Source organism: Arachis hypogaea, chromosome 5, assembly GCF_003086295.3.
Source record: "Arachis hypogaea cultivar Tifrunner chromosome 5, arahy.Tifrunner.gnm2.J5K5, whole genome shotgun sequence".
NCBI lineage: Eukaryota > Viridiplantae > Streptophyta > Magnoliopsida > Fabales > Fabaceae > Arachis > Arachis hypogaea.
This window is the reverse complement of record NC_092040.1, coordinates 109,267,068-109,339,156: the sequence shown is the minus strand read 5'-3', so window position 1 is coordinate 109,339,156 and position 72,089 is coordinate 109,267,068. Positions and strand designations below refer to the sequence as shown.

At 32.6% G+C, this 72,089-nt stretch overlaps 3 protein-coding genes across 4 annotated transcripts; 2 read left to right on the top strand and 1 right to left on the bottom strand.

Annotated features, from left to right (window-relative positions):
- The first annotated feature begins 27,944 nt into the window (after positions 1 to 27,944).
- Positions 27,945 to 33,051, top strand: LOC112802656 (alpha-xylosidase 1). The gene is made up of 3 exons (XM_025845971.3): positions 27,945 to 28,378; positions 28,569 to 29,242; positions 30,885 to 33,051. Exons 1-3 carry the CDS (start codon positions 28,158 to 28,160, stop codon positions 32,747 to 32,749), a joined length of 2,760 nt encoding a protein of 919 aa, XP_025701756.1. The 5' UTR covers positions 27,945 to 28,157; the 3' UTR covers positions 32,750 to 33,051.
- A 13,546-nt stretch (positions 33,052 to 46,597) lies between these two features.
- LOC112802655 (tetraketide alpha-pyrone reductase 2) lies at positions 46,598 to 56,990 on the top strand. 2 transcript variants are annotated; one of them, XM_025845969.3, is made up of 7 exons: positions 46,598 to 46,847; positions 53,042 to 53,290; positions 53,390 to 53,562; positions 53,638 to 53,823; positions 54,267 to 54,429; positions 54,900 to 55,089; positions 56,580 to 56,990. In XM_025845969.3, the coding sequence occupies exons 1-7, from the start codon at positions 46,778 to 46,780 to the stop codon at positions 56,719 to 56,721; spliced, it is 1,173 nt and encodes a 390-aa protein (XP_025701754.1). In that variant the 5' UTR covers positions 46,598 to 46,777; the 3' UTR covers positions 56,722 to 56,990. The 2 variants fall into 2 exon arrangements, with proteins under 2 accessions (XP_025701754.1, XP_025701755.1); XM_025845970.2 differs by having other exon boundaries at positions 46,608 to 46,855.
- Positions 56,991 to 58,258: 1,268 nt separating this feature from the next.
- On the bottom strand, positions 58,259 to 61,052 carry LOC112802654 (caffeoylshikimate esterase). The gene is made up of 5 exons (XM_025845968.2): positions 60,893 to 61,052; positions 60,654 to 60,784; positions 59,672 to 59,809; positions 59,038 to 59,136; positions 58,259 to 58,704 (listed from the first exon to the last, which is right to left on the bottom strand). Exons 1-5 carry the CDS (start codon positions 60,993 to 60,995, stop codon positions 58,486 to 58,488), a joined length of 690 nt encoding a protein of 229 aa, XP_025701753.1. The 5' UTR covers positions 60,996 to 61,052; the 3' UTR covers positions 58,259 to 58,485.
- Positions 61,053 to 72,089: the final 11,037 nt, after the last annotated feature.

The window sequence follows — 72,089 nt, the reverse complement described above, 5'->3', positions numbered from 1 at the left end:
TCTTTCAGAAAATTTTGGTCTGTGACAAAGACAACATAGTTGTATTTTTAGAAGATGAAGTCATTCTCTTCTAGTAAGTGTCATATCAAAAAATCATATGATATATATTAGATTGTCATTGTTAGTTGTATGCTTTAGAGAACAGAATCTTTCACTTTTTATTTTTAATTTTTTGGTGCCGAGGAATATATTATATGAGTAATGTTATATATATAAATATTTTTGTAATCAAGTTTAATTGAATTGGTCTGAGTTTATTGAAAAAAAAATGGGAACATACTTTAGATATACATATTATGTTTTTTTTGTAGCATATAAATTTTTGTTGGAGAGCACAAAAACTTATTAATATAACACACAAATTTTTTATGCGAATATATTTTGTTAGTTGGGTGACTCAATATTCTAAGTATATCGTCTTCCAAAAAATTTTTATGTTGCACATCAAAATATATGTGTTATGCACCAAAATTTTTGTTCTGTACACCAAAATTTATGTATTGTGCGTATTTCATTGGTATAGTATATAGTATATAAATTTTTACATAGAGCATATAATCATTTATATATAATACATAAATTTTTGCACACAACACATAAATTTTTACACACCACACACAAACTTTGCTTTGAATATATTTATTTTTTGGGTGAGTCAATGTTCTGAAAATATAGTCCTCAAAAAATTTGTGTACTGCATATCAAAATTTCTGTGCTATGTACTAAGATTTTTGAACTATATATTGTGTATATTTCATTGGTATAACATACAAATTTTTGCGTATAACACATAAATATTTACATATAACACAAAAAATTTTAATCATAGTACAAAAAATTTTACACATAGCACACAGACCATGCTGCATATGTATTTTGTTTGTTGGGTGAGTTAATATTCTGAATATATAGTTCTCAAAACATTTGTGTACTACACATCAAATTTTCTGTGCTATGTACTAAGATTTTTGTACTATACACCAAAAATTATGTGCTATGCATATTTCATTGGTTGGGTGTCAAATTTTGGACATGTGATCCTTCAAAAATTTGTGATGTATACTAAAATTTATGTACTATGCACCAAAATTTATGTGTTATGCGTCAAAATTTTTGTGCTCTAACCTTTAAAATTTTTGTGTTGTGTACTAAAATTTGTGTGTCGTGCACCAAAATTTGTGTTATGCATCAAAATTTTCGTGCTCCAATTTTCTTAACATTTATAGGAGAAGAAGAAAATGAACACTATGAAAATGATAATAATGATAATAAAAGATGATGAGAAGAAGAAAAAGAGAAGAAGAAATTGAATAAGTAAATAACAACATCAAGAAGAATAAGAAGAAGAAATAGAAGATAGAGGTGGCAATGAAGAAGGTGGTGGCAGCGGCTACAATGACAATGACATTGAAAAAAGAAGCGTGCAAAAGAAGAAGATGACAGTGATGATAATAAAAGAGGAGGAGGAAGAAAAGGAGGAAGAAGAAGTACCCGTGTGTATACGAAAAAGAAGAAGCGTGCAGATTTGGTTGAAAACTAGTTCAAAAAATATTTGGATGTCTAATATTTCTCTTATCCAAATAAGATAGATTAGATACAAATACCTAAGTACGCTAGTAAATTAGTTTTCTCCTTTAATAATGTGAAGGCACTATCTTTATCCACACTGAGATTAATTAATTCTTACTACTAACTCTTTGACCAATGAACTTAATTGAAAAATTTCTTGTAACTCCTTGCACTAAAAATTTCTTTTTCAAGAATTATATTATACTACAACGTTTTTTATTTTAAGACACGATTTTTTAAGTCACATTTAAAAATTGTGATAATAGATAGTTTATGATCACGGTCTTTTAAATTGTGACCTTAAAAGATATTTTTTTATCACATAATTTTTTAAAATGTGACAATTATGTTAAAGGTCACAGTTTTAAATTTTGACATTTTTTTATGGAGTTTTAGGTTACCATTTTTTATGTCACATTTAAAAATCTAACCTAAAAATGCCCATAGTTACTGTTTTTAGAAATCGTGATTAAAAAAAAGATTTTTAATCATGATTTTGACATATGTTATGTGTATAAACTATAAAAATAAAGGAACAAAATTATGTATTTTTTTTTATCATTGACTATGTTGTGGGATACGGTGGCCCAATCCACCTAGCCTAAACCTCCTCACGATCCAATAACACAAAACAGATATCAAGCAAACAGATTCAGTTAGGATCTTATCCATATTTTAAAATTCAAATTTAAAAAAAAAATAATTAGTTACTCTCAATCCTCATTTAATATTATGAATTATCATATTATTTTATTCTTAGTGCTAGAAAAAAATATAATAATATTCTATTCAAATCATATAATTATCTATTTGGTCAAATTAAAATAATAATTAAATATTTTTTAGTAAAGATTAGAACACTCGTTAGTGTATGATCCCATATGTTCAATATTAATCGAGTAGTAAATTAGTCATACTAAATTTACGGATCAAGATTACCCTCTAACAGGACTCCTCATTGATTCGATAGTATGACTATGAAGTAATATTTTTTACTAAGAACTCAAAAAAATAAATAATTTCTTCCATCTCCATATACTGTAAAAGAATTATAGAAAATTATTCATTTTAAAAGTAAACGTCTCCTCCACATTCTTCATTTAGAACCTAATATTTATATATAATTTTGATTTAATTTGACAAGATCTTAAATGAATATATATACCTTTTATTAAATCTTAATGATATTCTTAGTTATGTCAACGAGTGAATTTTACAAAAATTTCATGTCAAATATTTTTGTAATAATTTTTTTTTATATTTTTTCACTTTTTTCTTACAGTTTTTTTTCGCTCATGCACTGTATATTTGGTTCTTTATTTTCAATTGTTAAATTTGGTTATTTTCTTATAATAAAAAATTGGTTATTTTCTATCATTGGACAAAAAAACACAAAACCATTACTTCTTTAGTTTCTACCAAATCTTTTGATAGGCTAGTGTTGCATTTCTCAAAGCCCATCACAGAAGGCTCCTTTTTTATATTCAGTTTTTTTATTATACCCTACGATCAATTATTTCACCAATTTCCTTTCCCATGTTAACAAAGTCTACTTTAATAATTTTTATGCACAATGTACTAATTCTATTAAGGTAGTGTTTGGTGGAGAGATAAAGATAAAAAGACTGAAACTAAAAGATAGAGATTAAGAGATAGAAATTGAGAAACAGAGACTAAGAGATAAAAATTGAAATAAATCTTAGTATTTTGTTTAGTATAAAGTGAGAGACAGAAATTGAAATAAGAATAAAACTCTAATTTAATTTGCACAAAGAGTAAAATTAAAATTAATTAATTAAAATGTAGATATTTTAGGTATAAAATGTTATTAAAATTTCGGTCTTCATTTTTAAAAATTTTAGTCCCCTGTGTCCTTATTTTTTAGAGATACTGAAATATTAAATTTTTGGGGATAGAAACAGAAATTTTAGTATTAATTTCTGAACCAACAAACATAATACTGAGTCTCAATTTCTCAATCTTTGTCTCAATACCTCAAAACAAACCTACGAGTCAACTTAGTGTCAGCCTTAACCATCATTCTTTATGCTACCGCCCAACTTACCTATATATATATATATATATATATATATATATATATATATATATATATATATATATATATATATATATATATATTCAATTCTTTTCTACGTTTCAGTGTAAATAAATGCGAGTTATATGAAGTATAGGATTTTTCGAAACACATGCTATAGAAAAATACATGAAATTAGAGGAAGAGTGGAAGAGGGAGGAGGCGATAAAAGTTGAAGAAGATGCATACAAAAATTTTAGAAATGAAGAATGCTAAATCCAAAGCAACCAAAACATTTACACCAGTACAAGATACAACAAATGCAGTTAGTGCTCTAGCAAACAAGGACATCAAGTATAGAAGGTAGATGGTTGAGGAAATTAAAGTAGCAACAAAGTGTTTTGTAAAATTCATGAAAATTGAAGGGGGTTATGGTCTGGTTTTTAAGTGCGTTCTAGACAATACACTTATTGCAATATAGACATTACGTCCCAATGCATCGCAAGGCATGGTACAGTTTCAAAGAGAGGTAAGGACAAAGGAATTGAAACAATTAAACATATATATTTCCGTATTTGAAATTGTTAAAGATCAAATAATAAAGGAAAACTTTATGTACAACCAGAATAAAACTAGGACTTTTAGGTTTCAAACGTAAGTAGATGAACCCATGGCAATTCCAAAAGGGAAAATCTATGATGTAGATAGATATAAGCATCCCCAGCTATGGATATTATGGTAGTATTTAATTGGCATATGGCCTAATTGATTACTATATTTTTCAGAAGTAGCAGAAAGTGGTTTAGGATAGTCAATAAATAATAGTAAATTTATCTCTCTTAATGGGAATTAGTGCGATATTAATAATGTATTATTTTTTTTCTGTTGGACTAGTCACAAAATGAGTTACTTTTTGGAGTTGGGCCTTACATAGTAAAACTGTAAAAAAAACACTGAAAAAACTAAATTCAGAGAACCCATTTTTTTTTCTAGTTTATTGTTATAGTCTTGGACACACTTCAACGTTACCGTATCGACATTCTGACTGACTCAATCTCTTGAGTTAACATCAAATAAGCCTAACCTTCAATATTTAGTAAAAAAAACTAAGAACACAAGAAAACATGAAAGAAAGAAAGTTTGGTAGAAAGAATACTTTATTACTTAAGTATTTGTTACAAATGACTCACATACCCAAACTCTAACGCTCTCCTCTGTTTATAGTCATCCACCTCTTCAATTGATGGTTATGATTAAATCTAATCAATGGTTCAGATTGATCATCCACAACCTTCACTACAAATATCTACCCTACCAAAAATTTCTAAATACTTCTAGAATAATATTCCATACTACTCTTCGTACTTCTATATACATCCACATTCTTCTAGAATACTCTATGACCTTTCAGAGTCTTCTAGAACATTCTAGGATATTTTGGGACCTTTTAGGGCATTCTAGAATGTTTTGGAACCATCTAGAACATTCTCAAAGACTTTAGAAAATTATACAAACACCATTAAATCTAACCTTCTAAAATTTACCGTGACATTCTCCCCCACCTATTGCACAGACGTCCTCATTGCGTTCTGTTCGTGATAGCACTCTAGATATTTTTAGAATTGTCACAGATCTTCATGAGCTTTTCAGCTAGCCTCTGTTATTAGGAGTCCTTTCCATTCAATCAAGTATTAGATACTTGGTGGTACTCCCCTTCATCACACAACCTGATTAGCTAAGATCTCCTCGATCTCTTTATCAAATGATTTAATTACCATGGGTGGAGCTCGATTCGAATCACCTCTAATCATTTCATCTTGATCTTCATGATATGGTTTAAGCATACTCACATGAAAGACTATACTCACATGAAAGACTAGATGGATCGTCATAGAAGGAGGGAGTTATACTTTGTAATCAACCTCCGAACACGGCCAATGATCTCAAATGGCCCTTCATATTTGCGGATAAAGCCTTATGAACCTTGCAAAAGGCTTTGAATTGTTGTGGAAGAATTTTAATCATTACCTTATCTCCCACTTGATAGCTTGCATGCATCATTGATGTGTGGGTTACCGTCGGTTTAGAATTTTTACATAAAAATAATCTCGTCGAAGTATAGATCCAAATCGACAAACAAATCTCAATCAAAATTTAATTTTGGTTGTCACAAGTTTAACCCCAATAAAAATAACCGAGAGTATTACTCTCGGTCGTTCTCCTTACGAATTACAGTCGAGTGCTCAATTATTTGTTATGAGATCAAAGGGGGTTGATGGTGAAAAGACTAGGAAATTAGGAATTAAATTGCAAGAAGATAACCAACAATTAAAGATAACAAACGCTAAAGAGGCATTCATGGTCAGGATTGAGAATCAAGATTTTCTATACTAGTCATTAATTATAACACAATAGTTATCAAGATCTAATCCTATTTCGTTATCCCCAACATCGGGAGAAAGTTAAATAAGTCTAGTTAATTCCAATCCGTAAGTAGCATCAATGGAAACAAGATTAACTAATAACTCTAGATCACCAATCTAAATTGGGTATCAATGACTCAAGATTGTCCAATTTTTCTTTTCAAGCCAAAAATGCTAAAAAACTACTCTTGAACTAAGCCAAGCATTTTATCAAACACTTAGTGTGAATAAAAAGAAAAGCATAGTAAATTACAATAATAATAAAATCTAAAACTACTCATTGCAAGAAAATAACAATAACAACTTAATTAAACAATAAGAAACATAAAAAGACATCAACTTGCATTAAATAAAAACTAAAAACAACAAGAGTTCATAAAACTAAAGAGTGACATAAAAAGGGAAATTAACAAGAAGACTTAAGAGAACAAAGATGTAATAATAAGAAATTACAAGAAAAACTAATTGAAAACAAGAATTAAAACCTAAATCTAGGAGATAATTAAACTAAGAATCCTAATTTCTAGAGAGAAGAGGGAGCTTCTCTCTTTAGAACTAGCCTAAAGCATGTTTTCTACACTACACTAATTGCTCCCCCGTTGTTCCATCTTGAATTCTGCCGCAAATTCTTCAGAAATAAGTTGGATTTGGGCTTGAATGAGTTCAGAAATCGCCCCTAGCATGTTCCTTTAATGAGGTCACATGTGACAAGTGTCATGCATACGCGTGAGGCATGTGTACGCGTGGCCACGAATTCCACAAATCCTTATTTCTTTATGAATTCTCCATCTTGCATGCTTTTTCTTCACTTCTTTGATCCAATCTTTGCCTCCTAAACCTAAATCATTAAACAAACATATCAAGGCATTGTTTGGAATCAAAGTGAATTAAATTTAGCAAATTAAGGTCCTAAAAAGCATGTTTTCACTCTTAAGCACAAATTCAGAGAAATTCACAAAACCATGCTATTTCATTGAATAAATGTGAGATAAGTTGATAAAATCCACTAAATTCAACACAAGATAAACCACAAAATTGGGTTTATCAATCATCTTCTTATCTGCCCATTTTTTTCATCCTTTTTGTAGCTTTGTCAAAGTAAGAACGAGTGACATCTACTTGTTCTTTCCAAGACTTAATCATATGATAAGCTCCAGGGCTCTTTTCTGAGTAAGAGGAAGAAAGAGAGTGTGGTATAAGTGGTTGTTGTCTAGTCACATCTTTCCCGTGGACTCATCACTCCTTTGCAGATTGTATGAGAATTAGACAATGTCTAGGTGTTTTGTCTAGTCCTTCTTATTAGCGCTTACGAAATGCCTCAAGTAACACTCGAGTAAGGCGTTCACTCTCTCTGTCTGTCTGCCCATCAGTTTGAGGATGGAAGCTTGTTGAGAAGTGAAGCTCCAATCTAGGAAGTTTGAACATCTTTGTCCAAAGTCGTCCTATAGAGCATGGATCTCAATCATTGATGATGCTCTTAGATAATCCTCAGTACTTCACCACATTCTTGAGGAATAGTCGTGCTGCTTCCTCTACAATGCAATCAGTAGGGGCAAGTATAAAGGTAGAATACTTTGAGAATTGATCCACTACTAGGAGGATAGATCCAATCCCTTGGACAATATGGCAGAGGTGAAATATAGAGAGAAACTTTTCCACAGTTGCTTTAGGGGAAACAAAGTTTCCAACAACCTACTTGGTGCCTTATTTTCAATATTATCTTGTTGGAAGACAAGACAAGTCTTCATATAGCTCTCCACTTCATCCCTTATTTGAGGCCTATAATAGGAAGATTCAATAAGTGCCAAAGTCCTTTGTTGGCCTTGATGACCAGTCCATTTGGTGTCGTAGTGTTCCTTCACTAGCTTTCTCCATAGATTTTCCCACTTAAGGATGTATAATCTTCTCCCTTTGTTGTAGAGAAGGTTGTTTTATAGCCAAAAGTTTTTGGTCTTACCTTCTCTAGCTAACTTCACCGGCTTCTTGGCTCATGATGCAACCCTTCCTTGATGGTATGCATAATCTCTCCTTCCACTATGGAAATAGCTACTAACTCAGCCTTATGGGTCAGTACACCTGCTACCACATTAGTCTTGCCTGACTTGTATTCAAATTCAAAATTAAACTCAACTAAGAATTTTTCCACCTAGTTTGTTTGGGGATTAACTTCTTCTGAGTTTGGAAGTAGCTTGTAGCCGCATTGTTTGTCTTGACGATGAAGTTTGAACCAAGCAAGTAGTGACGTCAAGTTCTCATACGATGCACCACTGCAGTCATCTCCTTCTCTTGGATAGTGTATCGCCTCTCCGTATCATTCAAATTGCGATTTTCAAAGGCAATAGGATGTCCTTCTTGCATTAGAACCCTTCTAATAGAATAGTCAGAAGCATCATTGTGGACTTTCAACATCTTTAAGTAGTCAGACAATGCTAGTACTGGTCCTTCTGTGATAGCAGCCTTCAACTTATCAAATGCCTTTTGACACTCCTTTGACCATTACCAAGATTGATTATTCTTGAGAAGATTAGTTAATATTGCAGCCTTGGTGGAGTATCCCTTGATAAACTTCCGATAGTAGTTAGCCAACCCAAGAAATGATCTCAATTCAGATATTTTGTTTGGCAGCTCTCATTCTTTGATAGCCTTCACCTTTCCTTGATCCATGTGGAAAGTTCCATCTGATGTGTCCTAAGAAGTGGAGATCACCATAGGGTCTTCCAAGTTCGGACACTGCAATTTAAGATCGGACGCGTCAAAAGAAATTTGCTCAGGTCGGAGTGAAGCGTGTGTCCCTTAGGAAGATCCTTCCATGGTCAACATGGTTCGGTAACTTCGGTTCCTAGCGGAATTAGTCATTCCTCCTCCTGCAAAGCCTCCCAAAATATAATTAATGATTCTCTTTGATGTGGGAAACTCTGCTGTTCCGTGCCAAGTTCCTTTGTCTTTTAGAGTTGGATTATAGTTCAGTTGGTCTATGGTTGTGCTTGTCATTTCTTTCTGGCTTCTGCTACTAACATACTTATCCAGCAAACCCTATCTTGCCAATCTTTCCAATAAGTCTTTAGCTACTACTCATTCATCAATGGTATGGCCGTATTTCTGATGGAATGCGCAATGTTTATTTTTGTCCACATATTTCTAATCTTGATAGGTTCCAGCTTTGCTCGGCGGATTTATGAGCTTACTATGGAGAATTTCTTTGATTATGTCTTCTCTTTTTATGTAGAATTTGGTGTAGGAGTCAAATTTTGGTGTCAGCTTGAAAGGTCTTCTCTGTTTGTGCGACTATGTTGGCTTGCCGTGTCTGTCTTCCTCTCTCCGTGGTGTTTGCGATGTTTGTTTTCTTATTTTTCGGGCCTCCCTCAGCTCTTCAATTTCTATTTGTCCTGATGCTTTATCTCTAAATTCGGGGTTTAGTGATGGCAATAGTTTCATGAAATCTCCTCAGATGCAAGCCGTTTTTCAATGCATGCAGGTGTATGTCAGGACTGAGGTCGGGGATCTTCATTGATACTTTGACAAACCTCGTCATGTAATCCTTTAAACTTTCATGTTGTCCCTGTTTGATGGTGCTCAGGAAATCAGAATCATGAACATAAATCTTTGAAGCCGCGAAATGGTGGACAAGTTGCTCGGCAAACTCGTTGAAGCTGGAAATTGAACCTGTAGGGAGACTAGAAAACCATAATAAAGCCGCTCCGTCCAAAAAGGCCGGAAATGAACGACATAAAATTGGATCAGATGCACCATTCAAAAACATCATAGATTCGAAAGGATGGTTGGTAGTGTGAAATTTTTTAGCATTTGGAAGTTCATTATTTCTTCAGAGAAAGGGTTTATTCTCTTCTTGTTGATTTTCGAACGTTCATTATTTGTTGTGTTTGTTTCTGATTGGTCCTCATGATCATGGTTTTCCTTGTCAGCATTCTTCCTGCCACCATCATATTTGCTCCCGTTAGCTCTGTCAGGTATAAGGTCGGCCATTTTCTTGACTTCGGCTTGAAGGGCAATATTCATGGCCACTAACTCGTCTTGGGTGGGGGGAGGAGGTGGAGGTACGGCCAATGACGGATCCAAAAAATTTCGATAGTGGGGCAGAGTATATATAATATGATAATAAATTTTATAAAAAATATTATGTGTACATAAAAAGTTAGCTACCAAATATTTATTATATATTTATGTATAAATACATGTATTATTTAATTTATTTTTAATATATATTTTGTATTTAAATATATATTCTTACGAATAGTTATTTTTTATGAAGATATAACATAACTATTATTATTATTTTAATTATATTTTGTTGTTGTAAAGTCTGCTTAATCTTCAAAATGTTTAATTATCAAATCAAAATACTAAAACACTAATTTAAATAATAACATATAATTTAGAATTCTATTTTTTTAAGTTTTATATTTTAGAAAGATGGAATAATATTTTTTTCAATAATACAATTGAAATATCTTTTTTTCTACATATATTAATCATTTAAAATTCACATTCCATATAATTTGGTCTTGATGATATTTATAGTTTAGAAAGTTCTTTCAATTAATGCAGTTATCACATGAAAAACTAAAATTAATTTCAAAAGAAGAAACACCAAAGGATAAATAATATTTTTTCAAGTCGATTTTTAAGAAAGAATACTAATTTAATTTAAATTTGAGAATCGATTATCATAACACATCTAATATAAAATTCTCAAATTGAATATTAAATTTCAAAAGTTGAGTAAAATATTATTACGAGATCAAAATCAATAATTTAATTGGAACAAATAAATATTATTATCATATACTACTAAAAAGAATTCTAAATTGTAATGGGGCGCTTGCCCCACACTCTTACACCTAGAACCGTCCCTGGATACGGCATCGTCGGCCATGGTTCTACAAGAAAGTGAGAAAAAATCGGCATGGGATTATTCAAAAAATTTTGGTTCTACGGTGGGTACCAAATATTCTGTCAAAAATATTCATCCGTGCTATAATCCAGTTTATGTTGTCTGTAGGTCTTTCAAGCCTCTCGACCAGCAAGGATGAGTGTTCTTCAGAACGCGGATTCGAACATGAGACCTACAAAAAGAATTTCGACACTAAATCAGTGTTATATCTTCGAAGTGAAAAGTAAACTTAATCTTTTTGTGTGATGCTTTGATTCTTGTTTTTTTGTCTGCCGCTTTTGACTGGACTTAATGTCGTTATTTATGGTCTTCCTGTGAAACCAACTAACTAACTCTTTTGAGATTTTTTATTAAGTCTGAAATCTTAGATGGCAGTTTGTATAGTAGACCATTTATTTAAGTTTTGGTAACATTAGCTAACTGACCGAGGTATTAGTCCACTGACCGAAGATTGAGGATCATGGAACAGGTACCAAACAAGCTCTAATAGCAGCTAAATTTTTATTAAAATAAAATTAGTAATTTTTTATTGATAAAAACCGTTGTTTGCATACTGTAATTGAAACACGCATGTGAATGTGGTCAGACAGAAGTCTCCAAGATCTACCTGGGGTTTAGACAAGGATTGGATCCTGCCGAGAATCACGGCTCCATTTTCTATTCACTACGCGACCCCAAAACGGCGTCTGCTTTGCGTAAATGGCAACACAGCGTCACACTGGAACTTATCCGCTACATCGCTTGATATGATTTCCAATTTTCCATAGGATACTCTGAATTCTTGATAGCCACAGCAAGAACAAATCGCTGATCTAATCGCAACGTGGACCCACAGAGAGAGAAAATAAACAAAATAACCATACTCGTGAGGGACCAGGTGATCACCGACAGTGAGAACTTGCCTTGATCCCCACATAATCACATGGATCCGGTGACCCCTTCCCTCTCCAGGCCGAACTGGAAACAACAACAATTACAATATTGTGAAAAACGGTGAGATCAAAATCATTTTAATAATAAATTGTTTTGTTTTTTGGTGAACCATATATAAATAAATTGTTTGGTTGCTTTCGTGAAAGTTAACATGAAATTAGATAATAAATTCATAAAAGAAAATAACCTGTATATACATACTACTCTTTCCATTTTACAACATATGTGTGAAAAGAGAAATCAACCATGTTACTGATTAGACAAAAAATTAAGCATTAGTATGCTACTCGTATAGAAATACGAGAATCACCGATATTTACTTTTAATAATTAAATTTCATAAACAATATAATCAAACTTAATAATTAAACTAGCAAAAAGCCCGCACATAAGTACGGGCAAGAGACAATTTTTTTTTATAAACGCTACAAAAAAAAGTCTATAATCATGCTTTTTTTGTCACGCTTTTAGTTAGTGGCCACGCTTTTATAAGGGTAGCGATTGAATTGAGATTTTGCCACTTTTTTTGCTATGCTTTAAAAGCGTGACAAAAGGGGTCAATGACCACACTTTTATAAAGGTGGCAACAAATTCGATATTTGACCACGTTTTTTGGCCACACTTAAAAAACATAGCCATAGAGAGAAATCGGCACGCTTTTAAAACGTGGCGACAAAGTTTTATTATTGTAACGTTTTTAAAGAGTGGCCGTTTTCTACAATTCTTTTGGCACACTTCAAAAGCGTGGCCAAAAGGTTCCCTACAAAAAATTTTCAAACTTGCGCGTACCCCTCAGCTCTTTCAGATAACCCTTCACTGTGCCTAAGCCCTAACTCGTTCAAAGACCCCTAAGTTCTTTCAGAGAACTCCTTCAAACATTAACTCGTTCAATGAACTCACCCTAAGCCATCTATTCAATATTCATTGTGCCTCACCCACGAAGAACCCCAGCACTCCGATCACCAGCGACGACAGTACTCCGAAAAAGCCCAGTACTCCACGAAGTACCACGGCATTCCGCGAAAAATGTCGCCGCGCTCGCCATGCTTCCGCCTGCAATCCCTCTTCTGGCACCTCTAACCCTCCTTCTGCAGTGACTCTCTCTGGCGGCGACTCCCTTCGGTCATTTGCCGTCGCAAATCCTCCGTGGATGCTCCCTCTGCTGCTGCTCCCTTCCGTCGCTGCTATCCCCTAACCCCTTCGCTGCTGCTATCTCTGGCGCCGCTCCCTTCCTTGTCCAGGGGCCCTTCCATTGAGCTTCATTGCTGGTTTTAAGATCAGGTAAACCCTATTTAGTATACTCTGTAATCAAACTAGATAACAAAAGAGTTTTATACTCATGTTTTTATCAGAGATTGCATTGAAGAATGTGATGGAGGAATTGAACAAGAGAATTTCTGATTTAGAAGAGAGAACTGCAAAGGAAGAATCAGATAAGTTGGTAAGAATGCCTAGTTGAATATCCCAACTAAAGGGTCTATTTTTCCCCTCTTGCTTAATGCCCTAAGTTTTCTTGGATTTGAAACCAGGAAGTAGATAATCGTTAGAGAAAAAAAGGAAGCAAGGAATGCGGCTGAGAAAGTTTGTAAAGAGAAATCAGCTGAGCTTGAGCGGATTCAAGACAAGAAATTAGCTACCGAGCGAATGGGGTAATACTGTGCTATATTCTAGAAAAGATAGTCATTGATAAACTAGTCTATCAGGAAAAAATATTTCTCTCTTGGGTTATTCCTCAATTGATTTAATACTGCTAGTCAGTTATTTGATTTCTGGTAATTCCCTCATTGTTATTTATTATTTATTTTTTTAAACTGTTGAGTTTTGCAGGCAAATTTATATCATGACATGTACAAAGGATTAGATGAGTACAATATGAATCTGCAGTGGTACAATAGTCTTCTTAAGTCAGATCTTGAAGCAGCTAATGAGGCACAGAGAAAAAGGCTAGGATGAAAATAAAATAATTTGAAATTTTTCTGTTTCCTATCAGAACAAACTTTTTCAGAATAGGAAAAAATGACAATTAAAAAAATATTTTTGTAAGATGAAGGTGTGGCATTGTTTTTCAACACCAAAATTGCCTTAATTTTTCCTAATGAGTGATGGTAAATCTGCCTCTAGAATGATTTCCTTGCTTTCCTTGGTTTTATTCATCCTTTTCTTGTATGTTGTTCATGCATGCCAGATTATTATTCCCAAAACATATTTCAAGTATTTGTCTTACATCTTAATGTTCATCTACTTGATTATTTTCTCCTGCTTCCTTCCTCTCATAGTTATAGAAACTGTCCTGATTAACTTGTTGCTATGTAGGGAGGTTTTTTGTCAAAGGCTACCATACAAACATGGAGGCGTCCATTTTCATCAGATAGTGGTGAGATCAAGGTTGTCAAACTCGCGAGTCTAGGTAAACTCGTGGAGCTGACCTAAACTCGACTCGTAGACTCGACTCGTAGACTCGTACGAGTTTACCTGTTATACATTTTTTATAAAAAAATATATATATCATGTATAATATATATATTTACTCAGATATAGACATTCAAACTTAACAATTTCAATATCAAAACACATAATAAATTAACATAATACTACAATTACAAATTTACAAGTTACAACAAGTGCTCTAGATCACACATTTAAATCCTTCACAAGTATGTATCTAGTTCAACATAAAACACACAATCACACAATTAAAACTTCATAAGAGTTAAGACACAACCAAAAACAAAAGAAAACAACAAAATAAAGTCTAAAACTCAAATACTCCAATTTCTTCCTCTTCTATGGCATCAACATCATCATCTTCACCATCTTCACCATCTTCACCAGAAACATTCTCAGACATTTTGTATTTTTATCCCTAAAAATCAACAACCCAAATAACAAATTCAGTTTCAGATTATCCACTAACTAAATTCAGATTTCAAATTCAGATTCAGTTAATAAATAACATTCAGATTTCAGCCTTCAATTGCCAAGTGATCCACTATCAAAGTTGAATTATTCATAACTAATACTAACTAAACTAACACTAACATTTCAGAGTTTCAGTCAGATATTCAGATTCATTAAGAAAAAAATCACTAACTAAGTAATTAACAGTTTAACATTAACGTCTAACAACTGACAAGTCCATTAATCCAGAACCAATCAACCTAGTATTATCTATTGATATCACATATCAGTAGTTTAGAAAAAAAAAATTAAACCAGACAACCAATAAAGTAGTAAACCACACATTTTAGTTCTTTTGATACATTACTAACTTATTAAAGCATGAAGCAACATCAGTTTAATTTTTTTTCCATCATATCAAATCTCATTAACCAATTCTGTGTATGATTTAAACTAAACTAATATCAGAAGTTTGGAACCAAAATTGCAGAATTCATACCACAACTAAATTCAACAACCCAGATAAGAAATTCAGATTATTAAAGCATGAAGCAGCATCAGTTTAATTTTTTTCCATCATATCAAATCTCATTAACTAATTCTGTGTATGATTTAAACTAAACTAAAAAAATTTTAAAAAGTTAATATTAGAAGTTCAGAACCAAAATTGCAAAATTCAGACCAAATTTGTTAATATTTGAATTTGTTTAAAAAAATTACCTGTGAGAACAGGGATAGAATTGAAGTAGATCGGCAGTGCAGAACAGGGGCGACGAACAGGGGAGGTCGGGAGGCAAACGCAGTAAAGCATAAGTAAAATTGGAAGTAGATCGCAGAACAGGGGCGACGGCCGACGAACGCAGAACAGGGGCGGTGATGAACAGCGTGCTGTGAATCGTTGAGTTCTCCGACGTGGGTGGTGGGCTGGTGTCGGCGATGTAGGCTGTGGCATGAAGAACCTTCACCAGTTCAGGACATCAGGACATGAACGATGGGGGTGGTGGGCTGGTGGGCGGTGTCGGCGATATACCACGACTCCACGAGGAAAACTGGTAGTGGTTAGGCGAGGCGACGGGCGAGGGATGAGGGATCCGTCCGCCCTCTGCGTGGCGGCGCAGACAACGGTGCCGGTGGATGGTGGCGGCCTCAGCAAACGTCGGAGAAGAAGAAGAGAGTGAGGGCTTGGTGGTGGTGGAGAGTGAGGGCGCCGTTTTCGAATTAGGGTTACTGGGTTAGTGGTTTGGTTAGCTGTAGTTGTTTTTGTTTTTTTTTTTTGGGGCCCAAAACAACGCCGTTTTGGCGAAAATGGGTACCCAATTCAAACTCGCTAACTCGCTAGTAAACTCGCGAGTTTGAGCGATTCTGTCCGAGTCTAGCCGAGTCTACCCGAGTCTACCCAGAAACGAGTTTGTGTCCGAGTCAACTCGATTCCACTACCTAAACTCGTAAACTCGTACGAGTTTACGAGTTAACTCGCGAGTTTGATAACCATGGGTGAGATTATGTGAATATCAGTTTCTCTCATTTAAGTTGCATCTATAGTTTGTGCTTCTTTTATTTGTGGTGGGTAACTGCACCTGTATAGAGGAGTATTCTTTTGAGGAGGGGGGATATGATGGAACTGATTTAGTGAATACTATATTGCAGTGGTTAGGAACAATTCTAGAGTCCCCCAACTCTTCAAAACTCATTAGTCACTTATTCTCTTACCCTAAAGTACATTACTTAATATAACATCTGAGTAGTTTTGTTTCTGTGCACTGTGTCAATTGGGCATATCTCAAGGAATTTGGGAGAATCTAATGTCTAGGACCAACATGGTCCTTTTTGTGAAAGAAAGAGTTTTTAATGCATGTCTTAATGCTTTGTTTTTTTAAGTATCCATTTTTGTTTTTTGCTTTTGTTTTTATTTTTCCCCTCCTTGAATGCTCTTATTTTACCACATCTAATGTTGTTTATATTTGTAATGAAGGAGATAATGCTGATGTTGTGGTCCCTCCTTTGGCTAAATCTATTGCTGATGGAATCCTGGCAAAATTCTTGAAGAGTATGCTAACTTGCCTCTTGTATTATATTATAGGTGACATGATCGAATTATTTTTAATAGTTCTTGTTAATTTACCGCCATGTGTTATGTTTTGGTGGGAACAGGGCCTGGTGACAGGGTTACTGTTGATGAACCAATAGCTCAAATATGTCACTAGATCCCATGCTCGTGGTGTTCCTAGCAATGCTGGCAAGTCTCCTACGTGAGTGTTTACGGATTTTAGGGGTAGTTTTCCTAACGGTGGCTTCGGCTATACGCATGAGAAAACTGATACACGCTTGAACATACAAGCCTGATAAATGTGTGAAAAAGACACATTTAGGAACATAGAAGAATAGGATGAGGAGAGATCCAAGGATGCAATCATGGGTGACAATGACGATGGTAATGACGATGATGACTTTCCATGCGGTGATGCAAGCGGCAACTGCTAAGGCGGTAGCGCATTTTCTTCGGACTCATGTAACACCATTAGATAAACTCTGTCCATCGCCTTTCATGAAAATGCTTAAGAATGGAAAGAAATTTGTTATCTGCAGACTAAATTGGCTAGGAAAAAGGAAAAAAAATTGAACTTCATGTAATTTTTTGTGTAACGTACTCTTAGGTAGCAACTATGATGTGCATGTTTTTATGTGAATTTTTTGTGTTCTGAACTCTTTGGTATCAACTATTATATATATTTCTTGATGTATTTTTTCATAATTAACTGTTTGAATTCCCCTCTCAAATGCAACTTTTATAATACTTTAATACTATAATACATCAAACACAAACTTAATATCTGAATTAATCATATAAACTCTACAAACATATTGACTTTCAGAAAACCATAACATAACTAACAATGGAGTTGGACCTAATCCATCCGAACTTGACCCGGCACAATGAGGACATTGACTTCGGCTATGTCCCTTACCCCCTACAAAGGTTTTATCGTCGTGGACCATGCATCCGACGAGCATCTATTTCGTTCAAATATTGGGTTGATTTTAGTCGACCTTTACCGTCCCGCCTGAGTGCAGGATTAGGGATCAACCGTGGTTTGGTGTCAGCTGACCGTGTGCTTGGGTCCCCAACTGATACAAACTTGGTCTGGTAAACTCTACGAATTTTGCCTATCTTATAAACATCATGAACATAAACTCACCAATCTAGATGCAGATTGGCACAAGATGCAAAAACATGACGACATGAAAGTTTAGTTACCTAGAAGTTACCATAACTGCAAACTCTGTGTCTAAGGACAACAATGTATTCAGCACCACTAAGCATCTCACGATCATCAAAAATCTCGTTGTGTCTATATTGTTAAATTTTCAATGATTTGTATAATATTTGGTCGAAGGAATGACAATAGCAAGCAAAACAATGTCAGTTATTTTTTTCTTTATCTTTAGTACAAAATAATCTTATTAAAAAGTGCTCTCAAAATCATCGAAATTTATCGTTTTGAAATAATCAACTTTTTTAAAACACACTTTAACTAATAACTTAACTAAATCCATTAAAGATGTACTTTCAACAAATATATTTTAAATGATTCAACATATAAAATTAAAATGTATAACCAAAATTTGAAAATTGAGAGTGACATTGTCATAACAAAAATGATATGGTGATATACCTGAGTCTGCCAACTCAGAAAATTCTGGTAGGTTCATAGCTTTGAGATCCAAAGCACGCATAAAAAATGGCATACCGAAGGGATGTTGGCTTGCTAGTTGCTACCGTATTTATTGCAGCTTGAACTTCCATGTTGGTGATGCCGTTCCCTTCATCATTTCCTCCCAATATGTCATTGTTGGATAAGAACTCTTCTTTGTTGTCATTATTGTTTTCATCCTAGTATGTGTTGCCCTCTTCATTTAAGAAGGATTCATCCGCTTTGTGACTAATAGCCAACTCTTCGAATTCAACATACAACTCGATCATCGACACATGAGCTTGATTCCGTCGATAAATCATTAACATCTTTAGCATGATGATTTCATCGGTTACATTCATTACTTGAAATTGTATTACGCCACCGAAAACTAACATGGGTTGGCTTTATAAAATACTACTGACTCTCTTTAAAAAATCACCGTATAGATATTAACATAATCTACTTTATAGCTCTACAAATGACATTGTACAAAGAATAATAAAAAATGTTGGACTCGCACAAATAAATTTCATACCCTTATTTATATATAGTATAATCTCACTATCAAAATATACTAATAAACACACATTAACTTCTATTACTTCCACAAAAATATTTCTCAATTCTAATACTCTTACATTCTGAAAACTTTAAAAGAAATTACAACTTTAGAAACGTAAAAGTAGAAGAAAGTGAATAAATATGCTTTGGTTGTGTGAGATTAATTTCTTTATATAGGGACAAAAAATTATTTTTTTAACTACAAAAATCACAAATCAGTAAGATTTTATTTAAAATAATATTAAATTATTGCGTATGAACAAGAAACTGATTTGGTCAATTCAATCTGATAAACTGAGTTTCTCACAGTATATAAATGTCTAAAAATATCATGTCATTCCTTTCGAATTATCTATTTTATTTAAAAACAAAAAACAAAAACTCTTCTTGTTCATGGTGATGTAATTTTTTAAACTAAAAAAAAAAAAACTCCCTTCTTACTACCAGCGAGATTCCATTTAAAATACTTTTAAAATTGTAAAAAAAATTCTCGCTTTAAGCGAGATACTTTTGAGTAATTTAAAAAAAATAAAAAAGGTATAAATATAAGGGATAAAATTAAAACTTATCTAAACATTAAATATTAAAATAATATATTATGCCTTTTCAATGAAATAATTAAAATTTGTTAAAATATAAAAAACTTTATTCTTACATTCTTATTTATATTTTGACTATAAGGATAAATTTAGTATATTATTTATAAAATTTGATTATAATTTATTCTTATAGTTATTGGATTGATTTAAATGGTTACGATTAAATATATCTAATAAATAGTATATAAACAATGTATTTATGGTCATTGAATTTATATAAAAATGTATTTATAATCATTATATTTGCACTTGATTTGGTAAAGCTAATTTTTAAAAGATAAATTTTTAAAAGTTGTAACATCTATGTTTAGTAAACTAAATTTATTTTTTTTTAAAAGTGTGTTTGGTACAAGGGACGAATCTAGGAAAATTAATATGGGCAAAAAATATACATAATATAAAACAAGTTCTATATAAAAGATTATATAATCTAAAATGCATTACAAAAAATATGTATACCTTTTACTGATGATGTTTTGTACGATTAAGTGGTAGATGATGATTTTTCATATCATAAAATTCATTGATAATAGAATTTGTGTAAAATTTTTTGCCTTTTCTTAATGTAAATCAGAATACAATTAGTAAGATATTGATCTTTCATTTATTTTTGAGTCTATTCTTCATAATATTCATAGTTGCAAAAGATCTCTTAGTTGTAGCAGTTGAAATAAGAAGAGTTAATACCAAGCGAATCAAACGGTCAATCAAAAGATATTTTAAAGAATTTTCTGTCTTCATTAACCCTTGAAATTGTGCACAAATTTATCAAATTAGCATGAGTAGGAAAACCGAGTTCATAATATTGAGCTTGCATTCTGATGTGAAATTTTTTCTGGCCGTTAAAGTCATTTGGATAAAACCGTTCTACTAATTCATATACTTTGTCGACATTGAAGAACTTATAATTATCTTTAGGATCTAAAATTGAACTTAAAGTAAATAGCTCCACCATATTATCATTGAATCTTCTATTAAACTCTTGTAATTGCGTTTCAATTGTAGCAAGAAATAAATTAACACGATAATGATGGTCCCTAAAATCTGGTCAATAATTTTACGAATTCGACCTCTTATAAAAATATGCAATATGTTCATATTAGGAACTTCAACTTCATGATTCTCACAAAATAATATAACCTCTTTTATAAAAATCTCCTAACTCGACTCTCTCATTCTTTGGATTAACATTTTAGTAGTAGAAACCAGAGATACAGCATTCAATATGTCTTATTTTTTCGTTGCAAAATTTGGCAAAGATCATAACTAACTTCTAAAATATTTCTCATCAAATGTAAAATAAAGATAAATTCAAAAGATGTAATAACATCATAAACAACACTAGCATCACCGCGAGTAGAGAAATTACCTTCTTCAGTGCATTTTTCAAGAACTTTGCAAGTAGCATCTAACATGCATAGCAAGCTGCATACAGAATTCAAATGAGACTCCCATCTAGTATTTTCAGTTTTTTGTAACGTACCAATTTGATTAAGTCCACTGCCTGTCACAATCTTATCATTGGCAATTGAATTTGCAATATTATTTGCTTGAACAACCCTTAACTGATCATGATATTTGGGTGAAATAGTCACAACATTCACAATTAGTGAAAGTTTAGAAAAGAATTGATGAACTTAACAAATTTCTTTTACTGCTGAAATAAGTGTTAATTATAATCGATGAGCAAAACAATGGATGCAATAAGTAAAAGGACAATCTTTCAAAAACAAAGTTTGTAATCCATTCCACTCACTACGCATATCACTAGCTCCATCATATCATAAGATTACGAACTTCAAGATTATGACGAAAAAAAACCGATGAAAATTGTCTTTTTCAATGGCAAGGAACAAGTATCAAAAATATGAACAAGATCAAAAAATCTTTCTTGAACACAACAATTCTTGTCTACAAATCTCAAAATCACAACCATTTTTTATCGCTTTAACTCATCTCTTACTCCATTAATAATTATACAAAATTTAGAATTACCAATTTTTTTCGAATTGCTGCACGCAGTTTTCTGGCAAAGATATATAATACATCTTTTTAAACACTAGAAGATATATATTGAGCATTTTCAGGAGCATTTTCAAGGACAATATTATTAACATAATGATTATAAGAAGCTAAAACTTAAATAGCTCACTAAAATTTCCCATATTCAAAGATTCAAGATTTTCATCGTAGCTTCTAAATGCACATGCTTAAAATGTAAGCCACCGAATAGTATCAATAGTTGTCTTCAACCTTAATTATTTGCAATAGTTTCATCACTATGCTTATTAAAAACTTTGTTTATATAATTAGACCAGGCCATTAAATCATTACAGTATTTCACACACAAATTATGAGAAGAATTAGGGACAGAATCCTCATGACATACAAAATGCACAATTCACTCCACTATTTACTTTCTTCCGGCCAATTACTAAATCTTAACTCTGAAAATGCACTTTTTTTTTATCAATTACGAGCATTATAATATTTACTAAACAAATAACAAGGCAAACAATAAGCAACATTTTTTCTGGAGAATATTCTAACTAATTTGAAAATTTTTTAAACCAATAAGATTGAACATGTCAACGATGATTGTCATTACCAGAAGGTGGATAACTAATATTTATTGGTTGATATGGTCTAATTATTATGTATGCTCTACGAATCTTATCACGTTCATTGACATGATATTGCCAACTTGGCCGTCTCTTTCCTGAATCCCTTTCTAATAAAGAGATATCAACATCTTTTTTTATTCTTAGGACTTTAGTTTAGCTTTATGATGACGTGTATTTTGAGTAAGATTAGAGCACTCATTTACTTAAACTTCTTATGAAATAAGATTAGAAGGCTAACTAATTTGAACATCAATATTATTATAGCAGCTTTTCTCTTAAAAATTACATTTATTTTGTTTTGTTTTTTCATTATAAAATGCTCTAATTTCTTTTTACTTGAATTATAATATGAATAAGATAACAAAAGTTTATTATAAATATATATTTTTAAAAATAAAAATAATAATTAAATTATAACATTTAATTTTTAAATCAAATTAATAATTTAAAAATATTAAGAAAAAATATACTAACCTTTTGCTTCTGTAAACTTTTCCTTTTCTTGTCTTCTTGATTTTTTTTTCTTACTTGTTAAATGCTAGATATAATATATCTCTATTACTAAAAACAAATTTAATAAAATTAATGTTAATAAAAGTATAAAATTACGCAATATATCTCCCTGACTCCCTAATTTTGTTTCATGTATTAGTGTGCTATTGTGTTAGTGTATTATCATGCCATCTATTTTTAATTTCTGTTCTTCAGTTCTAATTTTACAACTATCACATAAATGATAAGTGGTAAAAATAAAATTGATAAAAAAAAATTTGTTACTTATTTTTGTCTTTCCTTCTTTTAAAACAGTATATTTTTTGTCTTTTTGTATGGTTGTTTACATTACTTTACCGTTCACACTTCAGTACTTCATATTACCGTGACAAAGGAGAAGAAAGGTTTGAAAGTTAAGAGCGAAGAAGTTTTCAACGTTTTGACTTCAATTTAATTTTCTTTTAACTTTAGGGTCATATACTTTTATGGTGTTTAATGTTCAGCGCCCATTATTCAATAACAGGTCTTGTTAACTTTTTTTTTTTTTTTACAAAAAATATTCTTTTTATTTATATTTTTTGGGTTAGGCTTAATTTATATTAAACTAAATATTATTTACTAATAATTTTTTTTTTTCAAAAAATTGGGGTTAAGGCCTATGCTTCTGCTCCTGAGTTCGTTTTGGTTTAGTAAAATAATTTTTAAAATTTAAAAATAATATAATAAATATTAATATAAGAATTAAATTTAAATATTAATTAATAAACGAGGTTATATTAAATTTTTTTAATTTTAATAGGTATAAACTAATTTTTAAAAGTCTCCTTTAGATATTTTTAAAAGTACTTTTAACTTTTAGAAGCCAAAAGCATAAGCATATGAACTTTTTAATATACCAAAAATAATACGAGATGCTTGTATTTTTAAGAGTATAAACATCTTTTTAAAAAATTTTACCGAATTAAATCGTAAAGTAATTGTTTTTAGTTTATAAAGAATGATGAACAAAAATACATGAATTGAAATCGAATAAAAAAATAAAGAACAAGAAAAGTAAACAAAAAGACAAGAGTTCAAATGGAATAAAAAATACATTGAAATTGAAATAGAAAATAAGAGAAATTGATTAAAATTGAATAAAAAAAGAATCACTCTACTTTCTACCTAATTTTTTGACGCAACAAAAAAGGGACCATCAACCTAACTTGTCCACGCCATATTTTGAGAATTGAATCGAATAGACTCCTCAACTTTCTATCCAATTCTCCGATACAACAAAAGATGGACTCATTCAACCTCACTTGTCCACATCATGGTTTAATCACAAAACCAAAAAAGGAGTTTTTCCACCTCTAATTACGGAATAATGACTACAATAATTTATGAAGTATTTATTAGGGATGGCAACATGCACCCTACCTGTGGATACCCAATCGGGACGGATAGGGTTGCCAACCCGATCCACAGTGGATAGGGTAGGATTTTCGTGTGGGTCGGATAGGGTGCAGACCTATCCGACCAACCTGCACCCTATATATATATGTATATGTTATATACTTATATAAAAATATGTTTCAAGTGGATGTTGAATCAAAGACCTATCACTAGTTGCAAAATATTCTTTGCCACTAAGAAAAGATCATTAATTGATAATTTAATACATTTTTATTTTATATAGAAGTTAATTCTATTTTAAATTAACATCAATTTATATAATAATGTTGTATCTTTTTGGTAACCCGCGGGGTGGGTCGAGTATCCGCAGATTAAGAACGGATAGAGTTAGAGTTGTGATATTCTCAACCTGCGGGTATGATGGGATTGAGTTTATATAAAAATCTCAACCCATGGGTAAAACTAGAGTTAGATTCAAACCCTAGTCTACCCTACTCAATGCCACTCCTAATATTTATAGCCTCTTATAAGGTTAAAATAATAAAAATTCTAAGCCCAATAACACAAAACTCAATCTAAAAACTAAATAAATAAAAATTAAAATATATAAAATTAAATTAAACATTCTAAAAATATAAATTAATAACTTTTAAATAATATTTAAAATCTTAAACTCTTTATATTAAAAACATTTGAAGCACGAATCATACAATTTTAAAAAAAATCAATGTTAGTTATTATTAATCTATTTAAAAATGATATCACCGTAAAATTTCAATATTAGTTATTAGTTATTAGTTTTAGTTCATCTTTCTTATACTAATAATAAGGTGGTTGTATAAATATAAAAGTTTATCGTGCCACAATATATTTTTTTAACAAAAAATTAATTAATTTTTTAAAATTTTTTTGAAATCTAATGAATTTATAAAATTATCTTTTAGTTAATTAAATAATTTATAAAATAAAGTGTGTTTTTAATATTTATTATTTAACGATACATATTATTTTTAGGGTTAAGTATGATTTAGTTCCTAAAGTATAAGTTAAATTTTTTTTGTTTCTAATCTTTTTTTTATATAAAATCGTCCCTAAGATTTAAAACCAAGTTTTAAAATCGTCTTTTTTACTTAAATCTTAAAATTTTATACTAAATTATCTATAAAAAATTATAAAATAAAAAATAAAAATAAAAGGAGGAAAGTGTTTTTTCTCTTGCGAAGAGAAAGGAAAGAAAAAGAAGCGGGAAAGGGAAGAAGAAGAAGAAGCTGCCTACGATCCACCTCTACCTTTGCTTCCGCTGCAAAAAATTTAAAATCAAGTTAAATCTTAGGGACTATTTTGTATGCAAAAAAAGTTAGAGAAAAAAAATTTCAACCTATACCTTAGAAACCAAAATCGTAATTAACCCTTTGTTCTTGCACGAATAACCTAGACATGACCTCAGCTAGGGAAGTTGACGCTGAGCTTTAGCCTTCAACGCCAAGCTATAAGCTGGGATGATCCGAACTCTTCGTCAAGAGAGATATCACGTCAAGGAGAGTATAAACAAAGGGGGAGTGTATCTGCAAAAGACACTCCGATATTTAAGTTAGTACTGAAAATTCAGTGTATCATTCGAGGATAAAATATCATACCTTTATAGGTGAGGTGAAGATGGTCGGTTACATTATGTTGATCATCTGAATTGAAGAGCAATTTTTAGGTTTTAATAAGTGATCATGTCTGGTCGAATATTTTTATTTCATGATGTAATCTGTTGAGTCTGATTATAACGTATAACACCGAGTTATATCGTAAAGTGCCGAGTTATGGTACATAATATCGAATTATATCACTGATTTTGTAACGACCGTATCAACTTTTATTTTTAATTTTGAATTTTATTTTAAAAATATATCAATCAAATATATTTTCGTCTTTAGTTTAGAAACAGAATCTATTTTGACGAACTAATCACATTTTTTAAAATATGAGAATTTAAAAATAAAAATAACTTTTAAAAAATGCAAACAAAAAATTAAAATAAAAATATTTTCACAATCCAAAAGACCCTTACCGTTCTAATATTTTTTAAAGGATTGAGAGATCGAAAAAATAAAGAAATGTAACACTTTTAAATTTTAGTGTGATTCTATTTTTAAAAAAAAAATTGTTTGTATATAATTTTTAAATTTTATTATTTTTTATAATTATGTGAATTTTAGTTATTTAATTTATTTATTTATTAATAGATAATTAAATATAGATATAGTACTCTTTGAAATGTTGAATTGCAGTATCATTATTTTTTGCAATTACAAAATTATCAACATACACCAAAATTACCAATTACATGCTATTATAGCAAAGGCTAAACATAGAATAGCCCTTTGAAGATGGATGAAAACTATATCGATGGAGGGCAAATAAAAATTTTGCAAACTAACAATGTGAAATTTGCTGTAGTCCGTAGAAAAATGTCTGACATTTATAGACCAGTCTTTGTTGAGGCACCTGAACCAGAGAGAAGCTTCATGTAAACGTCCTCATTAAGCTCTCTATGAAGAAATGCATTGTGGACATATATCTGGTGGAGTTTTCAATTTGGTCACTGCGAGTGTTGTGCGAATTGTTACCATCTTCACCACTGAAAAAAAATATTTCATTGTAATCTAAGTCTTTTACTTGATTATTTTTCAAAATGATCAATGTTGCTTTGGACCTCTCTGTTGTCCCGGCAGAGTTGTATTTAATTTTATAAACCCATTTACATCCATGAGCTTTTTTTTTTCCGATGAAGGATTGTGAGCTTCCAAGTGTTATTGATTTGAAGTGCACGAATTTTTCGGGACATAGCTTCGCGCCAACGCTCATCTCTAACTATTTGAGAGAAAAATAAGGGCTCATGTTCTATCCGAAAAACTCAGAAACAACAGATATATTGTTTATCTCTGAAGCTGAATATCGTTCAATGGCTTAGACAACAAAAGAGTTGAAATGGATTAGAGATATACTCTCCTCTCTATACGTGCCTCATCATGTCCTCATTCGTCACTATTACAACAGTCGAGCAGCTCTTTCTATTACTAAAAAATCAGTTTTTCATGAAGAAGTACATTGAAGTAGATCGTTATTTTGTTCGAAATGAGATCATGTACTAACTTTTTCTTCTATTTTATGTTCTCACTCATACTCAGTTGGTCAACCTTTTTACTAAAGTTTTTTGTGTCAAAAAAAGTTTGAGACAATATTAGTCAAGTTGGAGATTAAAGATTTGCATATTCCACTTTGAGAAAGATATTTTAAAGTGAATATTAATGAATAATTAAATATAAATACAGTGCTTTTTGAATACTTTCTTGTATATTACTAAAATAGAAAGTTATATATATAATTTATTAGGATTAAAAATTATGTCTTTTAAGATAGAAAAGATTTGATACAGTTTTATACCTATATATATATATATATATATATATATATATATATATATATATATATATATATATATTCATGGCTAATAAAAAAACAGGTCGAAACAATTTATTTCTTACATTATTAGATATATTTTAATAAAATTAAAAACAATACCATAAATACAATGATTATAAATATATTTTTATATGAATTTAATGTCTATAAAATATAAATGCATATAAATCCTTTATTAGTATATCATTTATTTAAGTATATTTAATTCAATAATTATAGTTTTTTTTTATATTTTTATATAAAAATCTCATCTAATACATTCAATATATTTATTTATTTATTTATTTATTTTTATGGTGAATTGATATATAATTAGTTAACGAATAATTTCTAATATTCATGCAAACTTTAACATAAAACAAAAAACCCACGCCAGAAAAATAACAAAACGAGAAGCAAAAACCCAAAGGGAGAGGTAAATTCCTTTTTGTGTGTAAGACACCTCTATTAATTACTCTCAGCTATTATCTCTCCAGCTGGTTATTTATACACCGGACCCCGTGGTACTAGTTTCCAGCTCATTACTCTAAACAGTGAGTCAGTGAGCCATGGTTTCTCCCAATCCTTCACTTTTCTTCACTCTTCTTCTACTCTCTGTAGCAGTGGCCTCTTCTTCTTCTTCTCAGCCTAATGCCACAAATATCGGCCAAGGCTACCGTCTCATTTCCGTTGAAGAGGCCCCTGACGGTGGCCTTATAGGCCTCCTTCAAGTTAACAAGAAAACCAAAATCTACGGACCTGATATTCCCCTCCTCCGTTTCTACGCCAAGTAAGTTCTTAACAGCTGTTTTTTGTTTATTTTTATTTATTTATTTATTTTCAAAAACAGTGTAGGAAAGTTTGGCACTGATGAGTCCACTAAAAGTAAACCACAATGCACTCACATTTCCCTCTTTTACTTGCATGTTTCCGTTAACTTTCAAACCGTTTTCGTTCTTTTCTTTGCATTTTTCTGGCAGACACGAGACGGATAACCGTTTGAGGGTTCAAATAACCGACGCTACCAAACCAAGATGGGAGGTTCCGTACAACCTTTTACCAAGAGAGCAACCACCGCCATTAACACAAAGCATCGGAAGGAAGTCCATCAAGAACCCCATAACCGTCTCAGAGTACTCTGGCTCCGAGCTTCTCTTAAGCTACACCTCAAACCCGTTCACCTTCGCCGTGAAACGGAAGTCGAACGGCGAAACCCTCTTCGACACAAACTCCCTTTTCAGTTCCCTCGTGTTCAAGGACCAGTACCTTGAGATTTCAACAAAACTTCCGAAAGACGCTTCTCTTTATGGATTGGGAGAAAACACGCAACCGCACGGGATTAAGCTGTACCCGAGTGATCCTTACACGCTGTACACGACTGATATTTCTGCCATTAACCTCAATGCTGATCTGTACGGGTCGCATCCGGTGTACATGGATCTGAGAAATAACGGCGATTCTGCTTCGGCGCACGCCGTTTTGCTTCTTAACAGCAATGGAATGGATGTTTTCTATAAAGGGACGTCGTTGACTTACAAGGTCATTGGTGGTGTCTTCGATTTCTACTTCTTTTCGGGACCTTCTCCATTGAATGTTGTTGATCAGTATACTTCCTTCATTGGCAGACCTGCTCCAATGCCTTACTGGGCTTTCGGTATGCTTTTCTTTTCTTTTTCTTTTTTTTTTTTAAATAAAAACTCTTTATGCTGTTATCTAGTTTCTGCGTGAATCTCAAAGGTTACGGTTCAAGATGTGGAATGAAGTCAATTAACTATTAATGTAGGATCATACTTACATGAACTCACTAATTAGTTAACGTATTGGATACCAATTCTTCTGCGTACCGGAATGACATATGTATATTTTTCACATAAAATATTTTTCGTATGACGTAGCGTGTACTAGTTCCATTGCGTACTATGTAACTATGTGCAGGATTGCCTACATTGTACTGTGTGTGGTGGTCCTTCTTCAGACCCTGTCTAGCGCACAAGCATATTGTGCATTGGGTTGCTCTTCGTGTTCTTAATGTTCTGTTCCATATGGTGTGCCTCGAGTTAGTGATACTGATAAAGTAAATTTTGATGTCATTTCCTTTTTAGCGGCTATATAATTGAAGAATTTGGAATCTGAAAATGGTCTTACACCAATCAGATGTGAATAAAGATAAGGTGTTATTTTGCTTAGATAATGCCGTCGAAGATCTAATTTTAAATGTGATTATGTGTATATGATTAACAGTGAGTTGCTTAACTGATCTAAGATTTAGGGTTTATAGCATAAATTTCGGATGCATGATGCTTTTGAGAATGCTGAGTAATTTCCCAATTCCCCTGTTTTCTTGATATTGTGACGTGTGTGATGCTGTCTCAGAGATTTTTTTTTTCTTAATTATTATTTTTGTTGTTAGGTCTGCATTATTTTATTATTATGAATCTGACTGTATTAGATCGATCTTGACAAAGATCTTTTTGGATCTAATAATAGTTGTTGAATTATTTAATGCCTTTTAGGCCCACACAGAAAGATAAGGGTAACACATAAAAAATTGGAAACGCAACTTTACCATATAAAAAAGTTGATAATGTTTGCTATACTTTTGAGGCTAGGAGATTGACCTTTATAACATGCATGAATGAAAGCAATCCCTGGGTCCTTTTCAAGGACCATGATTGCTTACACGTTTATCACCATGCCCATTTTTCTCAAGGAAATATCATGCTCACATTATGTATTAAATGCGACCATAAGGAAGATCTTTCTTTCATTTCAATGATATGCTTCCTTCATAGTTGAAATTAGCTGTTCATTGACTTATGGTCCCTTCAATCATGTGCATGGAATGAAGGTTAGTTTGGACTTTGGATTATGTGATATCTAGGTTACTCCGGACTCTTTCATAAGAAATTAAGAACTATTCATGAAGGGTTATGCTTAATCTTTTTATGTTTTCTTTCTACTCTCTACATTTTAAATTAGTAGAAGATTTTACTTTTTGGTACATTATAAAAATTAATGTCTATGTATATTAACTTAATGTGTTTAGATAGTTGGTTTTTTTATAAAGCAACAATTATTTGAAATGAAGGAAGTAAAATTTAGATTCTAGTTAGAATTTGCCTGAGTTGATTTATCTTTTCACTTTGCTTCAATTACATGTTGCTACTTTTCCATGAATTGATAAGGATAAGTTCCATTGGATTCTTAAGCTTCCAGAACTAGTTGAAAATATAAGCAGTACGTCGAAATTCTATCTCAATTTTTGAACTGATATTCTCAGTCATTTGGTTTTACAGGGTTCCATCAATGCAGATGGGGATATCACAATCTGTCCGTGGTTGAGGATGTTGTTGAAAATTATAAAAAGGCTCAAATCCCACTTGATGTGATATGGAATGATGATGATCACATGGATGGGCACAAGGACTTCACTCTCAATCCAGTAAACTACCCTCGTCCAAAACTCTTAAACTTTTTGGACAAAATACACAAGATTGGCATGAAATACATTGTCATTATTGATCCCGGAATTGCAGTTAACTCCTCTTATGGTGTATATCAAAGGGGTTTAGCAAATGATGTTTTCATCAAGTATGAAGGTGAACCTTTCTTGGCTCAGGTTTGGCCCGGCGCTGTAAATTTTCCTGATTTTCTCAATCCAAAGACAGTTTCTTGGTGGGGTGATGAGGTTCGACGCTTCCATGAACTCGTTCCTGTAGATGGGCTATGGATTGACATGAATGAAGCTTCTAATTTCTGCTCTGGAAAGTGCAAGATTCCTAAGGGAAAGATATGCCCAAGTGGTACAGGGCCTGGATGGATATGCTGCTTGGATTGCAAGAACATCACCAAAACGCGATGGGACGATCCTCCATATAAGATAAACGCCTCAGGAACACAGGTTCCAATCGGCTACAAAACAATAGCAACAAGTGCAGTCCACTATAATGGTGTTCTGGAGTATGATGCGCACAGTCTTTATGGTTTCTCTCAGTCCATTGCAACTCACAAGGCCCTCCAAGGCCTTCAAGGCAAAAGGCCATTCATTTTGTCTCGATCAACTTATGTCGGTTCAGGAAAATACGCTGCGCATTGGACCGGTGACAATCAAGGAACTTGGGAGAATTTGAGGTACTCAATATCCACAATGCTCAATTTCGGTATATTTGGGGTGCCAATGGTGGGTTCAGATATATGTGGATTCTATCCACAACCAACTGAAGAGCTTTGCAATAGGTGGATTGAAGTTGGTGCTTTCTATCCTTTTTCAAGGGATCATGCCAACTATTACTCCCCTAGACAGGAGCTTTACCAATGGGAGTCGGTAGCGCAATCTGCAAGAAATGCTTTGGGTATAAGGTATAAGTTATTGCCATATCTCTACACCTTGAGCTATGAGGCTCATGTCAGTGGAGCCCCAATTGCCAGGCCTCTTTTCTTCTCATTTCCGACTTACACCGAGTGTTACGGCCTTAGCACCCAGTTCTTGCTAGGAAGCAGTCTCATGATCTCTCCAGTGCTAGAACAGGGGAAAACACAAGTCAAAGCACTCTTCCCTCCTGGAAGCTGGTATAGTTTGCTTGATTGGACAAGCACTATCTCGTCGAAGAATGGAGTCTATGTCACCCTTGATGCGCCGCTGCACGTGGTAAATGTGCATTTATACCAGAATGCCATTCTTCCAATGCAGCGGGGCGGAATGATATCAAAGGAAGCAAGAACAACACCCTTCACGCTTATTGTCGCCTTCCCGGCAGGGGCAACACAAGGAGAAGCTAAAGGGAACCTTTACCTTGATGAGGACGAACAGCCGGAGATGCAACTCGGAAATGGCTACTCAACTTATGTTGATTTCCAGGCCACTGTCAAGCAAGGTGCTGTGAAAGTTTGGTCAGAGGTCCAAGAGGGCAAGTTTGCTTTAGATAAAGGTTTCACCATTGAAGCCATATCTGTGCTGGGATTAGATGGAAGCGGAGTAATATCTGAAGTTGAGATAGATGGAAAGCCATTGATGAGTGTCACAAACGCCACTGTTAGTACGTCGCAGCATGTGCACTTGGATGGTGAGAATAATGGCGAAAGTAAGATAATCATGGTAGGGTTGACAGGCTTGAACATCCCTGTAGGTAGAAACTTTGCTATGACCTGGAAAATGGGATAATTATAGGTTCCAGGTTCTGTCATCTTATTTGTTACTTTAGAAATTTCCTGCTTTCTTTTCTCTTTTTTTTTTTTTGGCTATAATTGTTTGGCGTTGTTGAGGGAGAAGAGATGAGCTAGAATCACGTTCCTCCTTTTCCCATTTTAACAAGTCTTGGCAACAAGGCTTGTGGTTGAAACCTGAGTGTAATGTGCTTTGAGTGAGTTTTAGATTTATCTTGCCTTTGAGGCTGTTATTGAAATCCTACAACCTCCAATTATACCGTAATAAATAAATTCGGAAAAAATTGTCCACCGTGTAAATCTAGCCGAAGCATCCAAATTCCAGTTATTATTTAAAAAAAATAATAGAAAAAATAAAGACTTCTCAGAGTGAAACATGACAAGCCTATGTTGCAGAATTTCACTTTGGGATATTTTGCCAATTTTGCTTCCATGTTCAGATATCTTAGTTGTATGGTTTTACCTAATAATATACTTATTAGGCTATTTATTTATGTCTCCAACCAAAAAAAAAAAAAAAAAAAAATAGATGAGGGCATGAAGCATTGAGGCATATATAACAGTCCACCACTAGAGGTTTGTGTAATTAATGCTGGTGGGTATCAGACACTACTTGATGGCCCACAGGCAAGTGCTTATTTTACCTGCTAGTTCACTGGATTTTTTATTAGAAAAGACACATGGACATGACACGTGTATATCTCGTTTATAATGTAAATAAAATATAATAGAATAAATTTTTAGTAGCTATAAAAAAAATGTATAACTCTTAGCATTTTTTACACGAGTGAACTACCAATCCGCTCCTGTCTATTTTTCAGAATGACAATGCGATCCCTTATCATAAAAACGACCCACTTTGGTCTCTGTCCTTTACTTTCATGACCCAACGCAGTCTCTGTAGGTGTTTTTCCGTCAACTCTGAACGAAAAATGCTGACGTGTTCAAAAATAAAGAGGCACCTAATTGTCTCTAAATTTAAATTGGTTAAAGGTATATTTGTCCTTATTCTTTAAATAATAATTTTTTAAAATTTTTTATTCATTATATTAATATTCTTTTTTAATAAATTATTGAATATATGGTTTAATAGTACAAACTAATTAATAAATTATGTAAATTTAAAAATATCATCTATTATGAATAATTCTCAAATATAATTTTTAGATATATATAAATAATAAATATTAAAATTCGATTAACACATTAATAATAATAATTCTATGATATACTATTAGTATTATGATCTAAATAATTTTCACAATATAATAAAATCTAATGAACACATTATTTAATATATAGTAAAATGTTTTTGAGTAATAACAAATTTAATTTTTTTTATTTCTTTAAACGAAATTAATAATTCTATTTGATATTTTGGCACTAAAATACACTATGAATAGACTACTAATAGTCTAATACTAAATGGAATAAAACATAATATATATATATATATATATATATATTAAATTTAAATATACATAAAATTTTAGTTAATCCACATTATTCTTATATTCATAAATCTTCATAAATTTCTAGCTTATGAGAATATATATTATTGATACTTTGAGTTTGTTGAGTTTATAAATAGTCTTCATAATATAATATATATATATATATATATATATATATATATATTATGTTTTATTTTATTTAATATTAGTAGCCTACTCATGGTGTATTTTAGTGCAAAGATATTAAATAGAATTATTAATTTAGTTTAAAGAGAGAAAAATAAAAAAAATTATTATATATCAAATAATGTGTTTATTATTTTTTATTTTATTGTGAAAATTATCTAGATTATAATACTAATATTATATCATAGGATTATTATTATTAGTGTATTAACCGTATTTTAATATTTATTATTTATATATTTAAAAATTACATTTGGAAATTATTTATTTAATTTCATAATAAATAAGATTTTTAAATTTAAATAATTTATTAATTAGTTTGTACTTATTATACCATATATTCAATAATTTATTTAAAAAAATAATAATATAATGAATAAATTTTTTTAATATCATTTAAAGAATAGGGACAAATAAACCCCTAACTAATTTAAGTTTAGAAACAATTAGGTTCTTGTCCATTTTTTAACCTGACATGTCAGTATTTTCCGTTCTAGAATTAACGGAAAAACACCCACAGGAACCGCGTTGGGTCAAAAAAGTAAAGGACAGGGACCAAAATGGATCGTTTTTATGGTGAGGGGTCGTATTGTCATTCTGAGAAATGGACAGGGGTCGGGTTGATAGTTCACTCTTTTTTACACACATTTTATATCTTTTTCTGTCCCGTTTTTCTCACAAAAACAAGGCAACAATGGCCAGTAACCTCGTTTACATAGTTGTGTGTGTTTGCCCCAATTGTCATATGAGAAATGGCGGAGTGATATTTGAGTGTGACAATCCGATACTGTTGCGGACTCAGCGTGCAAGTATGTAGGTCGAGTGTACAGAACCACCACGACCGACATCTCCAGCCTTGGCAGAAAGTTCCATCACTTGTTCCGCCATGATTCTCCCATAGATGTCAAACATGAGCCGCACATACTCGAAAAGATTTGATAGTGGGGGCGAAATATATATAATATGATAATAATTTTTATAATAAAAATATTATGTTTACATAGAACGTTAACTATCAAATTATCTATTGTAAATTTGTGTATAAATACATATATTTAATTTATTTTCAATGTATATTTTATATTTTAAAATTTATATTTTAAGATTTATTCTGTACAAATGATTATTTTATGTATACGTAGCATAATTGTTGTTATAATTATATTTGTTATTGTAAAATATAATTAGATTTCAAAATATCTAATTACAAATTAAATTACTAAAATAGTAATTTAAATAATAATATAGAATTTAAAATTTAAATTTTTATATTTCATATTTTAAAATCTTGACAATATAATCAAAATGTTTTTTTTATATATATTGTTAAACAATCATTTAAAATTCAACCTTCATACAATTAGCTCTTGATGATATTTATAGTTGAAAAAAAATTAAAGCTAATTTAAAAAAAAAGCACAAATAGATAGATAATATTCTTTCGAGTTGATTTTTAAGAAAGAACACCAATCTTATTTAAATTTAAAAATTAATAATTATAATGAACATCTAATATGAAGTTCTCAAATTGACTATTAAGTGTCTAAAGTTGAATAAAAAATTATTGTGGGATCAAATTAAATAATTTAGTGGGGGCAAATAAATATTATTATCATATACTACTCAATAAAATTTTAAATTGTAATGGAGCACTTACCCCATAGCTATAACAGTAGATCCATCCCTAAATATATGTTTTATTTGTGATAATACTAAAGATGTGTGAATTTATTAATATTTAAAATGTATTTTTAGTAAAAAATGGTACCAAATTTAATTTTTAAAAGAGAATATATTATTGCACTTTCAATAATCCTCAATACATAAATTAGTTATTATGTTATCAAATTATTTGTTTTTACGGATGTATTTCTTCTATTATGTTGAGAAATTTTTAATTATTTTTACATGTTAATGATAATAAATTATACGAATAATTAAATATAAAAGTATATATTGGAATAATTTTTTCGGTATGTTTATCCTAATTATCATTAGTAGGTTAGTATGTTAATTTTTTCTATTATTAACATTATTGTGTATATTAATATTATAATGTGTAGTAATTTAGATATTATATTATAGGGTTAAGTACGATTTTGGTCCTTAAAGTAGAGGTTGAAAATGTTTTTCGTTCCCAATATTTTTTGGCTTACAAAATTGTCTTTAAGGTTTAACTTAATTTTAAAATTGTCCTTTTTACCAAAATTTTAATTTTTATTACCAAATTATCCTTAATTAAAAAATATAAAATAAAAAACAAGAAAAAAAAACAGGTTAAATAAAAATGGGGAAGGGAAGGTGGGAAGGAGAAGGGGAAGAAAATCCGCCGCTGCTCCTCACTGCTCGCCGTTGCTCTTCGTCGTTCGCATCCTCGTCGTAGGATCTCGCCGCAAGATCTCGTCGCTGCTCTTCATCCTCGTTCGACGTCGACACCAGTAGATCCGCACGGATGGACATCATGCGTCGCTCGTTGTTTCTGCTCCTCCTCCTCGCTCGGTCGCTAGTCCTCGCGGCTGTGCTTCGTGTCACTCGTCGCTGTGTTTCGTGTCCTCGCCGCTGTGCTTCGCGTCTTCGCCGCTGCATTTGTTGAATTTTTATTTGTGATTTTATTGATTTTGTTAATAATATTATTTCTAATTCCGATTCTATTATTGTTGTTGATTCTAATTCCATTATACTTTTATGGTTCTGCTTCTGTTTCTTCTACTTTTGATTCTGATTTCATTATCCATTGTTATTATTGATGCTTCTAGTTGCTTCTACTTCTGTTTCTTTTGTTTCTTAGGATTTTGCACAGCTTAACCGGCAAGTGCACCGGGTCATCCAAGTAATACCTCAGGTGAGTGAGGGTCAATTCCACGAAGACTTTTGGACTAAGCAAGCAATGATTATCTTGTTAGACTTAGTTAGGCAAACAATAAAGAGAAGACGGCCAGAGCGTTGAGAAGGGAGGCGGCCAAGTATGCGATCATACAAGGTTAGTTGTTTAAAAAGGGACTTAGCCAATCCTTGCTGAAATGCCTACACCCCGACCAAACGGATTATGTGCTCAGAGAGGTCCATGAGGGGTGCTGCGGTCACCACATCGGGGACAAAGCCCTAGCAAGAAAGCTCATTAGAGCTGGTTATTACTGGCCATCGATGATGAGAGACTCCCAAGAATTCGTAAGGAAATACGTCAAGTGCCAGGAGAATGCCAATTTCTACAAGGCCCCGACAACCTAGCTCAGTATATTGACGTCTTCCCGACCCTTCTCGCATTGGGGAGTCGACCTCCTGGGGCCTTTTCCGGTAGGTCCGGGGCAGGTTAAATACCTCATAGTTGCTGTCGACTACTATACCAAGTGGATAGAGGCCGAGCCACTGGCCATCATATCCTCATCCAATTGTCGGAAGTTTTTGTGGAAACAAGTAATAACTCGATTCGGCATCCTTGAGGTCGTCATCTCTGACAATGTGACGCAGTTCACTGATATAAAGTTCGTAGAGTTCCTTGTTGGTTTGGGCATAAAGCAAAAATTCTCATCTGTAGAACACCCCCAAACAAATGGCAAAGTCGAGGCCGCGAATAAGGTCATCTTGCTAGGCCTCAAAAAGCGGCTTGATAAGAAAAAGGGAGTTTGGGCTGACGAACTTGCCTCCGTCCTCTGGTCCTACCGCACAACCGTACAATCGTCCACAGGGGAAACCCCATTCTGTCTGACATACGGGGTGGATGCTATGATACCCGTGGAGGTCGGCGAGCCGAGTCCACGGTTGCTTTTGGGCGGAGTAGAGGAAGCTGTAGAGAAAGACCTAGTAGACGAGGCTAGAGAAATGGCCCATTTGTCGGAAGCAGCACTGAAGCAAAGAGTGGCCTTGCGCTACAACGCCAAAGTACTCGGAAGAGAATTCGAACAAAATGACCTGGTCTTGCGATGCAACGACATCGGGGTGCCGACTCATGGGGAAGGTAAGTTGGCGGCTAACTGGGAGGGCCCATACAGGTCAAAGAGGCGATTGGTAAGGGCGCCTACAAGTTGGAAAGGCTCGATGGCAAAGAAGTCCCAAGAACATGGAATGCGGGTAACCTGAGAAGGTTTTACTCCTAAGTGCAAACATGCCGAGCAGGCGATCCGGCAAGCTTAGTAAGATAATCTGTGTTAAATACTTATCATTGCCATAGATTTGCCCAACTACTGATTAATATTCTCTTGTTCAAAATTAATATTCTCTTATCCAAGTTTATTTTTACCCGTTTATACATCCCACGACAACAAATTTCTTATAATATATGCTAAACGAGGCAACAACACGGTGCTCTGGGACTGATCACCCCGGAAACCAGTTAAGTCAACGCCATAACAAACGACCGCAGCGAAAATGAAGCCACGACTTGGTTTCACCAAATTACCAATGCAACGGTAAACAAACGCAAGCAACTAGCCAATACCAACAAAACGATAATAAAATAGAACGAAAATGCACTACCAAGTTTGTGGGGAAAAACAGTAACCATAAGCCGACCAGGCGGCTACTAAAGCAGTTCAAAGTTATGGGATCCAACATGCACAACAACAAAGTTCATTGAACTACACAACGAGACCCACAAAAACAAAATTACAAAATCCACTAGTACAGAAATCACTTCTTCGGCATATCGACAATTTTGCCGTCCTTGAAGGTTTTAAAGACCTCGATTGCCGACGTGTCGAAATCAGGGGCCACGATCTTCACTTGGGCTTTAAGGGCCTCTTCAGTCATCAAGATGGCGCTCTTCCCTTATTTCACGGTCTCTTTGTACTTTTTCTTATATTCCTCAGCTTCGATTTGAGCAGCCTTAGCCGACGACACGGCCTCATTACGTTCCTTCTCCAAGGCAGCCACTCGACCCTGCGCCGCATTAAGTTGACTCTCAAGGGCCAATTCTCGCTCGGTCAGCCGGAAAATGGCCACATCAGAAGTCTTCAACTTTTCCTCAGAAATTTTGGCATTCTCCTTGGTAGCTTTAAGCTTCTCCTCTGCCTTGGACACCTGCCCCGAAGAGTTTCAACTTGCACTTTAAATTGATTATTGGCTTTAACAAAGGACTCGAGCTTTCTCTGCACCGACTACATCCCTGACAGCTTAAACTCGGCCTTCCTTGCTATGGCGGCACCGCGAAGGAGAGAATGGTACATCCACCTCGCCTGTCCGGGAAGATCCGAGCCATGGAAATAATCCTCCGTACCGGGAAGCAACTGAGAGTCTATAAAGTTCCCAGCGTTAAAATTCCTCTCCATCACAGTGAGAGCCCCCTCAGGACTGGAGGACGACTTCTTCCTCTTGGGGTTGTGGATAACCTTCACATCATCCTCCTCGGCTTGTGGATTGGAGGTCGAGCCCCCAGTACCGACCACTTCCTCGTGAACAGGAGAAACGTGCGCCTCGTCAGCATTTTGGTCCGGCATCTCGACATCATGGGGAGGAGGCACCACCTGGTTGTCGTTATTCTCGGGTGGGGCCACCTGCTTCCCGTCAACCGTCTCCTTATCGCTGTCGCCAGCCAGAAAGGTGTTGTCCAAATTCTCAAGGCCTGTCAATTCGGCAGACATTCCCACTACAACAAACCAGTAAGACAGGTTAGTCGTGAAATCGGCATGACAAATCAAAGCAACAATAATACAAGAAATACAAGTTAAAGCTACTCACAAACATAATTTCTAGTGACCTCCTGGTCACCCATAAGGAGATGGGGGTTCACATGGTTCTTCCCAAAAACAGCCAAGAACACATCGGTAATCTTTTTGTCCACAGAGGACATTCCTTTGTATGTTACTTTTATAAAAGTATTGGACCTCGCCCCGAAACTCCAATACATTGGGATGAGGCATTGCCCTTCCAGTGATAGCCAGAAGGGATAGCGACCTTTGACTGGGCGCACTTTGAAGTACTTGTCATTGAACCCATGGTAAGAGTCCTCAAACAAGCCAAAAATCCTGCGACCCTGGGCAGATCGAAAGGACATGAACCCTTTCCTCGCTTTTTCTTCTTTGGAAGGGTTCGTAAGGTTGAAGAAAACATCGCCTTGTAGAACCAACTGTTCGGATGCAGCTGAGACGGTGCCACGGAGACTCGATTAAGAAGAGCCATTTGGAAAGAGGAGAAAGGGATGCAAACTCCCAATTGGGTAAACATTGCCTTGTAGAACCAAATCCAGTCGGCAACTCGAGGGGCGTGGAGGTTGAGTTCGTATAACCATTTGTGGGGGGCAGGAACGAAAACATCGTAGTTGGCCTCCTCGTCGGTCCCGCCGCACAGGTACTCGACTTGACGGAACTCTGTAAGCTCCTCGTCACCTATCTGGTTCGGGGAGTCCTTCACGTCGGAGGTCACCTAAGCATACCGGTCGTAACCCGCACTTGAGGAGGAAGCTCGTGATTCGATACGAGACATACCTACAGTGGGGGCACCACTCAGTTAGTCTACAAGGTCGAGAGTTCGAAAAAGGCCCTAGAAACTACTTTTAGCCTATTCATAACTGAAACCAAGCATGGCTAAAGCAAATCCTAAGTAAAACCTAAATCTAACGCCCTAGAATGATAACCCCCCTAATGCACCTATCTAATACTAATGACAGCCAGCATGCAAGTCAAATAAGGAGAGCAGCATGCATACAGGAACATAGATAATGAAGATAAAATGAACATGAAATAGAAGGCGAGGGATGAATGCTTACCAGGATTGATTGTGATGACTCGAAAGGGAGTGAGAAGGAGTGAATGCACAAGGATGCAGGAACCGCAACAGGAAATTCGAGAGGAGAAGATGAAAGTAGGAAAGAGCTAGGTACTTAAGAGAAAATAGAATGCAAAACTGGGGATGAAGGAGATAGAAAACCAACTCAAGAAGCGCAAAAGGCAAGGAAAAAAGAGTCTCTACTCGCAAGGTTTGAAACAACCCATTATGAGCATTAAATGCCCAACGCAAAGAACGAGGCGACGAACGGTTATTCCCATCAACGAACAGACATGCGCGCAAGAGGCACGTCCTCTCCACGAGCGGCCGACCTAGCGACAACACACAAGAGAGGATATAACACGCCACCAATGGCCCTCACGATCATTGCTGACGCGTTGGGGGCACTGTTACGGCCTAACCCAAACATCACGTGGGCCGATCCGACCCATAGGCCACCCAACCCGAACGGTCGGGTGCGTGGCACTCAACCACCGACCCGGACACGCGTCCTTGACAGCTCTCTACTACAGCTGTATGGGGAAGTTTCGAGGAAGGTGGGTCTGCTCTTGCGAGACCCACTTCTGACACGATATATAAGGGGAGGGTCCTGCCCCTCCCCCAAGGTACGTCACACATATTACTTTACCCCTATTTCTCGCCTGCGCCACGATTGACTAGAGCGTCAGAGTGTCTTTGCAGGTGACACCCCCTCCTCGCGAAGAGCTTGGGACGTCGGCTACTCCATATCCAGCCCCGCAACCCGGAACCAGGTCGTACCCCTTCTTATCAACCCGAAGATTCCTCCGAACCGTCCGGTATCCAACCAACCGAACACATCTCTTACTCTTTATTGGTGACATACTTCGTTTAAAGATGAACAAACCCACAAAATCATACACCTATGCAAAATACACGATACCATCTTTGATATTTGAGGATCTATCATTTGACAAATCACACATTTTAGTTCTTCAAATGATAATGCGAAAAGAACAACAAGATCAAACGTATTCTCATATACAAATCTCACTCCCTTAAGTGTTTATAATAGAATTTTATTACAATAATATACTTTTAACATAATTCTATCATCCATTCTTTTTTTTTTAATCACTGTAACACTGTCACTCTCATTCTTCCTTATTCACGTTAGCAAAGTGAAAAAAAATGAAAGAGGAGGTGAGGTAAAGAAGATGAACTATGAGCAATTGGATCAGGTGGGTATATATATGTAACAAATTTGACCCTCATATTTATATTTTTTGAATTTAATATTTTTGTTTTTAAATCTAACTCGCCAATTTTTAAAATTTCGATTTTAAATTTTTTAATTGCAAATTTGACACATTCATATGTCGTAAAATGAAAAAAAAAAAACTATCACACAAATTAGAGAGTCGGATTTGTGCACTCTCAAATTTGAATTCATTTCTCCAGAAATTTGAGCCTTTGATTTCTATATATATTTTTTCCTTACTCATTTTCACATTGGTAAAAATCACCCACCCATTCCATAATGGTGCCTAACACAACACAAACATCCATCCCTAAAAAATGAGTTGAATACTCACGCAATAAATGAAAGTTATGAAATCTCATGCTTCCACCTTTTAATAAATGTAGACATTAGGATATTGTTAAAGAAAAAATCCGTAAGTTTTATAGCGTGGCCGAATCTAGCCTCTCTAATATATGGTAGAGAGCATATTGGAAGTGAAATCAATAGGCTAATACGACGGGATATCAATATCCAAAGTCTCTGCAAAAATATATTGTCATAATTTTTTTAATAAAAAAGTATCATCACTTATAACTATAATTTTTAATATTAAAAAGTTACTGTGAAAAAATTATCTAGGATAACTAAGAACATAACATATTGTTACAAAAAAAAAACTTTCTAAAATCATGTAAAATTATAATACGAATCTAAAATCTAATGTAATCTAACAAAACAACAATCTAACTAGCCTTAATCGTCTAAGATTATTATATTTTTATTCTAATCTGAACTAAAATTATTGCAATCTAAGTAACCTAAATTGTGTAAAACTATTACATTTTTCAATCTAAATAAAATTTTCATAATTTAACTAAACAATAATCTCTAAACTATAAATTATTTTCCCTTAAAAAACTCGAAGAATATAGCAATCTCGAAGTGTAGTGTCTAGTGATATGTCACGTCCTGTTTAGTCGAGTGATTAATAGAAAATATGGTCAAAAGAATAATTTAGGAATCTATACGAAAATGGGTAACATAACTTTTAACGTTTTACCTTAAATGAATCACATTCCTTATGCAGTCTTTGTATAAGCATCCTCCAACCTCATCTTTGATGCATAGCACTTGAGATATTATTTATTACACATTTCGACAGCAGCCGAGATCAAGTCAAATATGTTCTTTACTTTTTAATATTTTTTTAATTATTTTGTAAAATGTGATCTATCACCATAAATTTTTTAAGTGAGACTAAGAAAAAATTTATAAAAAAAATGTTAAATGATAAAAAATTACAATTGATAAAATAATTGCTAAAAAAAATTGAGAAGATCTATTTTCCTAAAATGTGGTTAATTACAAAAATGCATCAATTGTCTATACTTTATTTATATGGATAAATAAAGTATTTATTTTATTTATATAAAAAAATTCAAATTTTAAAGATCAAATTAAAGCATTATATTTCTATAATTTTTTTAAACCAAAAACTAATACTAATTGTAAAGTGATTTTTTTTGCTTTATCAATTTTCTTCAAGCCGAATAATCCCCTAATTTTTTTTAGAATTGAAAGAATTGTTGAATAAAACTAAAAGCCCTCCCAACCTTTCATTCTTAATTACGTAATAACATTGACAGAGTATGTAATTTAAATTGGATACTTTTTCTCAAATAAAAACCTACTATTAGATTTGTTGTAACTCCAAAGATTATGTTGTAACTCACAATTTAATAACACACATTTACAACCTCAACACAAAGAGAAAATGAACCTTACATTTCTATACAAATAATAATAACTAAATTTTGAATAATGTTTTCTTCCATTCTTAATTGTCTCCAAAATCCTGTAATGGAAGAGGCATCACCATTCCTTTGTCAAAGATAATAAAAAAAAAAAGAAGAAAAAATTGTATAAATAATAATCTCTATGTAACCTAGCATAGATAACATATGATCTACCTTAGAAGTTAGAACTCCTTATTCCTTTATTGGTAAGATATAATGGCACAATGCAGGTCGTTTAATTAGGTATAGTCATAAGTATGGTCATCTGGGCTTCCTATAGGCTTGTACGTATGATTGACATAACCATAGCGCATTGTTGTTCGCAGTGCATAATGTTCATAAATCTCCCATACACATCCTTTCTCGCAATAAGAACCGCTTCGAAACCCTAAGAATTGACCAATTTCTTCGCCATCATGTCTTAACAAGCAATTGTATCTTATCGTTGTTAGGAGTTTAAGCCTGACAGTGAAGCTGAATGGCTCCGTGCTCGAAGAATTCAGTAGTCCCTCCTTGATGTCATCCTCGCTTGATATGCATTTAACGCACACAGTACTATTTGGTATTTTGTTAATTATTGTGACGGTGAGTATTGGATGAAGCAATTCATCCCATAACGAGCCATGCGCGTGCGCATGCATGTGCATCATTGAAGGAACAAGAATTAACCAAAGCAAGGTGATACTGAGAAAAGATTTTCCAATACCATGGGTATCACCCATTTTTTTGAAGCTTTTGGGGTTATGTGGTTTATTCTTTTGTGCAACTTTGTATTGGTACACATTGCGAAACAACGGTGAAAGCAAGCTATTACCTGTTAATTATTTGCTGTTTCTTTCCGCGTATATTTTTCTCTTTTTCTTTTTTATATATAGTATTTTGGGACATTGCAAATATTTGTTGTTCAATGGATTTTTCCTATAATTTTATTCTTTTCTCTTTGACTCCATTTGGTATGAGATATTTTTAGTTTACTCTCAAATTATTTTTATACTCCACCTAAAAAGAAAAAAAATGTTTTCTAGCTATTATTGTAAAATTTGTTATTTTGGGGATGACGAAAAAAAGTATCTCGCAATTAAACTTGCATTTTCATGTTATTAGCTTGTGTTATATATATATATATATATATATATATATATATATATATATATATATATATATATGTGTGTGTGTGTGTGTGAGAGAGAGATGTGTATTTAGTTAGGAAATGAGGTAATTAATTACCTTTAAATTATATATAATGTGAGAAAAGTTTGGTAGTCAATATTTATCGCTTATTGCGAAGGGAGTCACTCAAATAAAGACGTTTAAAATGTCTTTTTTTAAAGATGTTTTTTAATAATTAAAATTTAACACATATAATCGATTAAATTGTGTTATTTTTGTCAAAATTAGGCTAGATAAATTAATTTGAACGAAAAATGGTGAATCAAATCTTGAATTGGTTTAAATTAATATTTTTTTATATAAAAAATGACTACAATACCCTATTATAGAAAATGAATAAAATAATTTTATTATATATATATGTATATATTAATTTTGAGAATCCTAAATTTTAGTCTTTTATTTTTCTATCATAAAGTTAGGATTTAGAATTTTTAAAATTAATAAATATATATAAAATAAAAATATTTTAATCATTTTCTATAATAAAGATATTGTAATTATTTTTTATAAAAAAAACTAATATTAATTTAGACTAGTTCAAGATTTAATTTATCATTTTTTTAGTTAAATTAATTTATTTAACTTAATTTTGACAAAAATAACATAATTTAATTGATTATATATGTTAAATTTTAATTACTGAAAAATATATTTAAAAAAAATATTTTAAACACCAAAAAATTAAATTTTAATTACTAAAAAATATATTTAAAAAAAAGACGTTTACGCCAGAAAATGCATCCACAAGTGCAGAGTTCTAAAGAGAAAAGTGGGCACCTAGTTGAGTGGCATTAGATTGAAGTCAGCAAAGCAAGGCTTGCAAATGAAAAGACCATGTCGGGTGATAAGTGGAGCACTTTCTCAAAGAAAATATCAAGTTGTATCCAGTCTGGTCGGGTGATAAATGGAGAACTTTTTAAAGGAAAATATCGAATACTGAGTAACCTACCATTTTTATTTATAAAAATTTAAGATATTAAAGAATTTACTGGTGAATAAGTAAAATTAATTTCATACTCATAAAAAAATAAAAAACTATCATTTCTACCCATTAAAATTTAGAATATTAATAAATCTACGTATGAATAAAATTAATATTAGTATTTTTATCATATAAAACTATTTTTTGTGGGTACAAAACCAATTTTATTCTTTCATAGTTAAATTTGTCAACACTTTAAAATTTCATGGTTAAAAATAATAGTTTATTTTTTCCTTCTTGTTCTCCTATTTTGTTTTACAATTTTTACTATTATTTTTTTTATTTTTTCTTTTTTGTTATTGTATATAAGAGTAAACCTTGGAAAGTGATTTTCAAGTTCATATATATGGAAGCTAACAAAAGTGTAAGACTGATTAGTAAAACAAGGAGCAGTTTCTTCATCAGGTTTGCAGTAGATATACAACTCCTCTAATTAGCGAGTGCTGAGCTTGCTACTATCTTGGTTGCTGCTCCCATAATTAGCTTACCTTCTTCATCTCTGAATACTGTTGTGATGGCTCCGATTGCCGAGTCCTTCCAAACTGTGGCATCAATATTGCATTTAGTCCAATCCTCGGGTGGAGGTAGCCAAGTAATTACTCTGCCTTCTATTATTGTTATTGGAGGTTCTGTATTTTTATTCTCTTCTGCTTCTGAGTTTTCTGTTCAGGTAGTTTATGCTTAAATATAATGAGTTTTGGCATCACTTGTGAATGACCTGTATTGTTCTTGTAATTGTATTTTCCTTCTTGCTGTGTAGTATCCAATCTTCACAGTAATTTTTTTTATTAATCCTATGAATCCATATTAACTTATCCATTTCAATGATTATGCTGATCAGGGTTCTCTTAATTTTATCCACCATGAAACCATCAAAATAAATTCTAAGTTTATCAATGTTCGAACTCCCATCTTTGTTTAAAAGTTTCTTGACAACTCTTATTTCATTATTCCTTGGTATCTCAATTCTTTCCTGCCCTAAGATCCATGTGTCCTCCCATATCATTACTTTTTCACCTTTTCCTATTGACCATCTGTCATTTCTTAAAGAAAAATCCCTTCTTTGTATTAAACTTTTTCAAGCCCAAGATGATGCTCTTCCAATTTTTACTTCTTTGAAATCCTCATTTAGAAAATATTTAGCTTTGAGAACCTGTGCCCAAATAGCTTAAAGATTTTCAAACATCCTCCATGCTTGCTTGGCAAGGTGAGCCAAATTTTGAATATATAAAAGTCTTTAAAATCGTTGCCACTATCACTCTTTCTCAGACATATCTTTAGCAACTTTAGCGCTTAGCCTTTGATAGAACCCCTTTGGAAAATTAACCATGTTCATGGCATGAATCAGGATTGCTTGAAGTACAGACTTGATCAAAACTTCTTCCTCGACTTGATTTAGAAGCTTCCTTTTCCATCCTTCTACCTTGTCTACAACTCTCACTTCAATCCATTTTAAGGCCTTATTCTTTGTACGCTCCTAATAAGCTGGAAGCCTGAGATGCTTTCTTGGATTATTCCATGATGATATGTCCATAATTTCTTTTATATCAATCCTAGTCCTAATTAGAATCAGGTAGCCAAAAGTAATTCCAAACTTTTCCAAGTTTATTCTTTGCCCCAACGCTTCCCTGTACTTGTTAAGGATTGTAATGCGTTGGAAACTTTTGTCCTCATTAGCTTTCAAAAAGATAATGCAGTCATCCACAAATGAGGTGAGAAATAGGGGCAGCTTTTACTCATGAGATTTTCCCTTCCCTCATAGCTATTTCCATAAGAAACGTAAATACAGTCACTATGATAAAAAGTTATGGAGAAAGTGAATCTCCCTGCCTATTACCTCTTTGAGGCTTGATCCTATTGGACAATATACCATTTATCTTGATTCTATAACTTACTTTTCTAACATATTCCATCATCATCATGACCATTGTTGATGAAATCCAAGTACCTTAAGAGTAGCTTCCAAAATATCCCACTTAAGCCTGTCATATGCTTTGTTCGTATTTATCTTAGTTTTCTGACGCCTCCTTTTCTTTCTTATTTAAGGTATGAAAAAGCTCTTGCACAATCACAATATTATCTTGTATAAGTCTTTCCTTCACAAATGAACTTTGAATGAGAAATATAATCTTTGCAGTCACTTTCCAAAGCTTAAGCACCATCACTCTAGAGACAATTTTATAGATAAAATTACAGCAACTAATGGGCCTCATTTGGTTAAGAGACTTAGTATTTGTTTTACCTTAGGAATCAACACAATAGTAGTTTCACAAATATTGTAAGGAAGATTCCCTTCCTGAAAAAACCCTTAACCATATCGTACTTCTTTTCCAATGATGTCCCAATATTTTTGGAAGAAAAATCCGTTCAAACCATCTGGATCTGGAGCCTTGAGACTTCCCATGCTAAAAATCACCTCCTTGACTTCTTTATCTGTGACTTCCTCCATTAATTCTTGATTCATATCTGTGGTGACTCTTATAGGAACTTGACCAATGCAATCTTCCATATTAATGTTTTCAATAGCCTTGAACAACTTATTAAAGTGTTTTTCTACTAACTTTTAAATTTTCTTCTCTTCACAAACTAAATTCCCACTTGAATTTTTAAATCTTTCAATCCGATTTCTATCCCTTCTCTGAATAGTTGTCGCATGAAAAAAAGATGTGTTCCAGTCCCCCAGCTTTAGCCATTTCACTCTTGTTTTTTACCCCAGTATTTTTCTTCCTGTCTTCATAATCAGGATTTCTGTCTTTCTATCTCCATCTCTACCCTTTTAAAGGTTACATTGCTTCATTCGGATAATTCTCTTTTACACCTCTCCATTCTTTGATTAAGATCTGTCTATTGATTATTTTTTTCCTTTCTACTATTCTCCTAGCCCTTTCTCATTATATTTCGACACTTTTCATGGTCTGCCTAATATGCCTTGAATTTAAAGTACTTGGTTTTTTTCTTCTTTTAGGTCAAGACTAAGCACCAATAGTGTGTAGTCAGAATTTACAGCAAGTAGGGTCGTGAGCGTAGCATGATGGAAAAGTCTCTGCCATTCTCAGTTAGTCAAGGCCTTGTCTATTGTTTCTAGTTAGACAAACGGTTTTTAGGATTACTGAAATAAGTAAATTTCAATCCTTGAAGTTCCATATCCATGAGAGAATTATCATCCAAAAAATTTCTAAATGCTTGGACTTGATTATTTGGTTTGATATGTAACGCTATCTTCTCATCTTGAGATATGATGACAGCATTAAAATCCCTAAAAAATACCTTTGGAATATTCTTATTAGCATTTCTATTTGTAAGCTCTTACCACAAATATCTTCTCTTTCTGGGGTCAGGATGCCCATACACAAATATACATTTTCAAAGCTTATTATTGCTACTAGCTATATTTGCTTTAATAAAATTGTCACACCAGGCATAAACATGGAGGCTCCCGGACAAGCCCTGGGATTCTACACAAATACTTAGTCAAAGTCTAATTTCCTTCTAATTCTTTCACTACTTTGCTTACTAGCTTTAGTCTCTATAAAAAACAAAAGGGACGGCTTAAAAGTTTTGCACAAGTTTAGCAACTTTGCTATTGTCGTGAGAGCTGCCAACCCGCGACAATTCCAGCTTATGATGATAATGGTTGTTGGTGGGGTATGATGAGGCCTGTCTCCTTGGCTATGTCTTGTTTGTCCATCCTTTTCATCCTCTTGTTGTGTTCTACTTCATCTGTTGTCTCCAATTCAGCCTATATTTTTCTTTTCATATGCATCAATTCATCTTCTTCCCTTCTCCTTTTCAGCTTCAGATTCATCCTTACACGATGTACCAACTCCAATTCTCATTTTTCATTTGTTTTATGTTCTATAATGTCATGCACATCAGCCTCCATATCCTCATGATCCTCCGCTAGTTCCCTTGTTTCAGTTCTTTGAATGATGGTTTTACCTTTCTTGTTTTTGCTTTCTTCCAGCCTCGGTTTATGTCTGTAGCTTTAGAAATTTTCTTTATCTCGATATATCATTATTCTGTTATGCTTTTCTTGTTTAGCGCCTGAAGTTCTTTCATTGTTTACTTTGTTGATGCATAATTTCTCCCTTAATAGCTCTCCTATAGTTAAAAAGTTCTTTTCCCTTTGTTGATTTGTTTTGGAAGATTATGGGCCTTGTCTGTGTGTTGATTCCTACATTACCCCTCTTGATCATTACTCACCTTGTTGTTTCTTTCTACATAGTTTTCAACATTTTACTGATTACCTTGGCCCAAATCTTCTTCTAGATAGCTAATCAGACTCATAATCTACTACTCAAAAGAAAAAGATATTGGGCCTTATGTCATGTTATACAACCAAAAAATAGTTATTGTGTGAACTACTTTTGTATCATGAATTGAAAAATATGACAATGTGTTTGTTTTCTATTCTAGATATCTAAATTTAATATTCGTTTTTGTTTGAATTCTAAATTTTAGACATGTAGTCGTTTATGAAATTTTGATTACTAGGTATTCAAATTCTAAATTTTGATTTGTAAATTTCATCTTAGAGGAGAACTAAGGATGTGGATGTCTAGATTTTTAAATATGGAAAAATTTATAGAGTTGTAGCTATGATAGTTTTGGATGTGAGAAAATAAGAATTTGAAATATGAGAAAAATAATCTTAAAAAAAATAAAAAATGGGTGGAATTGAAAGCCAAATTGATTAAGTTGTAGTCATAAAAGATTTGAAGAAATTTTAAAATAGAAATTAAATGAAACTAATTCAAGTTGATATTAATTCAAGTTGATATAAAATAATAAAATTAATTGAACTGAATAATCACTCACTAGAATAAAGATAACTAGTATTTACATAGCTGGGAAGGAACTGGATTGGGAGCGTCGACAGAGGCAACAAGATCTTTGTTTAGACGATTGGAGATGATTTTCTTTGTGATCTTTGTAGACAATCTCCCTGAGGATATGACAAAAAGGGAGTTATTTCAATTATTCAAATGGATGGATAATTGATCTTAATTCACAAATCTTAATTAATTTACTAATTAAGTTTAATAAAAAGCTAGCGTTGAAACAAGATCAACTAACGACCTAAAATTATTATTTAATGTGGGACATTAATGACTCTAGGATCCTAGTTCTTCAATTCCCAAATTAAGGAATGAAAATCTGCTCTATATTCAAAATGAGCATTTCAATAAACACTTGGTGGACATGGTAATAAAACATAGTAAATTACAAAATTTAATGAAAACTATAGCCAAACAATCAATACTAACAATTCAATTAAGCATATATAAACCTCAAAACATCAAATTTATTAACATGAAACTCAAGAATTCATAAGTGTATATACCAACAAAATAACCTTAATTATAAGAAAATCTAAGTATAGTGCAAAGGATGAAAAAATTAAGAACAACTTACAATTGAGACAAGCTAAATTCTAAAATTAAAGTGTAAATTCCATAAACTCTAATAAATCCTAGAGAGAAGTGAGAATTTCTCTCTCTAAAATAAATTATGAAAACCTAGTCAAAACTTGTAAAATGATCATATAGTAATGTGTTCTTTTCCCCTCCAAGAATATGCTTCAAATTGGCTTAAGGGCATCAAAAATGAGCCAAAAGAGGCCTCCAAAACGCGCAACACGTGACTTTTTAAATGATACACGTGCATACGAGCACTTGCTAATTTTTCCTCCCACTTGTACATACATACAAGTGTGTACATATGCATGCCAGCTAATTCTTTACACCTGTGCATACGTACCATTATGTGCGTACGCACGAATCCGAATGTCCTTCTCTTTTGTTTTTTTATGAATTCTCCTACTTTGTATGTTTTTTCTCCACTTCTTCAAAGCCATCCTTGCCTATTGGTCATGAAATCACTCAACAAATATATCAAAGTATCGAATGAAATAAAAGTAGAATTAATTTGACAATTTCAAGTATAAAAAGCATGTTTTTAACAATTAGGTATAATTGAGAGAGAATTCACAAAAACATGCTACTTAAATAAATAAATGCAAGTTTATGTAATGAAAACCACTCATTTCAAGACAAAAATTATCATCAGATGTGGATTCGTCAACTGCGGGCGTGAGAGCGGCAGGGTGAGGATGGGGGCCGGAAAGAAAGAGAGTTGGTTGGAGATGATGGGCAGTGACGAGTGAATCATTCCTCTTCGATAAATTTTTTTCATAGTTGATGAATTTAGAACTTGATTCAACAATATAAAAAGATAGAGAAAAAGAGAAAGCATTTGGTGCAGAAAATGTTGTTGTTGACAGTGATAGAGGTAAGACTTAGGAGTGAGTAGAGATGGAGTTGATGTAGGAGATAAGAGCAAGGGTAAAATTGAAAAAAATAATTTAACTATTAGTTGACTATTAAAAAATTAACAAAGATAAAATTAAAATTTATTTTAAATGTTAAAAACAAAATTGAACATAATTAAATATAAAGGGTAATTTTAAAAAATTTTAAAAATGTTAGAAACAAAAAATTTACTTTATTCATTAATTTATTATTCTATTTAAATAAGTTAAAATTTTAAATTTAGTCTTATAAATATAATAATTTATTGATCAAACAACAAATTTTAAATAAAATTTAAATTTACGATGAATTAATTTTTAAAATATTAAGTTAAGAAATAATGTAGAAAAAACAAAAAAAAAATAAAAAACCCAACTAGCTGACAATTCTGGTGTGACACATCTGTCATAAACCAAATTGGAATCTAAGTGGAATGAAACTCACGTGACTCTCCTACCTTCACAAAGTTGGGCTATGGAGTTCATCTATTCACTTGATCGGTAGACCTAATCCGATATTACATAAGAGCAACAAAGATCACAAACTGCTGCTAAAAGTCAAGAGTTACAAAGACAAGAGAAAAGAAATCAGATTAAACGATAACGGAGAGATGCCTGAATTCTGCGTGACTGGGGGCACCGGTTTCATCGCAGCTTACCTTATCAAAGCCTTACTAGAAAAGGGTTACACTGTGAGGACCACCGTGAGAAACCCAGGTGACACTTTTAATTCTAAGGATTCATTTGCTTTTTTTATTTTTATTTTTATTTTATGCTATAGTTTGATTTCTAATATGTTACTTAATATTTGATCAGATGATGTGGAGAAGGTTGGCTTTCTAAGGGAATTGAGTGGAGCTAAAGAGAGATTAAAGATTTTTAAAGCGGATTTATTGGTGGAAGGGAACTTTGATGAGGCAGTGGCAGGGGTTGATGGTGTCTTTCATACAGCATCTCCAGTGCTAGTTCCTTATGATAACAACGTTCAGGTCTCCTTCAATTCCTTCAATATTCTATTTTTGTTCTTTTGTAAAATTCATTTGAAGATTTGAAAAATGTTGCAGGCAACTCTAATTGATCCATGTATAAAAGGAACCGTGAATGTGCTGAATTCCTGCATCAAAGCAAGAGTTAAACGCGTTGTGCTCACCTCATCTTGCTCTTCCATAAGATACCGTTACGATGTGCAGCAAGTATCTCCTCTTAACGAGTCTCATTGGACTGATATAGAATACTGCAAACGCTACAACGTAAGTAGTAACATTTGCTACCATTATCGTAACTTTTTTTTCAGTAATGTGTATTAAAATTACTCCCGAAATTACTCAAAAGAACAAAAGTCCAGATCATTAATAAAAATTATCCATGAAAGATTGTTTGCCGATAAAACACCCATTGTTTTAGTAGAATTGTCAATTGAATCAAGTTGTTTCTTTGAGTAGTTTTGATATGCTGTATGTACATAAAAAATCAACTACTAAATAATTACTTGTTATAATATATATTGAAATACAAAATAAATATTGAAAATAAGTTAATAATACATATATTTAGTGATTGATTTTTAATGTGCATATAACATTTTTGTTTTATCAACAACATATATAGGCTGTCCTGAGTAATCTTGATACTTCATTCTGAATATTTAAACAATTTTACCTTTTATATTTTAAATAATTTTGTGAATATGCAGCTGTGGTACGCATATGCAAAGACTATAGCGGAGAAAGAGGCTTGGAAACTTGCAAAGGAAAATGGAATGGATCTAGTTGTGGTTAATCCCTCTTTTGTTGTTGGTCCCCTGCTTGCACCACAGCCAACAAGCACATTGTACATGATTCTAAGCATCGTCAAAGGTTAGATCCTGTTATACCTAAGGATTATTAGATTGTATTCAAAATAAACTATCATTGACTCTCAAAATATATTAGTTTGTTGATAAATAAATCAATATAGGAATAAATTAATAGTTATTGTATGTTACTTTCATTTGGAGTAAACTATATTTTATGTCATGAAATATTGTAACACATATAATTTTAACAAGGGAAAAGTATGGTTCTTGTTTCTAATATTTTTAATTTGTTAAAATTATCCTTAAATATTTTTAGTTTTGTCTTTTAAAATGATTTAGACGTTTAGGAAATAATTTTGACATAAATTAAAAATATCGGAAATAAGGCATACACAACTGTCATTAGACCAAGTCTTACAGTGCAAATGTTTTGCGCAGCACATATTTTGGGTGAGTGGTGATAAATATCTTTGAACGGTTCTTTATTTATTTTTTTTTTTGTTTTCTCCCTTCATCACCATTTTTAAACAGGTGTGAGAGAAGAATATCCAAATACAACAGTGGGCTTTGTACACATAAATGATGTGATAGCTGCTCACATATTGGCTATGGAGGATGCCAAAGCAAGTGGCAGGCTCATTTGTTCTAGCTCAGTAGCCCATTGGTCACAAATCATTCAAATGCTTAGGGCCAGATATCCTTCCTATCCATTTGCTAAAAAGTACGTTAACTTTTACAAATCTTTCTTCTAATTTTTTTCTTTCTATTTAACACCATAAATTATTGGAAGATTTTCAAATATATATCAGTGATTTTTATCCGTTAATTTTAATTATATATATTATATATTTTTTTATAACTAAGATCAACTGTAAAAAATCACTGAAACACGATGGTATATTTGAAAATTTTTTTAAATTATTATATGGGTTATGCGGAGAAATGTTTTAATCCCAGAAAAGTTGGCTTAGCTACTAGCTAAGCTAGTGTTTGAATAGTATAAAATAAAAAATTTTCAAAATACAAAATTGATAAAATAATATTTTAATTATTTTTGAATTTATAAATAAAATCAAAAAAATATAAACATATATAACGGAAATAGAGATACTTAAAAATAGTTTTTTTTTAAATGCTATGTACACAATAAAAAAAAGTAATCAAATTAATTATCATATATTTATAAATATATATACTATCTTAATTTATTTTTCATATATATTTTATATTTTAATATATATAATATATAAATAATTAATTTAATAATTAACTTTTTATATTCACCTAATATGCTTGAAACTATTTATATCCTACATGATAGTAGCATAGAATTTTGATAAAAACAGTAGATTTTGGTATTAGTGAAAAAAGTGAGTGTTAAACTTACAACTTTTCTTTTATAAAAATTTGTAATAATTATTAAGTTAGTAATTTAATTTACTAATTTAGTATTTTTTTATAAAATTAGCTTAAAATAAAAATAAAATTTAAATTGAGATATCACATATTACACCAAATAAATTCAAAAATTCTAACATCATTTTTTAAATTAGGTTCACACAATTTTTTATTAATATGTATGAAATTTGAAATGATTGAATTTATATTTATTTGAAAAAATTTAATTTTCTGCCATAAGATTTAGAACATTAGAGTACGGGTAGGATTAGGATTGAAAAATTCTTAACTAGTGAGTAGAGTAGAGTAGAATTTTAAAAAAAAATTTCAACCTGCTAATAGGATTAAGGTAAAACTCAAACCCTACCCTATTCTACCTTATCCATTGCCAGTCCTAATCAAAGCGGTGTTCGCTTTGAAGTTTGAACTGAATTGTTAAGTATTACTAATCTATTGAATCGAACTGTATAAATAATTAGATATTAACTTTTGAAAGATTATATATTGAGTTTAATTTTGATATATTGATAGTATTAAATATTTTATATAATCACTTGATTCCATTTTATTTTTTGGATAACCAGTTATGTGATCAATATAAAAAGATAAATACTTTTATTAACATAATATTACATAATTAGATATATTATTTGACAAGACATCAAAATTAAATTCTTATATATTTTATTTGCATTGTTTGATGATCAAAATGATATTTTACTTCAATTATAAACATTATACCAAATCTCTGTCAATCTTTTGATATGCTTTGAGATCTGCTTTTCTGAAGTTAGATGATATATGGTGTTACAGGTGCAGCAGCCTGGAAGGAGACAACAACCCACATAGCATGAACACCACCAAAATTACTCAATTGGGGTTTCCTCCATTCAAAACCCTTGAACAGATGTTTGATGACTGCATCCAAAGCTTTCAAGAAAGGGGCTTGCTATGACATCGTTCATAATAATCTGTCGAATTTGATGTTCGTGTAAGATTTCTGCTCCAATAATCAAAAATAAAGAAGCAGTAGTGTATTTAACCAAATAGCTATATACTTAAAACACTATAATTTATGTGCACTTTTCTTTCTCTGTTTATGATTCTACTTAATTATTGTATCGTTATTTGTAAAACAGACTAACCCCGATATGCATAAATCTCTAGAGCAAACACCATTTTGACACTCATTTTAATAACAATAAAGCATTCTCTTTATTATTATTATTATTATTATTATTATTATTATTATTATTATTATTATTATTATTATTTTGAAAGAAAGAACTCAGTACAATAAAGTAGAGATTATTTCAGGATAAACAATAACACACTCCACAGCATAAAAGCCGATAATCCACATTTACCCAGCACTAAAATCCTCTCTTTTATTTTGTTAACTAGAAAAAATTCAAATACATGTACAATTAATTAATAACGATCATACTTCTTGGTAACATCCTCATTATTATAATACTATGCTTAGTGACAAATATATTATGTGTGTCTACGTGAATACCTAAATACAACATATATTTTCATACACATATATATACATACAAAATATATTATATTCAATTCTACGAGTATACGATATCTCGAGTTCTGACACACAGCAACACCATCTAAACTAAATCTCAAGCCAAACATTATACATATGAATTCTTGTTCCTCATAAAAGAACAAACTCTAAATCTAACAAACCTCGCACATTACCTTCCAACTTTTCGGGAAAGTGAGCCATCTTGTCCGTTCTTTGGAAAAATAAACGAGAATATATACAAGAGGAGGATAACCAAAGGTCCTCAGTAGGAGAGGTTTTAGAGTGCCATAAAATGATATACAATATTGGCATCATAAATCATACAGGAGTGTGATTAATATCAGTCTTATGAATCGATCTCTTGTAACCATAGGTAGACATGAATTCAAAGTATTTAGTTTTGATGAATGACAACTATAGGAATTTGCGAAATCTTGCAACAGATTTCTTTGTAAATAGTCCTAAAGGCACTTTCACCATCTTTATCAACATGAATGATATGAGATGGATGCATAGGAGTATTCAAAGGCCATAATTTCACTGCATGGAAGTGAAAAATGCCTTGCAAAAGATGCATATTATTAAGCAGCCATTAGACTCACCAACTAAGGATCATCCTCTACAGCTAGCTCTACAGCATAGTTATGATCCCTAAGAGTAACGGAAAGTGCAGGATGCGTATTGACTACATTAACCTAAATAAGATTTGCCTAGAAGAAAATTGTTCCAGCACAAGCTTTAGTATGACAGAAGAAGAGTAGGAGAATCGAAGGGCAGCACTCAAATTTTGGATCGAATCCACGCCATCTATGGCTTCCCAACTCCCCAGTTCCCAGATCAAGAAGGGCCCCAAATCAGCACTTCGGGCATGCTTATGTCGAGGCTAGCTCAGGAGCATACTCCCCCACCCCGCCATAACATTTAAACAAAAATAATAAAGAAGCATAAGAGGATGAAAATATACCTTTGGTCTTTGGATCAATATAATTTATTCATTCCAAGATGAATAATACATGAAAATGTGAAAGAGATTGAAGAGGCGTTCCTAGAATGACACCTACTCTTTATTCCAGACCAACGACTTCTAGAATTTCTTGATTAGAAGTCACAGAATTGTTACATTATTTGAAGAATGACATAACATGAAAACGGTGGACATATTCCATGGTGAGGACATCACTTAGTTGAACACCTAGAATTAAGCCAAGACACAATGTCATCATGTACAGCAAAAATTCTCTCATCAGGTTCACCTTCTAGAATGCAGTGATAACCACCTTCATAAATCTTTAGAGTCTTATCCTTGCTAGACGCACTCTCATAAAGAAACCGGCTCACCAATGGATCCGTCACCTTATCATCTCCTCCATGAATAACCAATAATGGAGCCGAAACCTGCAATCATCCACATGCACACGCAAAATATAGTTTTTCTTCTTGTTATGGTAATTATTGCACATACAAAAATTCAAAAATAGATTTAGCTAGAGTATCGTATCGGCACTTGTAATACTTACCAATGGTGGATTTTAAATTGAGAAAACAATAATGAAATGCTTAAATTTTCAGAACGGGATGATACGGGAATCTTTTCTATTTTAGTGAGAAAACCTTCTTTGAGTTGCAACAAAAGAAAAGGACCTCAAATATGAAAACAGAAACAAACTACCTAAGCAATGGAACTCAAAAATGAAAATATAGAGATTGGAAGACAAAAAGAATACTAACCTTCTGTACTTGTGATTCAATTTCTTTTGTGGTTCGTAAAAGCTCCATACCGGTTTTCAGTCGCGGATTATCATCATAACAAATGACATTGTAAACAGCCTAAAAAGATAAAATCAACACTAGGGATAAATTAATATTATCAATGTATTTAGTTTGATTATGACTAACACGGGTTTTGTTTTGCAAAATCAATACAAAATTTAAGTATCAAGTAGAACAAACAACAACGTTGCAAATCTGAGACAACAAATTGAGGCTTTGAATAGAGTAACCTCTGCCACAATTTCCCATCTTTCTCTAATTAAAATAGATGAGATCGTCAAACATGAACAAACTCGATGATTGTAACTACAACGTACGAGTTCATGTGAAAGATAATGAAATGATGAGACAGTCAAAGAGAGAACTAAACAACAATAGACTCTGAAGTAATCCTTAACTCCAAACAGCATGACTTATATATATATGACAATGCGGAAAATATGTCAGAAAACACGATAAAAATGAATCAATCAACTTCTAAGTTCTAACGCTAAGAAAGTGCAAGATATTTTGTTGAAGAGCAAGACAAGGAATCAAAATGTCTATTTTGTTATATTGGAATCCAAAAGTTAATTCTGTATAAGTCACTAACCAATTTTCTTTTGCTTGGTTCCCTGAAGGCAAGCTCTGCTAGATCTTGGTTTGGGAACAGTTTTGCTTTTGGCATCACCTTCGATAAAAGAGTTAATACCTTCATAACTGCATCAGATGGCATCACATCATCTGCAATCTACCCGCAACAGAAATCAGCAAACCATGCTTCAACTGAAAGTTGTACATTACAAAACTATATTGAAAAGACGGGACAAAAAAGAAATTACAAAAGCCACTTTTTATCAAAGAGTGTTTAACTATTTGAGTTTGCGATAAAAGTTTCCAGTGTAATGCAAAAATGTTCACGTAAATTAAAGCAGTACAAAACTTGGAAATCACAATCCTTAAACTAATCGCCAAATTCAAAATGATTATCATAAATATTGTTTGGCTAAGCCAGGTAAATACTGTAATAGCTAATAAGATTATTAAAAATACATTTTCCATTGAATTTTAAATAAATTAACCCCACAATATAGTAGTATGAATGTATGATGGCCCCTAAAAAGGGAACACAATTATAAAAAATAAAAAATAAAAACTAGTTGCCACAAAAAGGTAAGCTTAGTTCAATCATTATCCAAAGGTAAGCTTTTGTAATGGCTAATGAGTTTCTCTTCTGTATCAAATGCAAACTATTATCTATAATATACATAAGCATATTCCCAATCTAATAAGAAACAAGCATCATTTGTTTTATATTTCACCAATGAATGCTAATAGCAGTTTGGTTTAGTGTCCCTTGTCACTCTTCAAAAGCTAAAGGAGTGTCCCAGGTTCGACATTAATTATATATAACATTTTTTATTGGTCAATATAATCGAGCAAAGATCCAATTGTATCAACCATTGATAGAAACAGCAATCCATACGAAAAACTACTCAAACTGAATTCAGTGCAGAGTTTACGCTGAACTACAACGATTTAAATTAAATAAAAAATTGGTGAGCATCGAATGAAATACAGATGGACGAGCTTACTTTACACATTGGTGCTACAAGGATCATTCCATCCCAATTATTTGGCTCCTTCAAATGAACTTTAATAGAAACTGCTCCTCCCATTGACTGCCCCAATATAAATCGAGGCAACTCTCTCAGCTCAGGCCTTTCTGCCAATTGAAATACAAACCATGATTTTAAGGGGTAAAAAGAGATTAAATATTTGAAATCTTCACATGTGAAATGTTACAGCAGTCATGGATACTAAAACTTCACACCTTTAATTCTTCTATAATGCTCGATAACATCATCAACTAAATCATCAAAATTTGGTATGTATCCATGTAATCCTTCTGAAAGGCCAAAACCTGGATAGTCCATAGCATAAACACCATATCCAGATGATGCAATTCTCCTGGCTATACCTGAGGAAAAAATTGAAAAATAGATAAGGGGTGCTTGATCGGAGATATCGGTGTGAAATGAAGTTGTGAAAGGATCTCTGACCGGAATCTGAAAGTCAGAGAGAGATTCATGTTGGAATGAGAGTGATTCACGGGTTTGTTAATTTGTGTTGTTGGGATCATATGGAACGTTTTGCGGACACAAAGGTTTCGTAGTGCTGCAATTAAAGAGGGGAAAGTGGGAAACTGCGAACAACGTAACACAAAAAATGTTACTCAGTCAACTTTGTATTTTAATCAAGCCAAACTAATTAGATGGTACCCCAAATTTTATAATAAAAATAAGAGTATATAATCCATGTCCTTTTTTAAGTTTTTAAAATAGAATATTATAATTTTTTAATATAAAATAATCTCTAACATTTATTTTTGTTAGATAATATAATTCTTTTTTTAATTTGATTTGTTAATTATTATGAACGTAACATATTAACTAATATATGTGGCTATTAAGTATCTACGTATGTAAATTGAATAAATCAATTTCTATAATGAAGTATAAAAATTTTCTAAAAAATTTTTAAATTATCAAAATTAAAATTGTTAAAATAATTTTTTCAAATATTTTTAATTTAAAATAAGTTAAATTAAATTAAAAAATACTAATTTAATTTAAAAATTATAAAATAGTCTCCTTCAAATGTTTTCATAAAAAATAATTTAAAATAAATAAATTTATATTTATTTTATCAATTTAATTTAAGTTATAGATACTATATTTCTATGAAGCACAAACATTTCGCTGAGTTACCATGTTCGTATCTCGAACATATTTCGGATACAACATTTACTGACACTCGTCCGACACACGTGTTTGCTGTGTCCCACCGTGTCTTAATAAAAATTAAAAAGCAAAAAAATTCTTTTCCGGATACATTTGGACACACCTAAATACTATTACGTGTCAGCGTGTTCAGTCTTATTCTTAACATATATTCTTGAAATAAATTTAGATATAGTATATATTATTATTTATTGAAATAAAAAATATTTTAAATATTTGATATAATTAAAATAAGACATTAAAAATAATTAAAAAATTAATTTATATTTTAATATCAATAAAATATCAAAATATCATTACGATTTATCTAAAAAATACTTTATATTTTATATGTGTGTGTTTCCATATCTTATACAATTTTAAAATTCGCATGCCGAAGTGTCGCGTATCGTGTCGTGTCCCATGCATTATAGCTATATTCCAATATCATTCTTTTATAATGAAAAAAATTAGTTAATATTATTTGAAGATATGTAAAGTCATTCATTTTGAAATAAAAGGTTTTATAGAAATAATTGAGAATATTTATTCAAATACTTATGAAGATAATATTTTAGAATTTGGATATAACGAAAATTAAGTTATTTATGAAGTTAAATTTGTAAATTTTGTTCAACCACAAAAATTAATATAGATCATTTACAAAATTTTAATGTGAATCTCTTAATATTTTGTCACACTTGAGAAAGAAATTTGACAAATTCAAATATTATGTTCATATTTTTGAAAAAGTTTTGGAATTTATTGGTTACCATATCAAACAAAGTAGACTTACAGCGGAAGGTATTTGTACTATTATAATTAGCAATTATGCCTATTTATCTAAGTTTATTTGGAGTTTATTCTTAGGAGTCTAAATATATAACTAACGATTTTTATAATATAATGACTTCTTAAAATTAATTGTTATTATTATAGTGTATACATTATCTCAATGTAGTCATAGGGTAATAATGAAATAATATTATTTTTTATGATATTTATGTGGTACCTATAAATTAAATTAAATTAATACCGTCTAATTTATTTTAAATTAAAATATTCAAAAGTAGGATGTATTTGGCCTACATGTTCGATGCGACTTGCAAGGCTTTTTTGATAACGTTAACCAATAATGAAGTGGTTCAATAGCTTACCTCTATGTCGATGACTTATTTTGATTATCTGGCAAAGAAGTTTTTTATTAGAAGGACAAAATTAAACATGCTCCAAGTTTCTTAGGAATAAAACAAGAAGTCGGAGAGATTTTCTGAGCTTATATGGAAAGATTCAACAAAACCTGCTTAAAAATACAGAATTTGCCTTCCGAAGCAGTAATAATGGGGTTAGTTAATAGCCTTAGAAAATGGTCATTTTCGCAATCCATATCAAAGAGGCATCCGACCTCTTTATATGAAGTACATGAACGGGTATAGAAATATATCAACATGGACTAGAATTCACAACTTAAAAATCCCGTCTCAAGGCCAAATCTTTCCTACCAAGCTCGAGATAAGGATAAGAAGACAAAGAAAAAAAGAGGAATATAGCTCAGAAAAATTTCGAAGATACCACAAGTATACCCCACTCTGAATTTCTCTTGTTGATATCTACAGGAAGATCTGTTACACTAAAAAATTTTCTTAAATTACTTTTTGAGATTGCTACCAAGTATTTAGTCTCTAAGGCTAATAGAGATGAGTTAGTTAGTTTAACTTGGTAATTTTTTATCATCAGTTAGAAAACGGAGCCTTAGGTTTCTGGAGTATTGAGGATGAAATAGTTGTATGGGTTGGAAGAGTACTTATGTTGATGATGAGCATGATGAGCTGTGAAACTGAGAATTGATAATGTTTGCAACGTGTTTGAAACTCGAGGATAAATAATGAATTAATGAATACTGAAAGTGATCATTGAGGAATATGGATATATTATTTATTGCTAAGATTGTTGAGACGCTATACGTCTGGCAAGGACGGTTGGTTAATTCTGCTTGTCGAGGTTGCGGCAGCAGCGTAAGGGCCGTGGTTAGTCCCGCTTACGTTGAGATGTGAGGTTTGTGGCTAAGTATTCCGCTCGCATCCTTTCGGAATCAGCAGAGTGTGCGTGGACACTATATCCCAGGACCTTGTGCCGGGCACGATATCCCTGGGGATACCCATTTTATTTGTTACTGAAAGGCGACATTCCCATGAGAATGTGTTGGGTTGGCAATTGAACCGACAATGTGATATCACAGCCAATAGGACATGCATTCACCATGTGCATTTTCTATGTGGTTTCTTGCTTTCTTTACTTGCACATTATGCCTAATTGTATAACATGATTAAGTGCTTCGTGATTTACTTGCTATACTTGATAATTACTTGTACTTTACTTGTATGAACTACTTGTGTTTTCTACTGGGATTGAGGAGTTTTGAAAGGCGGTGGTGATGGGATCGCATGGAGGATAGGCTGGGAAAAGCTATAGGATAGCGGTGAACTGATAGTTTAGAAATCTCCTAAGTTAGATGACCTGTTTAAAGATTTATTTATCTGTTTTATAAGCTTGAATATTATGATTGATATGAAGTTTTAGGATTGTCTTTGGCGTCCCGAAATCTTATATCTTATATTACTGGGCGCTGTTATCATACTGAGAACCTCTGGTTCTCATACCATATTCTGTTGTTATTTTTCAGATGCAGGTGGTAACTCACCTTGGTGAGTTACGTAATGGTGACAGAGTGGAATATCTTTATCATATTTTGGAGTCATTTTAGATATTTTGTTTAGTACTCTCACTTTTGTATCTATATTTTTGCCTTAGAGGATAACTTTGAGAAAAATATTGTATATGCTGTTTTTAACTTTCAAACTCTATATGTCTGCATATAGCTAGTCGGCTTAGACTCCGCTAACTGAGACTAGTATTTTATGGCTATTATACTCATATATCTACATATGCTTTATTATTTTGTATCTATGTCTTGTGCCTTTAAGCTTATTGCTTTGTGTGAACGTTTCGCACTTTTGTAACTCTGTTTTTTAGCTTATTTCTTCATCGGACTTCTAGAATTACTATTTCTTTCTATATATATTATTGTACAAGCCTTAGAATTGTCGTAACCTTTAATTATCATTTACTTTAGACATGAGGTAAGGTTTAGGGTAATTAGGGTGTTACATTTCACCTCCTCGTCCTATTAAGCACAAAAAATCTGAAAATCAAACGGGATATTTCGAGTATCACAAACTATATGGGCATTCTACCAATAATTTTTACGATGAGATCATCCACCACTAATCCTTGATAGGCACATACACATGATAAATGGAATATTTGTAGGAGAAAAAATTACTAAGTCCTCACGTAAAAGGCAGCTTAAGAAAGTATATCAACTTAGGAAAGATTGTGGAGTTTCTGACTTACCGACAATATAATCTCATTCACTAAAAAGATGCTCAAGGGTTGACACCTGGTCACGACGACCCCGTAATAATTACAATTATCCTTGCTAATGCAAATCTCCCTAGAACTTTGGTGGATCAAGGGAGATTGCCCGACATATTATTCAAACCCGCTTTTGATAAACTTGGGTTAGAAGAAAAGGAACTGAAGGCTTATCCCGTTAACCTTTTCGAGTTAGGGGATACGCCGACTCCGACCTCTTGGTTTCATTTCGTTGCATACCACTTTTGGTAAACGAATAAAATCAAGAATCTTGAGCATTGACTACATTGTGTTCGATGTGGCGTCAGCCTACAATGCCCTGATAGGTCGAACTACCCTGAACCAACTAAATGCGGTTGTTTCTACACATTATCTATGTATGAAATTTTTAACAGTAGAGAAAATTGCCACCATAAAAGGAGATCAGAAGTTGGAAAGAAAATATTACAATGAAAGTCTCAACTTAAGGGGTAGTAAAGAAGTCAACACTATCGAGTTCGGTGGTGTCTGAACACGAGAAGAGATGCGTCCACAACTTGAAAGAAGGGTTGAAAAGTTTAAATCAGAGATCAGGCAGAAAAGACAACGAGTATATGGGCCAACCTGGATAAAAATTTAAAGACAAATCTCTTTGAGCTCTTACAAAAAACCTTTAACCTCTTCGCATGGAAAGCCTCTTATATGCCTAGAATTGACTCCGACCTCATAAGTCACAAGCTTATCTTTTATATAGGCTCACAATCTGTTCAACAAAAGCGGTAGAAACTCGATCCCAAAAGAGCACAAGTAATAGAAGAACAAGTGCGAGCTTTACTAGAAGCTGGATTTATAAGGAAGCTGCCAAAGTAACGTGCATCGTACCATAAAGGGACGCAACGTTTCAAAATTTTTGAAAACATGTCGAGTGTCTGACCTACCAAAGGTAGTATACCCGACATGGAAGGCCCAATTCACGAATGCTCAAGTCCGACTTTATAAAAGTTCGGGTTTAAATAGGGACAATGTTCATACCTTGGCCTAAAATAAAGCTAGACCCAAAGAGAATAGAGGCCCACACAAAATATCAGGCCTCCTCCACACCTATCCAACCTCATAGAGGTCGGATGCAACGACAGCTATAGAAAGCTCTACTTAGCTAAATAAGTAACCACTTCCCAAGATATCTCCTATCCATTTAGATGGGAGATCTCAACAGTTTTTCTAGAAAAAGAGAATAGTTATCTACCATTAAAGGTGGAATTACTCTAAAAAGTAGTTATCTTTTTTACTATAAATATATTGACAGCCTCAAGTATATTCAGAACCCAGTATACTAAAAACCTACTTAAATCCCTTACTAACTTAAATATCAGAGTTCCTTGCAGGTACCACTCCCTACTGCTTGACGATGAACTCGGACGGTGGCACCTCGGCATCATCACAAGTCGAACGCTGCCTCAGAAGGAATTTGGTTAGGTCCAAAAAAATCCAATTTCAAGTAACTTTCAGAACACCTCCTTGTATCCATAATGTTATTTATACAATTTTTTTACGTAATAATTTTATATCTTTAGCCAACAAATTATAATTCAAATGACATAATCTCTCTATACTCACCTAAAAATTAAAGATTCGAATCTCATTCCTAACTCTAAAAAAAAAATTGTGCCTTTACAAAATTTAAGTATTAATTATACAATTTCTTATTCAACCGTTTTGACATTTTCCTTGATTCCCGCTATTCTACTTCAATTCTCTTCTTATTCAAATCGAGTTTTGGATTTTTCGGGAAACAAACAGTTTTATCATTTTGTGAGTTTTTGGCCTAGTAGATTAATAAAGTTTTTGTAACAAAAATTAGTGTAGATTAATAAAGTGTCTCTTTTAGTATATTTAAGTAAAAAATTCTAAAAATTTCTTTAAAAGATTTTACTAATTAGTGTTTAGATTTCTCAACATAATTTATAAAAATATATCAAAAATTATTGAAAAATAAAATTCTAAAATAAAAATTTTTAAAGCTTTACTTTGTCAGTCAAATCAATATTTTTGGTATTTATTCAAGTATTTTAAACTTTTAAGTTTTAATAGTTAGGCTGGCACAACGTTTATTTTAAAATTGTAATCCCTGAATTGGAATTAAAATCAAGAGAGCACAACATTTTAGACCACACTCCTCAATCCACAGTCCATGTTGCTAGCACGTTGTCATTTGTCATGTCACGTGCACTTTTTCTCTTACAGAAGTTGGGTGTCACTGGACAATGTCTGTCTCACGTGCCAAATGTGCACCGTCCAAGGTCAACGTTCTGCAATTTGCATCTTAGCGTCAATGAATCATATGACCACACTGAATAGTGAATAGCATAACAATAAGCAATTTCGAAAATTTCTAGCTTCCTGTTGTGGTTATCATGTCAGTTATCACAACTTGGGCGCAATTAAAGTATGTTTAATTTAGATTTTCAAAGCGAAATGAAACTTTAACGGTGAATGGTAACAATTAAGGTGTAAATGTTTAATTTTAAATGTTTACTCTGCTGATAGAGATAGAGACCGTAAACTTCGTATTTTATGGTTAAATTATATTGTTGATGTGTATATTTTTAGTAAAATTACAAATTAATTCTTATATTTTAAAAATTTATAATTTAGTTTTTAAAAAAAATTAAAATTTATAATTTAATTTCTACCATTTAAAAAATGTTTGATTTAATAAAATATTTTTATCATATTTTTTATTTTAAATATATGAGCCGCATATATTTGACAATAGAAACCAATTTATAATTTTAATGAAAGAATGGAGACCAACTGTGTAATTTAATTATTTGAAAATAACCAAAAACTTCTTAGGCTATCTGAACTCATCCTGTCCCTCTCGAGCTCTCTCACTCACTTTCTCATTTTTCAAAATGGCACCCAACTCCAGCGTTCTCTATCTCTTACCTCGGTTCACCATCGTCGTGCCTCTCGCTTCTGTCATTGCACGCGGATCTACTGATAAATTGAGTTACTATTTTTATGTTGATTTGTTGCTATTTGTTTCTTAGATATTGAATTGTTCGCTTTAAGCATATTTGGGATTGGAATTGTTCTTTTCCATTTATCAGTGTTCAGTATTGGAATTGAAAGAGAAGAAAAAGTCACCGGATGAGAGAAGCGAGATAGAAAGGAGGTGAAACCCGACTCGTGGGCACAAATGCGGTAGATCCGACGCGACGACGGTGAACCGGGGTGAGAGATAGAGAGCGCTGGAGTTAGGGTGTTGTTTTGGAAAGTGAGAAAGTGAGAGTGAGAGAGCTGGGGAGGGGCGGAGTGGATTCAGATAGCTTAGGGAGTTTTTGGTCATTTTCAAATGGTTAAATTACACGGTTGGTCCTTATACTTTCACTAAAATTGTAAATTAGTCCCTATTGTCAAACATGTGTAGCTCGCATGTTTAAAATAGAGAATATTAAGAAAATATTCTATTAAATCAAACACTTTTTGAATGATGGAAACTAAATTGCAAATTTTAATTTTCTTTAAGGACATAATTATAAACTTTTAAATCTAGAGACCAATTTACAATTTCATTAAAAGTGTAGGACCAACTATGTAATTTAATCTATTTTATGGTTCATTCTTCTTTTTTTTTCCCTTTAAAATTATTATTTTGACTTTGATATCAATTTTAATTTTTTTTGGTGAAATTTTTATTGTTCTATTTGATTAATAATTTTATGTTTAAAAATTTTATAGAGGATTATTTTATTTTTTATTTTTTGTATAAATTTTATAATATTTTTTATTTTATTATTATTTTGGTATATTTTTCTCATGACTAACTGAATTCTGAAAATTATTTAAAATTGGTAAATCGTTGGAATTTTTTGTTTTATTTATTATGCAACTTTAATTATTTGACGCGATTTTGAGAAGGTTCTATTATGGTTTTATCATTTATGAAAGAATACCTTATTATTTGTGTGCTAATAATGTATATTTGCTTGATACAAATTTTGGAATTCTTCTTCTAATAACTGTCTATTTATTGTTATTATCTTAAATTTATTTATGCAAATTCTCATTAGCTTCTTGACTATTTTTTTAATGATTCTATTTATTTTTTAAAATTTATTTTTTTAATTATTAAAAACTATTGTTAAAATATTTTTAACCAATCTAAGAGAAACGTAAAGAGTTTATGTGATTTACTTTCTAACAAGTTCTTGTTTTGGATAAGATATATAAATATCTTTTTTTTATTAATTATCATTTTTTAGCAACTTGGATAGATTTGATTAGTAAGTTCTTAATCAAATTTTTTTCACTATAGAGGTTGACTAAGTTGAGGACTGATATTCAGACATTCAGACAGCTTGAAGGAGAGTCTCTATGAAACTTGGGAGAGATACAAAATTATGATGAAAAAGTGCCATCCGGACATGTTTGTAGATTAGGTACAATTATAGATTTTCTATGATGATTTTACTCCGGCTTCGAGGCTTTATTTGGATAATTCTACAGGAGATTTTTTGCACATGAAGACCACTGATGAGGCCTTGGATTTGATAGAGATGGTGGCCGATAATCAGTACTTATATTCTTCAAAGAGAACCATGAAGAAAGATGTCATAGAGTTGGATGTCTTGGATGTTATTTTGGCTTAAAACAAAGTTATGTCTCAGCAAATCAACGCCATTACTCAACATTTGGGAGGTATGCAAGTGTCCTATGTAGCTACCCAAGATCTTTCTTTTGACATGAGTGGTGGAGTATCTCAATTTGAAAGCTTTGATTATGAACAACTCTCTACTGAACAAATTAATTACATGGGTAATTCTTCAAGACTGGTTAATAATGATCCCTTCTCCAAGAAATACAATTCGGGATGAAAAAATCACCCAAACTTTGGCTGAAAAAATTAGAATCAAAGGCAGTCCAACTTCAACAACAACAACTTTTCTCAGAATACTTTTAACCATCAACATCAATCCTCTCAACCATACAATTCACCCCCAGCTGCTCAGTATACCTCAGTGTTGGAAGCATCATTAGCAAACTCTCCAATACCACTCATAGTTTCATGTAGAAAATCAGAGTTTGAATTAGAAATTTGGAGATTTAGATGGGACAGTTGAGCAAGCAAGTTGCTGAGAGGCCTCCTAATACATTTTCTAGGGATACAATTCCAAATTCGAGAGAGGAATATAAGAACATCTATGTGATAGGTGAAAAAGAGGTAAATGATCAACCCTTTGGTGATGAGAAGCAGGCTGAAGAAAGTATGAAGGAAGTCAGAGAGACCTTGAGGAGCCCACTCTCTCTCTCCCTGCACACACAAAGATCAAACAACCCAAGGCGGAGACCTCAGTGCTTGAATACAAGGATGAACAAACCTCTAAGAACAAATGCTTATGTACGCTGCACTCATGAAGGAACTATTGTCTGAGAAAAGGTTTCTGAAGAGAGGCCAAACAGTGGTACTAACCAGAGAGTGGAGCACTATCATTTAGAGAAATTTGTCGAGTAAAAAGTCAGATCAGGAAAGTTTTTAGATCCCCTGTACTATCGGAAACAATACTTTTGAAGGAACATTATGTGATTTAGGGGCGAGTATCAATTTAATGCCATTTTCTATGATGAAAAAGTTACAAATTCAAGAGGTAAAATCCACAAGAATAGCTCTTGAACTGGCGGATAAATCTATAAGGTAGGCACATAGGGTGGTGCAGAATGTTTTGGTCAAAGTAGGAAAGTTCTTCCTCCCAACAGATTTTGTAATTCTTGACATGGAGGAAGATAAAAATTTCTCCATCATTCTAGTAAGACCATTCTTAGCCACTGGACAATTTAAAAAAGGTGAATTAATCTTGAGAGTGCATGATGAGCACTTGATCTTCCATGTCTTCAAGGCCTCACATCACTCCAATGAAGATGAAAAGTGCATGAAAACTAAGTCCACTGATCAATTCCCTCCAGAACCACCTGATGACACTAAATATGAGTTACAATCCAAATCTTCTATGGTGAAAACCAATAATATTCTCCAGCTGTGTGGCATCAATTCCAAAGAAGGATACCGAGAAGAAGGTACTCAGGGGTTAGAGAAACAAGAAGATTTTCACTGAAGATTTTTTACCAAGATTGAAAGTGGTGTTGACTCACCATCCAATATTGCTTACTACAATGAACAAACTTCTCTCTCTTGAGCATTTTGAGTTGATCCATGAAGACAGTAGGAGGAGATTCACGGTCAGAAGGAAAGAATTAAAGCAATATGATCAAATTTTCCCTTAATAGCAGGGATGAACTTGTGACGTTAAAAAAGCGCTTTTGGGAGGCAACCCAATGCCTTAGTATATAGTTATGTTTTATTCTTCACCTTTTATTTATATTAGTTTCATATCTCATAGTTTTTTCTTATTTTTAATTGTATTTGAGTCATGCATACTGGAAAAAACAGGAACGTGTGCGGTTGGAATGGAGCTAGAAACTCCATGAAGGAACACTTTGATTCTAGTGGTTGGGCGCTAAATGCCGGAACCCGGCATTTGGTGCCAGGAAGCACACAATTCAAGGAGGACTTACTGTCACTCCGGCATTTAGCGCCAACTTTGGGCGTCTAGTGCATGGGGTGCTAATTCTTAGGAATTAACCTTACCCTGGTGTCTAGCGCCAGTCTTGGACATCTAGCACCAAGGTATACGAAAAAAAAATTGGGGATGGCGTTAAACGCCAAGGAGTCAGCGTTTAGCACTGAAGGTTTCGCAAAGAGTGAAATTGGTTTAGGAGGGGTGGCGCTAAACGCCAAAAAATGAGCAAACGTATAAGTTTGGTGTTGTCGCT

Bases quoted from the DNA above. Each gene is read 5' to 3' on its own strand.
- LOC112802656 (XM_025845971.3), top strand. From the start codon at position 28,158: ATGGTTTCTCCCAATCCTTCACTTTTCTTCACTCTTCTTCTACTCTCT. The intron at 28,379-28,568 runs GTAAGTTCTTAA...TTTTTCTGGCAG, and splicing joins CTCCTCCGTTTCTACGCCAA to ACACGAGACGGATAACCGTT. The intron at 29,243-30,884 runs GTATGCTTTTCT...TTGGTTTTACAG, and splicing joins AATGCCTTACTGGGCTTTCG to GGTTCCATCAATGCAGATGG.
- LOC112802655 (XM_025845969.3), top strand. From the start codon at position 46,778: ATGGCTCCGATTGCCGAGTCCTTCCAAACTGTGGCATCAATATTGCAT. The intron at 53,291-53,389 runs GTGACACTTTTA...ATATTTGATCAG, and splicing joins GACCACCGTGAGAAACCCAG to ATGATGTGGAGAAGGTTGGC. The intron at 55,090-56,579 runs GTACGTTAACTT...ATGGTGTTACAG, and splicing joins TCCTATCCATTTGCTAAAAA to GTGCAGCAGCCTGGAAGGAG.
- LOC112802654 (XM_025845968.2), bottom strand. From the start codon at position 60,995: ATGGACTATCCAGGTTTTGGCCTTTCAGAAGGATTACATGGATACATA. The intron at 60,785-60,892 runs GTGTGAAGTTTT...TTCAATTGGCAG, and splicing joins GCATTATAGAAGAATTAAAG to AAAGGCCTGAGCTGAGAGAG. The intron at 58,705-59,037 runs GTTAGTATTCTT...GGATGATTGCAG, and splicing joins TTGAATCACAAGTACAGAAG to GTTTCGGCTCCATTATTGGT.